The sequence below is a fragment of the Phasianus colchicus genome, chromosome 1, assembly GCF_987193195.1.
Source record: "Phasianus colchicus chromosome 1, bPhaCol1.hap1.1, whole genome shotgun sequence".
NCBI lineage: Eukaryota > Metazoa > Chordata > Aves > Galliformes > Phasianidae > Phasianus > Phasianus colchicus.
Window position 1 is genome coordinate 188,270,246 of NC_143436.1, and position 72,089 is coordinate 188,342,334.

Genomic DNA, 72,089 nt, shown 5'->3' on the forward strand with positions numbered 1-72,089 from the left:
TGTTTTTCAGGCTGCCTTATTTTACCGTGCCAAGGAAAATAGCTTTCCCTTGTACTGATAATGTGTATTTTATGTGCTATGAATAATGCATGTTCCCTGTGTAATTCTTCACTTCGGCTTTTGAAGGTGTAGGGTACTTCAATTTCCTGTTTCATAACGTGACAAGGACCACCAATGATTATAAAGCTCCTGAAGTTGCTCATTAGTTTCGGGAAAGTGCAAATTCATATAAACACCTTTTCAAACTTTTGAGGTGTGATTTTTGAGGAGAAGCACAGAGTCCAAGCCACAGAGAATATGTCTAAATTAAGGTTTCATGCTGTCAAGCTCTCTGCTTCTCCAATTCACTAATTTTTTCACATGAAACCCAGATATGAATCATACTTTCACTAATACATTTCTATGCCCATTGCAGATATAAGTCAATTTGTATCAATGAATTAATGTTTAGTCAATAGTCACTGGGATCTCAGAGGAATACAAACTGTTAAAGGGTATGCTGCCATTACAGTATTTCAGGACTTTTCATTTTATTCTGACAGAAAGTAAAAGCTATGTAGAAAAAAATGCATGTGCTGATAATACTCGTGGTATATTTGCACTATTATCAGGGCATCTAGTCATATCTGCAGGCAGATCAGCAGGGCAGTGTGTGGGAACTGGATGTAGAGTTTGACACTGTTTTTTTGGGAATTCAACCTGGGGCTCTCGGAAGATTTGCTATAAGTATTTACCTTTTATTTGGAGTTTTATTGCAATCATAATTTTGAACACAAAGTATTAATAAGAGAATAATTCTCTGCTTCCGGATTCTTTTGCCTTGTGTCACTTTTCTAGCACAATGACATCCAATTATGACTGATGCTGTTATTGAGAACTGCAGCAACAGGAACAGGACTTAGGTCAAAGCTTCACAGCAGATCCTTGCCCCATGCAGGTCTTGTCCAGAAATGACAATTACTAAGGTGACTTCAAACTTTCTTTGCCTTCCTCTTTACTGTGCTCCATCGTTTCTGGTCAGAAATCCTATTCATTTATTTTCCACTTGATTTGCTTTTTCCTGTTTAAATAGATTCTCCCAAGGGTAGAAAATAACATCAAATACAGGAGGAAACTAGTGTAGTACTTAGAAAATGCCTTCCATGTGAAACAATTTCTTTTTTACATCACATCCCTGGTATGTGATATGTGAAAGTACTTTACAGAAATTGGTGGACACAGATGAGAAATGAGCGGGTACAAAGGCACTTGTGCTTCTAGACAAGAAAAATAATGTACAAAGACAGAGACAGAGATGAAGAAAGAAAAAGTTGGAATTCAAAAGCAGCAAAGGTGCCAGAAAAGTATTCTTGCAGATGAGCTACGAATGACGGGGAAATACAAAGAACAGGAATGGTACTTAACATTGATCAGAAGCTGAAGCAAACAGGGAGGATTTAAGGTGACAGTTTAAAGAAGACTCAGTTCTACAGACAGGGCCAGAGAGTAGAAAGGTTTTCCTAGAAGATGCAGAAACATAGCTGAAAAATAGACCTGAACATGCATGGTTTTCTGGAGCAAGTGGAACAGGTGAAGGGCGACAGCTGGGTGAAGGAGCAGGCAGCAGGCTGGATGGTGCAAAATATGACTGGTTTGTGCCACATGGGTCAGGGTAAGATCAAGTTGGGCAAATAACATACACTACACTCTTAAATCATTCATTCCAGCATAACTGTAATGGCAATTTTGGGATGTCCTACTGGAGACTCTTTAATTTTGCTTGAGGAACAGAAAATGAATCTACTTTTAAGAAGACAGACTCACTGACAAAATTTGAAAATGGAGGCATCCCAAAGTGATAATTTTTGATAAATGAATGATGTATTTCCTTAGCTTTATTTGTGTTTCATAGCATGGATATTTATTCACTCTTTTAATTACCTAGTCTGCAAAGGATTGTGTTTAATCCTTTTGTGTCCGTCACAATAAGAAATGTTTCCAGACATAACATGGAACTGTACATTTAGGCACAGCTACACTTGAGGTCAGCACATTTTGACTAGGCACTTTGAGCTTCGGTATAGCTATAACTTTGATCTAAAAGGAAAAATGAGGAATTGAAGTTTCTGAGAAGCTGCTCTGAGCAGAGGAAAAGCTTGCTTTGGTAAAATGTGTTGAAAAATATGAGAGACAGAGGAGAAGGAATGTAAGAATTACGTTTTATCTTGGGATAAAAAATATAAAAAAGTTTAAGAAGTTAGACTGGCTGTTTCTTCAGAGAAAGTTTATCCTTAGTTCTGGTCTCAGTATTTGTTTAGGCTTCAATCTAACAAGGCCTATGCAGCTCCATGCCGTTCCCTCAGGCCCTGTCGCTGTCACACAGAGCAGAGCCCAGCGCTGCCCTCCGCTCCCTGTGAGGAGCTGCAGCCGCCATCAGGCCTCCCCTCAGCCTGCTCTGCTCTGGGCTGAGCACAACACAGACCTCAGCTGCTCCTTGCCATCTGGACCCTTCCCCATCTTTGTTGTCCTCCTTTAAACACTAAGTGTTTTTTGAAGTGTGAGCACAGGTTCCCTCATTGTTAGCACAAATTCCCTCATTGTGGCTGAAGACTGGCTCTCTGAGACACAGCTGCCCTGCAAATCCATCAAGTTGCAGATGGTACTCAGGTACAGCCAGCACACCTGAAATGTATAGGTAAGGCAGCTGAATCTATGCAGTCAGAAGAAAAGTTGCAATTCTATACAAGAGTAATTTTGCCTAGATTTTATCTCTCTCACTGCAAGCAAAGAAGATAAAAATGGGAACACTCTCTAAAAACCTCACATAAACAAATCCTTCAAGTCATGGAGAAGACGTCTTAATAATAAACCTAGTAGCAGGTAAAATGTTGTCATATAAAGAAGAGTTAAATGGAAGAGGAGCAGTGTCTGGTTCAATAGGAAAGATATGCAGCCTGAACTCTGCTTCACAATAAAGAGAAAATATGCCGGCTGTGAGCAGGAGCACCATGTAATAACACAATCCCACTACATTTCAAAGCTGTTTTTACTGAACTCTGGCTATTTATCTAATTCTTTCTCTTCGACAACCTTGCTGCAAATTATTTCATTATTATCTAAGAGAAAGAAAAGAATCCCAAAACAGAAGGAAAACATTTGACTGACTCCAGTATCATGGGTTTAATTTTTTCTTTCATCCTTGGGGTAAGCAAATTGCAGTACATGAGGAAACAACAGACAGCTGTCTGTAGTGGGTTAAATTAAAAATAGATGCAATAACATAAGAGAATATTAAAGGAGGTAGCTTTATATTGGAAAGGACAGATAGTGCTTTCCAGATAGCACTGATGAATTTGATTCAATGATACAATGATTAAATGTCACTTAAATTAAAATCAAACAGGACCTTACAGGAAGTGACATACACTATATGTGAAAGTATTTTAAAATTAAAATTGTAGCAAAACTCAATGGAGGAAGACTGCTTTATATTTTAAATGGATGTTGTTGTTCTTGATTTATCTACATTTATTTTGTATCAAACAAATTGAATATACAAGCAGAAAAGGATATTAAAAAAAAACAAGAACAACAGAAGAGCATGTTATTCTGCTGACTTCAATAGAAGCTGTACTGAACCAATACGCTCACAGTACAGTTATTCTCTCCTATACAATTATGACATGGGATTCATCTCATGCATTTTAAGGATGAGTTTTCCTTAGTTATGTTACTAGTCTATTTTGTATGTCTAAGGATTACCAAGAAATCCACATGGAAATGACTGACCTGGCAACATACCTTAAGCAAATTGCATTCATTAATAGAAGCTGGAGGACAGATGAGACATCCTGCCATACACCAAATGTTGCTAGATGCCTTCTTGTAGGTAACCAAGTCTCTTGAAAAATACCTACAATGTACACATGCTTCTATCTCCTGATTCAGACACCTACATTTACATATCTATGTGTAGGTGTGTTAGTAACTAATATACTGATTTGTTTGATGTAGAACTGCACAATGCAATAAATAGAGCCTCACAGAATCACAGAATCACAGAATTGTAGGGGTTGGAAGGGACCTCCAGAGATCATCGAGTCCAACCCCCCTGCCAAAGCAGGATCCCTACACCAGGTCACACAGGTAGGTGTCCAGGTGGGTCTTGAATATCTCCAGAGAAGGAGACTCCACAACCTCCCTGGGCAGCCTGTTCCAGTGCTCCGTCACCCTCACCGTAAAGAAGTTCATTGGTGCGGAACTTCCTATGCTCCAGCTTCTGGCCATTTCCCCTTGTCCTGTCTCTGCACACTGCTGAAAACAGTCTGGCCTCGCCACTTTGCCCCCCACACCTTAGATATTTATAGACCTGGATCAAGTCCCCTCTCAGTCTTCTCTTCTCAAGGCTAAACAGACCCAGATCACTTAGCCTTTCTTCATAGGGGAGATGCTCCAGGCCCTTCACCATCTTTGTGGCTCTCCGCTGGACTCTTTCCAAGAGATCCCTGTCTTTTTTGTACTGAGGAGCCCAGAACTGGACACAGTACTCCAGATGAGGCCTTACCAGGGCAGAGTAGAGGGGGAGGATCACCTCCCTCGACCTGCTGGCCACGCTCTTTTTAATGCACCCCAGAATGCCATTGGCCTTTTTGGCCACAAGGGCACACTGCTGGCTCATGGCCAACCTGTCATCCACCAGGACACCCAGGTCCCTCTCCGCAGAGCTCCTCTCCAGCAGGTCATCCCTCAACCTGTACCGGTGCATGCAATTATTCCTCCCTAGGTGCAAGACTCTACACTTGCTTTTGTTAAACCTCATCTGGTTTCTTACTGCCCAGCTCTCCAGCCTGTCCAGGTCTCGCTGAATGGCAGCACAGCCTTCGGGCGTGTCAGCCAATCTTCCCAACTTCGTATCATCAGCAAACTTGCTGAGGGTGGCCACTACCCCCTCATCAAGGTCATTGATGAAGATGTTGAACAGGACCGGTCCCAGCACCGACCCCTGGGGAACACCGCTGGTTACAGGTCTCCAACCAGACTCTGCACCCTCTGTGCTCTGCCAGTCAGCCAGTTCTCAACCCACCTCACTGTCCACTCATCTATCCCGCACTTCCTCAGCTTCGTTATAAGGATGTCATGGAAGACAGTGTCAAATGCCTTGCTGAAATCAAGGTAGACTACATCCACTGCTCTCCCCCCATCCACCCAGACAGTGACAACATCATAGAAGGCTACCAGGTTGGTCAAGCACAACGTCCCCCTGGTGAACCCGTGCTGACTACTCCTGATAACCTCCTTTTCTTCCAGTTGTCTGGAGATGGCATCCAGCACAATCTGTTCCATCACCTTTCCAGGGACAGAGGTGAGGCTGACTGGCCTGTAATTACCTGGATCTTCCTTCTTGCCCTTTTTGAAGACCGGAGTGACATTGGCTATCCTCCAGTCTTCAGGCACCTCCCCCATTCTCCAAGACCTCTCAAAGATGATAGAGAGCGGTTCAGCAATCACCTCTGCCAGCTCCCTCAGCACCCGTGGATGCACCCCATCGGGTCCCATGGATTTATGAACATTGGTGTTGCCTAGGCGCTCTCGGACCACCTCTTCCCTGACTAAAGGGAAGTCTTCCATTCCCCAGACCTTCTCACTAACCACCAGGGCCTGGGATTCCCGAGGGGGAGCTTTTTCACTGAAGACAGAAGCAAAGAAGGCGTTCAGTATCTCCGCCTTCTCAGCATCCCCCGTTACCAGAACACCCCCCTCACTTAGTAGGGGACCTACATTCTCCCTAGCCTCGAGATCAATTTGACTGACTCCAAAGTTCTGAAGGGCAGATCCCCAAAGAAATGTATTGAATGGCATTTCTGGGGTGCTTTGAAGTTTTGTGAGTGGCATCTATCTGCTATTCTGGAAAGCTGTAGGATTCCCATAGATCCCATATCACATCTGTCTTTCCCAAAAATGTTTCAGATATCCCACAGTATCTTGAATGAAATCAGATCCCTGTGTTTGGACACCTGAGTTCTATTCTCAGTGGCCAGACAGCTGTATATATCTCTAGACCGCTGCAAACTCCTCAGTGCAGTGCCTGATAAGGTAGGTGGACAGGGCACTGGTGTTAACACAGAAATGTAGATAGGGTTCTGTTGCCTGAACACAGGCATGCAACAATATTTTAGGCGCTATAGTCCCACGCATTGTCTCAGACAGCCACTAATTGCCACAGTGCCATTGAAGTGCTGGTCTTTGGTACACTTGTCATCACACAATGGGGATGGGGGAGTAGCGACACATATCAGTGTTCCTCACCTGAAGTCTGATAATGGATAAGCTGCAACTGAAGACCTACTGTTGTTCATGACTGTCAACAATTCTGTATCAGTAAGGAAAAAAACAACTAGTAGCTAGTGCCCTGGTTGAATTTCCAGATGGTTAATTACATTCTAGCTATCTACAAGAACATATATGTGTAAATATAATATCAACGTTCACTTTGAAGTCTGAGACAATTCCAGTAACTGAGTAAGTTACCTTTTTAAGTCTGAGGATATTCTGCAAGTCTCACACATTTTATTTTGATGATAAAAGAAGTTTGACATTTTTAAAGGTGTTTCTGTGCTGAATTCTTACTGTTTTCAGTGAGAATCAACCATCTAATCCCTTCAAAACCTGGCAACCACATCCAGGGTTTCAAGCTCAGCTCCTGCAGGATCCCACGTCCATGCTCATGCCTTCAATTCTATGCCAATGTGTTTGCGAAGCAGGTGCCAAACCCCAACATCCAGCTCTAAAGGACACTAGTACAGAAAGTGAAGCAGATGTTTTATAGTCTGATGGTTTTTATACACTCCCTCCATTGAATCATAACATTATTACAGTTGGAGAAGACCACTAACATCATCTAGTCCAAACACCAACCATTCCCACCATGCCCACTGACCATGTCCCTCAGCGTGATATCTCCATGGTTCTTGAACATCTCCACAGACAGTGACTCCAACATCGCCCTGGGCAGCCTGCTCCAGTACCTTACCAATCCTTTTGAGAAGTTTTTCCTAATATTCAGCCTTCATTTGCCAGAGTAAATGAATACCAGAGATATTGAGGGTTTTGCCTCAAGGACAGGCATGCTTGGGGAATACAGCCAGCCAGGTAGGCAGCGTCATCTCTGGAGTTTCTCCATTGGGTTCAACCATGGTCACAAACAGGAATAGCTTTTTGCCTGGGAGGCTTAGGAGGAAGAGTTGTATCTCATATTCAAATCTAATTTTAAGTCTTTACATTTAGTAAGAACTTAACAGAGCTTAACAGGTCAAGCACCGGAATAGGCTGCCCACAGTGCAGTGGTAGAGTCTCCCTCCCTGGAGGCCTTCAAAAAATGTATGCACATGACACTAAGGGACATGGTGTAGCGGTGGGATTTGGTGGGTGAGGATGATGGTTGGACATGGTGATCTTGAAGATTTTCTTCAATCTAGATGATTCTACATTTTTTTCCATGAGTAGTGTATGAATGGAAGTCTGTTCTGTAGTGGTGCATATAGCATGTCCTCTAGCTCCACAGCCTGTGCAGTCAAGCAGAGATTGCCCTCAAGATTGAGTCTACCTATTTTGTGATTTGAGACAGAAAACAAGGATGGCACTTAATGGCCTAAAATAACTCAGAGCCAGTTGCTCTGAGCCAGATTTACTAAGGAGTTTTGATGTCTAATGGTGCTGGTCTTTACAGCAGTGTTATTGACAAATGCAAATTTCTTACTAGAAACATATTTTAATCCCAGTATATACTCCCCTGTATTTGTATGCCTAAATGACAGACCTATTTGCAAAGACAGCTTTGTGCTTTATGTTAACACTTAAAATTATGCTTGCTTTTCTGATCTGAAGAAAAATCAAACTATGAAATATGGACTCTTACAAAATTGAATTGCCAGAGTATTTCAGTTCAATTAATTATGAGTGTTTCAGTATTTAGAGCATTCTAAGATGAGAGTAAATATGCTGTATGTCATATCAATTATAATGGAAGCATGTGCATGAATGAGATTAACTTCAGTACAGTTTGAAAACTGAAGCAAGACCTGTAGTATTTTTGCTATAAAAAAACAAACTTTAGAGGACATTAGAAACATTCTCTTGCTTTCTCCCACCTGATAAATAAATAAATAAATAAATAAATAAATAGATAGATAAATAAAATTGTATGATTTCACAGAACACATCAATTTAGAGCTAATTGAATTTGCTAATGGAAACTCAGTCCTGCTGGAATAACCTGGTCAGTTCCAGTGAGGACATTCAGTCTGTCCCCATGAATGCTTACTTTTCCCTTCCTGTTTGCCCTCTCATATGTGTTCTGAAGGCACAGTTAATTTTTAGTCACTTGGAAATATTTTTCTGTCTTTTTTTCCCTTCCTACTTTGTATATTATTTAAAGATGCATCTTTTTATGTTTGTGCTTTACTTGAAGCAAAATTAGCTAGGTGAAAATGGAAGAAATGTTCTTATGTTTGGAAGTATTTCCTTTGTTTTTCCTCTTAGAAGCAGCTGGAAAAAGGATCCCCTGTTTATTTTTTAATCATGCACACCCACAGCTGTGTAAAAGAAGTGATTGCTCACCGCCATTGCTAGATAATGTCACAGTGCTCTGCTCCTGCTGTTTAGCAATGGGAAGAGCTTTCTAACGAACCTGACACTGCCAGAAACCATGCTGCTTTTAGATAGTCCTGAAGCATTGTTTAAAATAACCATGGGATTAGCTGCCTTCAAAATATATTGTTTTTATTTTTTTTAATGGTTCTATTTTCTGGACTTTCCTTCTTCAAAGGCTATGTTGTGATAAATGTCATCATTAAGGCTCTGTGACATATGCATGGTGAGCTTTCAAACCAGGAATCTCTTCTCTGTTAATTGTACAGTGGTTATTATTTTTTCCACTGGGAGGTATTCCTCCAGCAGACAGAAAATAGCTGTTCATGCCCCTCTTCTGCCTTTTGCTTGGTTTCTTGTTTTTCCTATTGTTTCTACTATTTATTCTCATCTTGAGAGTGGCAGTTAGCACACTCAATGCCAAAAGAGGTTTGAGAGGACTGTGACAGATGTACAGGTCCTGGGGCATGGTGGGATTTAGAGGGAATATCTCTGTATGGAAAAGACCAGCAGAGAAAAATGGGCTCTCTTTGAGGTGAGGCAGCCCTGAAGCTTTATAACTGTAATTTATCCCTTGTCTGGAGCAAACCCTTCTGTGTGCACTCAGTATTCCCCTCCTGGTACAACCCCAACACCTGGATGGAAGTGAAAGGAGGGGACTTTAGTTAGAGATGTTAAAATCCTTTTTAAATACCTGACTCTCCTTTCTGTTTGTGGTATACAGCAGGAGATCATATTTGGGGATATAAAAGGGCACACGTGCTCAGATGTGGTGTGGTTTTGTTAATGCAGCTGCTCAGCCACTGGCTCAGAGCAGTGCAGAGCTCAGCACAGTGAGTGTAGGGACTGTCAGCAGCCACCAATGCAGATGCACCCCCAGGCATTTTGGAACCCAGATCTGTCTCACTAAACACTCCTTCTGGGCACTGTTATAGTATGACAATATTTTTGTGGTCAACAATAATTTGTTCCCCAAGATAAGCGTCAGAATGGATTAGTTCAGATTAAATTCAGCAAATAATCTGACTTCTCAAAATAAATAAATAAATAAATAAAGTTTTCTAAATGAAATGATTGTAATCCCTATTTTAGTATCATGTTTTTAAAATTAAAAAAAAAGAGATCATTTTAGAAATTAATATTTAAAAATGAATGAAAAGCTTTCTTTAGGATTGACTCATACATATTTTTGATCCTAAATATATATAATTTTTTGAGAATTGGAAGAATGAGGAGAGAAGAAGGGAATCGCTAAGACAACTTGATTGATTTTTTTTCTTTACAATTTCTTTATTTGCCTACTGTATCAAACATTCATTTATTCCCACAAACCATAAAGCCTTGCTAAGTCAGAAGCTAAATTACTGGAACTGCTAACTGCCTCAGCCCCTGGAAGGATGTTCTGATATCTGGAAAGATAATCCATAATTGAAAGAGAGTGTAAAATGACCAAGCAACGTAGATTAGACAAATAAGAAAAGCCCAAACTTCTCATGCACATTGGGCTGCACACTCATACATGCACATAAAATGCTGTAACAGTGGTCTGATATACTGGCATTTCCACTTCTGCCGTTTATAGAGTATAAGGTGTGCCTGTTTTGTAGCAGCAATAAGAAACTCCTTTGTTTCAGAGTATAAACCTTTGTTTATTGCTATGTGATTTCCAGCAAAACCCAAATTAATAAAACTAAGGGTTCACTGTGTTGCAAATTCAGATATTAGAGAAAGTATAGGGATTTTTCAATCTACAGTAGACAGAAGGGGGGATAAGAAAACTCCTGTAAGGTTCTGAAATTGGTTAATAAGAGGAACCCATGGGCTGACAAAGAAATGAGGAGGGGGAGGGGAAATTAAAGGGAGTCATGGGCATCTATAGCCTGGAGTATCTGGAGGAAGGCGTGTTCTCTGCTGAGATTAGGACCATCAATGCTTGTTTCTCTTGAGGCAGAATCCCTGCTTGGGGACAGAGCTGAGGGATGTTAGGTCTTGTCCATCACCTGGGCTGATTTTTTAGTTGTGGTTGTCTTTTTTTTTTTTTCTCCTTCTTTTTCCTTCTTTTTCTTTTCCTTCCCTTCCTTTCCCTTGCCTTGTCTTTCTTCTTTTCCCCTAGTCTGCATTTGATCAGCTCCAGCAGCTGGTCCAAGGATGCTTGATGGCTACAGCTGAGGCAATGGTCATTTTAATCTGGAAGACCTCAGGGTGGGTGGTATGTGTAATTTATGTCCTTTTTCTAATTTTGCGAACTGAGATGTCAGGCTCCTCTGGTGATAGAAACTGTGGAAATTAATAACAAAGAGGAAGGAGTGACCCAGGGCATGACCTAGCCTTTTGTGAAAATAAAAGAATCCAAAGGAAACAGCAAAATATATGATCTCATCACACACCTGTTCCATCTGCCCCTTCTGACAATATATTCCTGGAGACACAGTTAGCATGGAAATACTAAGGAGCTCACTATGCCCCAATGTCTTAAAGAGCAAAAAAAATCTCTGCAGAGATACTCAATGTTTTTATTTAGCAGAAATCAATGTGTTCAGATAGCATCTGCCTTGAAATCCCCCTTGGCAGGAGGAGAAGTTGAAGTTTCAGTGTAGTCACAGTGTAAACAGAGCACAAGAATCTCTTCTTCCTACAAAGACTTAATAATTACAAAGCAAATATGTTAACTGCCCCAGGATAAGAGCAAGGTGGACAGCTAAGCTTGCTAAATATTGCAGGATTCTAGGTAGGGGCTGACAGGAGAAAAAAGCAAGAAACAAACTCACTCTAAACAAATTACTACACTCCTCTGGGGAGCAATTTAGGTAGGTTTTGCTGTTTTGACTGTGTTTGTCTTTGTTTCTCCTGATGCACTCTCAGCTCCAGGTCTCCTGGTCCATGCAGGGTCCATCACACCTGTTGTACCAGTACACTATAGACCACTCACAGCATAAAGAAAATAATCCATCAGCATCTCCACCTCAGAGAAGTGGAGCTGAAGTAGCAAGAGATTAAGTGGGCTGTCTGACGTCATGGGAGAAATCTTTGGCAGGGCTGCCAGTTGGGCTCATATCTCTTCTGTCCTAGCCTAGTGCAGCTGATGATGGGGTCCATCCATCATCTCCTGGAGCAGCTCCAACTTTACCTATCAATCTGAAGCAGTGTGTGAATTTTTTTTTTCCCTTGTGTTATTTACAGAACCTGAAAATTAAACACTGTGCAAAACAATTTTTATGCCACACGCTTTCATTTCTCATTTTATGGATATCTGACTTCTATCTGGAAATTATTATTATTCTTTTCTCAAACCCAGTACTTACAACAATAGAGTCTATAGCAAGAATACATCATTCATACAGTTTGTTCTTTAAAGAAACCTCCTTTATTTAACATGGGCATTTGAGATAATGGTGCAGACCAGGAGGTGGCCTTATGATTTCAGTATGCCATACTACAAAGAATCATAATACATTAATATACAGCTGAATCTGTTCTTTCTGTCTCTTGCCCTAGAAGCCCCCACCTCTAAGCATACTGATAGCAGGAGATCAAGGTAATCTTTTGTTACTGAGGACTCAGACCATGCATCTTGTTACTTCTGCTTTTATAGGATTAACTCTGAGAATTGAAGGGGAGTAGGAAATTCTGCATGTAGAAGGGAAGGAATCAGCAGAAATTTGGGAGATGTTCTGCTATAGACTCAACATGTCTGCTACTCCGAGGGCAGCCATACAGTGGTGTTTCAACCCTTCTCACTATGAAAAATGTGGCATTTTCCCCAGAGATCAGCATTCTAATATATACTAATATCAGAGTTATTCTAGTGAAATGTGACTGCAGCTTGAGAAGATAAAGAAAAGAAAAAGAAAGCATCAACAACTAATCAATTCCACCCACTCATCTGACAACTTTGTAAATTTGCTCCAGAACTGATTTGTTCCCTGTTAAAGGTCATCAGGCTACTGCTTTTTATAATCCCTCTAAAATGACAATAGAGAGTTTAGGCATTTTTAATGCAAAGTAGTACTGTGTACATTACAGTTAAATTTTAGCTCAGCTGAGTCTTACTCACTAAAGGATAAACACTGTTTTTGGTGGTGAGTTGCCCAACACAATGAGGAAAGTAACATTCACCACTCAACAACTTTGGTGTGGTTCATGACTTTCCTATGAGAATTATTTCAGGGCATTAGTACAGATCTGGTTTCAGAAGCACCCTGGAGGGATCACTGAAATCAGGGCTACATCTGAACAAGCACTAAACTCTGCCCAGTGACATGTTCAGGGTATTTGAGCTCTGTCATATTCATTGTTGAAATGCTACATTTTCAGAATGGGTTTTTTTGGCATGCTTTTATCTCATGTCAAAATAACATTCCCCTAAGTATCGCCTGGATATTATTCAGGTCCAAACATAGGGAAGCAGTGTTCCCAGTAAAAAGTTTGCATGCACCCAGTATATTCTGAAGGGCAACAGAGTATAATACTGTGGAAGTGCACAGTACTCTGCACATTGATCTCAGTGCAAGAAACAGCTTCAGGTTCAGTTAGCATTGTGTCAGCATTCAGATCAAGAGCCTGATCTGTAACCGAATCTCCCTGACCATGCTTTGTTTCACAGCACAGAGAGGACTTGAAGAACCTGAACTGAATTCCTCTTAGATGACAACAGTCCAGGCTAATACACTCCATCTGCTAAGCTCCATTCAGAAACGTGGTTTAGTCCATGTGGGGGAAGATGTAACTGTGAGCAAGTTAGCAAAGAGTTTATCAGACTCCTCGATAGACCCTATCACTGTGAATCTTTGGGAGTCTGGAGTGTAAGACAGAGAGCAAGTGGTATCTGTTTGCGTCTTGAGTAAACAGGAGGTTCTGTTTGTATGCATTGTTAATCTTATCACACCTAAGAAACCTTTCATCCTTTATCACTGTGTTTTGGGAGAAGCTAGGCCAATTAACTGATTAGAGGGACAGGAATTCCTGGCTTGTAAGTGAATGGTGTATAAGATGTATGTTGAACAAAATAAAGCAGAACTATTCAGAGAACTATTCTGATGCTACAAGAAACTGTGAGAGCTCTCTAACTTGACTGAGCGCCGACAAGTCCAGAAGACCAGACTGGAGATACTCTGCAGTGAGCTCCTGATATGTGTACAGTGTGGATGTTGAATCCTTGGTAACAGTTCTTCAACTCTCCATAACCTTTCTTGCTTCTTCATGCTCATTCAGAACCAGCCTGGGGATCAATACTGAGGTTATGCCCCAAGCTGTGGCATTGTCACACTGCCATTTGTACTAAAGAGGAGTACGAGCTCTTGTCCATCTGGAGCTTGAGAAGGATGTCCTTGATGAAGGCATTTGTTATGCCCTCTGGCATTCAAGTTGTAGATTAATTCAAAATGGACAGTGCAATAGAAGCACTGAAAATCTTGTGAATATAATGCTCACACTGGATACATTACCACATGTAAAAAGTACAACATATAAAATTGCCATTATGACCTTTTCTGGATTTATGGTGCATTTATCTGCCCAAGACCCTGAACCTCCAAGTGCTGCCATGATAGTGACTGCTGCCTTTGAAAGCCCTGAGTTATCAAGGACACTGCAGAGCTCCCTCAGTGGGTTTGAAACCTACCAACCGGGCTTCGACATAGGTATGAATGACAGCATGACAACATTTCAAGCAGCAAATCAGAAAGGGGTCTGTGATATGTGTGATCTTAGTCATAAGAAGATGCAACAAGTTGAAGTTGTTATTTCTTAGCTCCAAGAACAGTAGGAAAAGCTGGGGGATGGAAATCAGTAAAGCAAGCTTAGCGAAAAGCTTATTTTTCTCATGTCCTTAAAAGAAACACTCAAATAAAACATCCCAGGTCTTGAGACTGTTTGAAAATTGGATCTGCTCTAGGGTTCATTTCAAGTGAGTCACATCAGAGTCAGGATATGATATCCACTGCACGGACAGCTTAAAATGAGATATTTTGAGGGATGCTCTGCATTTTCAGCTCCAAATTTTGTATGACTGTTATTGTCGTTGTGGTTCCCCGAAGAGATTCAGTGTACCCAGAGGCTCAAGCCTCTTCCACTATGTTGTGCTGACTTAGCACTACTGCAGTCCCACCTGTAATTTAAAACATGCAGATGCTGCCTGACTCCAAGCCTGCTCCTGGCTTTTCTCTACGCAGACTTTTTTATTCCTTTTTTTCTGTGGGATTGTTTCTTAATGCAGTTTATGTCAAAAACATGTTTGGAAAAGGAGCAGGACAAACCTTGATCATCAGGATGCCTCCTAGTCACCAGTGAGATAAAGACTGAATGTTCATTTCTCTTGTTTCAACACCAATAAGAACAACTTGTAAATTACTGCCTTCAAAAAGGTTTTCCCTGAGTTCTGACAACCTTATATCTTCCCTGGAGTAAAATTTACTCTTTTGCATAAGGCTTGTGTCTCCATTTGCCCAAGTAGACTCCCTTTCTTCCTCTGGAAAAACAAAAATGAACACTGAATCAGATAATTATAGAATATCTTGAATCAGAAGGAACCCTCCAGGATCAGTGACTCCAACCCTTGGCTGCATGGAGGACCACCCAACATTCAAATTCTATATCTGAGACCACTGTCCAAACGCTCCCTGAGATCCAGCAGCTCTGGGCCGTGCCCACTGCCCTGTGCAGGCTGTTCCATGCCCACCGCCCTGTGGTGCAGACCCTTTCCCTCACCCCCAGCTGCCCTCCCCTGTCACAGCTCCATGCCGTTCCCTCGGGCCTGTCGCTGTCACACAGAGCAGAGCTGAGCGCTGCCCTCCGCTCCCTGTGAGGAGCTGCAGCCGCCATCAGGCCTCCCTTCAGCCTGCTCTGCTCTGGGCTGAGCACACCACAGACCTCAGCTGCTCCTCATATACCTTGCCTTCCAGATCCTTCCCCAGTTTTGTAGCCCTCCTTCAAACACTCTTTTTTGTCCTTTTTTGAAGTGTTCAGGCTTTCCACAGGCCATCATCCTATAAGCATAAAGTTTCAAACATGTGCTGCACGTACTGTGGGTAGCCAAGTAAAAAGGAGTGATGAATTAAAGGAATAGAAAAAAAAAAATGCCATGAGAGCTACCGTGCTAATATTAGAAATTTCTTGAATGTTGAATCTATACACCAGACAAAACTGTCTAAAATACTGTTGCTGATGATTAAACACTGGAGATAGTAATATGCTTCTGGGTAGCTGAAGAAGGAAGAGTTCTTGGTCAATTCATTTAATCAAGAAATAATTGTGAATGAATTATTGTCTGCTCATCACAGGAGAAGGCTGTGGACACATTACACTGGCCATCATGATTGAGGGTCAGGGAAAATCAATGCATCAACAGGGGAGACACTTTTCATAGAATCACAGAATCACATAATGTTTTCAGTTGGAACTCTTAAAGGTCCTTTAGTCCAACCTCCCTGCAGTCAACAGGGACACCTGCAGTCCCATCCAGCCTGACCTTGGGTTTCTCCAGGGTTGGGGCATCCACAACCTCTTGGGCAACCTGTACTAGTGTCTCATCACCCTTGTTGTAAAAAACTTTTTCCTTACATCCAGTCTAAAGCTGATATTGCAGGACCTTAACAGTAGAAGATGCAGAGTTGCAGGAGAAGGCTCATTTCCAGCAGTCAGAAGGGCCTATGTTGTTTATGGAGGTGCTTCCTGGCATGCTGAGCCACAGGTACCACATGTCCCCTGGAAACCTGATCCTTTTTAAGGTTAAAGAAGTGATGCTGCAAGTTGAATAGTGGCAAGGGAAATGTGAAAGTTGGGAGGGATGGCTGATGTGTTTCCTTATATCCCATACAAATTAAAACAGCAAATTAGCAAGCAGATTAAGATGCTTTAGGTCAGGTTTGGCGAAGGTGACCACTCAGCTGGACATAAACCACAGCTACTGGCAATTGACAACATGCTAAAAAGTACCACGATTGTGATAAAAGTGAGAGATTTATGAAAGCCAAGTAAATATTTTGCCCTTCTTCATCACTCCCTGCTCATTAAGTGGCATCAAATGTAAATACTGAAACCCCAAATGACATCCTGTTTTGGATATTAGTTCAACCTGGTTATCCTGTTATTACCATGGCAGTTGCAAGTGTTATCTTTGGGTACCAGAGCATGGATGAATAACAATGAATGATTTTTCAGAGCTGCCCTATCACTAATGAAATCCACACTCATAATTAGTTTCATCTAAAGAATATGAAGTTTCCTTACTAGACGTTTATGTTTTTTATTCCTGATTTATAACGCACTTACCGATGCAGAAGTTAACAGATTAGATTGCTGAATGCCTGGAGTGATCACACAGACAATGGAAACAAAGCATCTTCTTAATCAATCATCTTGCTAGCTATTTAGCTGGCTTTGCTCCTAAGAGATCACTGGACAGAGGCCATTACTCAAAAAAGAAAGAAAAAAAAAAAGAAAAAAAAAAACAGAGAAGAAAGTGCATTCATTATTATTTTCTAAATATGCACTCATGCATAGTCCAGGCTGCTTATTCAACATGAATGGCATTATTTGTATTTCTTGAAGAGTCCCTAATCAGGTTCTGTACTGCTGAAAGCCTTTGTTTGGGAGGTAAGCATGTCTCTGAATTAACCTCTCTAACACTTCTCTTTCCCTTTGTGCTTCTCAGTGCGCACGTAATCCTGGGAACTGTTCATCTCGAATACAATTGTCCATTGTCAGAATAAAAGACCAGACATCACTTCAGGCTCTAGGAGCTGACTGGCTTTTTACAGTATACCAGAAGTCCTTTGGGCTTTCATTTCAGATTTCAGTGGGGATTTGTGGTAAAACTTGTTCACCTTTCAGCCCATTCTGTGATGCTAGATAAGCATTTTCTCAAATTCTCTAAATCTATTTAACTGCCTAGCACATTAATACTCAGCCCAAAACAATGAAATTACAGAAACAATGTTTTCCGTAGAAGTCTGCTTAATCAATGCATTACAGTTCTTTTTGGCCTTGATATGCAAGGTTGCAGAGGGATGTGTGTTTTGTCCAGAACCCAGCATTGTGCTTTCCAAGCTATTTCCGAATAAAGACCTCTGTGCAGGGTCTGTTTTGTCTGAAATCCTATTCACTCTTTCCATTCAGGTTTCCTTCTCTTCATAAATTTAATCCTCAGCCCTGGAATTCTCTCCTTATTTTCTTAGTTATGATGAGAGTGAACAGCTGGACCATTTTGCAGGCTTTGTTGACAATGCTCAGTTCTTACTTTTTCTCCCCCTTATTTTCAGACAGAGCCTGGCTCACTTTGTCTGGCTACTGTCTGACATGTCAGCTTACACTGCTCCAGCTTCCAGCTGTTCCTTCCTTTCATGCTATAGATTGTTCTTTACATTATAGTCAAACACGGGTTTCTACTTCCAGAGGGCTAATCTGTTTCCACAGCAACCCATAAAATGGAGAAATCTGATCCCAGAACTTTTCTTTAGAACTTTTAAATGCATATATAAACACACACATATTTAACCATCCTAAAGGTGATTTCTATGAAATGGAAGCTATTATGAACAGTCAGGAATCCGTAAGTTCTCAAACTGTTAAAAGTACTCCATCACAATTCTGATTCTCATAATAGATACTGACAGAAAATGACTAAGAATATTTTCCATCAAACATGGTTGCAATTGTGAAATTGGATGTGTTAAACTGAATTACTGGGATCTTCCTGTTTACTCAGAGTCAGATATGTCTGTGTAAACTTTGCTGGTTAGCTATTAACTGTCATAGTCAAATGCCACTGTTGCAAATGTACTCGGGATGTGAATGAGCTGATTTCATTCTGCTTGAGCTATAAATATTCTGGAATTGAAATAACACTGAAAACATGGCTACATAGCAAGAACAAGATTATACCTTTCCGTTTCAAAAAAACATCCTTTGTAGCTGCTGAAAACTTGCAGCAGAGCAAAATATGTTTTCTGCCAATAAGTTATAACAAACAGCAAATACCTATCTATGGAGGAGTCCCATGTCTCCTCTGTTTGTGCGAGTAATTTTGCATGGGCAAGCAAGCTTTGGCAATATGAGTCACACAGAAATCATCTTCAGAAAGATATCCCTTTTACACACTATAATTATTATATTGGGAATTTTGCTCATGGTGATGCTAAAGGTGATGCTGCTCAGCTCAACTCCTGGCAGTAGCAGCATTTGAAGTCACCTAAATTAAGTGAGCCAGATGAAGGTGAGCATATTAAGTGCAGAAGTCCATATATAGGATCTGTTCAGATGTCATGGCTGTCTATCAACACCTGGATAGACTGAATATAAGGAAAACATTTTAGACTGGACACAAGAAAAAGGTTTTTACAGTAGAGGTAATGAGGCACTGGAATTGGTTGCCCAGGTGAATGCTCCATCCCTGGAGACACTTAAGGTCTGGTTGGATTTTGCTCTGAGCAACCTGATCAATCTGTAGGTGTTCCTGTTCATTGCAGGGGAGTTGGACTAGATGACTTTTGGGTCCCTTCTAACCCAAATGATTCTATGATTCCATGAAGATCAGATAAAATATTTTTTAATCTGATCTAAATGTTCTAATCCCCACGGAAGTTTGGACAGCCTCAATTAACTACTCTTGGTGCTACCAACCCAATCAAGTGGGTTGATTCAGCTGTAAATCCTCAGTCTTTATCGTGCTATGGCAGTTCTTCAATATGCAAGCTAAACCTGCTTCAGAAAACATCTGAGCCTGTCCTTCTTCTCAACGTGGGACTTGGCACCCATGTATCCAAGGAATGTCTTGGGAGAAAGGGCCAAAGCTTGATTCATCATTCCCTTAAGGATTTGCTTCAGTATGTTAAAAACCAGGACACTGAACTGATGTCATCGGGGCTGGGACCAAGGACAAAGGGTTGATGAATGCAGAATGTTCAGGTATTGTAATCTAATGTGGTAAAACTTTGGGCTGACTTTAATTGCTGGGTATGTCAGGATGAAAAAGTCATTATACTTCTCTATTACTATTCAGAGTTTCTATTTGCACATTTTTTTTCACCAAATAAGGAGCTTTAAGCATAGATGGAAATTTGTAAAGCATCCAAACTGGAAGTGAGTTATATCAAGACTTCTGAAGATATTTTTAAGTGCTTTTCTGGGTTTCTTTTAGGATTGACATAAAAAAAAAATCAATATTGGAATATTCCTTGAGCATTGGCTCACTCCAAATCCACCTCTCACAACATTAAAGAGAATTTTATCTCCTTACTGAATTGTTATTTTAATCAGTACATGTTATAGGAATAAACTGTGAAGGCTTCCATCAAAGCACTGCTTAAAAGATGGACCTAAAACATGCACTTATGGCACTGATTAGAGTAACCACGTTGATTAAAAGGTTGCTTACATAACTGTGCACTCCATGCATGTGATTGTGTTCATGTTGCCTGATCCACTCCCTGCTGCTCACCACTACTGCACTAGACACTGTGCAGACATCTTCTGCACCCTATGAAGATACTTGTTAATGGTGTAAACTCCTAATCTTGCCTGAACATGATGGGTGCCACTATCTATGGTCTTGAGGAGAACTCCCACAGAACATAACAGTGAAGCTGCACTTGAGGAATAAATTAGATTGTGTTCTTGGAGGATCAGAGCACAGCTTGGTTTTCCCACTCTTTTTTAAACCTCTGTCTTCACCCTGCTTTAACTTCCATGGAGAAGTCAGATTTTTTTTATGCCTATATCTTTCTCCTCTTTTTCAGCTCAATCATATCTGCTGTAAGAGTTGTGTTAGTGCCCAAATAGTCTTATTCTCAGATAGTCCTTGCAAAAATATTCATAGCAATATGGATTGCTGATAATACAACTGCTGTAGGTTACACTAGTGTCTAAAACACAGTTTGAAGGAACGCTCCTATTTCCTAATGTACCCAAAGTTACTCACTCATAAATAAAATCCCAGAACAAAGTAATTATTGATTATAATAAAGTCAACGGAATACTGTGGCTGCATCACTGATACAATTGGGCAAATTTCAGGAGGATTTATGAACATCTTTAACTAGTTGCAGAGGGATGTTAAGCTAGTTTTTTTCTTCCAATCTCATGCATTCTTGGTCCCTGATATAAAAAAACAAAACTAAAAAAAAAGTTATATAAATGTGTATACTTTTTCACCTACTTAATAGCAAAACTTGTGTTTTCTATTAAGAATTCCACTTTTGATTATGCTTGCAAAGCCGAGGGAACTTCAGGGGAAATATGGCATCTATGTAGACAGTGTTCTTTTTCTTGATATTATTTTAATTTTCTCTCAGCTGGATACTTCTCTTTTTCTCCCCAGCATTTTTCAAAGTGGGTTGCTAATCAGAAATTGCTCAAAATAATTAATTTTTGAACATCCTGGGAGTTCTGAAATACAGGCAGATCTCCCACCAGTGCTTCCAAGGGCATAAGTCACTGCAGTATTAACAATAAGCTAAGGAAATGTGATTCTCATTCTTTTGATGCATCAGCTATGATAGTGGAGCCCAGAAAGTTGTGCATGGAGATATTTATGAAGAATTCTAGGAGTGCATCCTACTTGACCACATTCAACCCTTACATTGGGTTGATCAGACTAGGGCAGCTTTTTTTTTTTTTTGGTAATAATTTATCTTCCAATCTTTATATCAGAGTTTAATAACTTTGGGAAGCGTCATACTCTATTTGCATGCTCTGATCTGTGCACACACAGATGGAGGTTTCATTTGCATTAATGTTTATTGTACATCTACCAACTAACTGCAGCAAGTTTGCTGTTTTCTTGAAGCATCAGCATTGCCACATGCATGTGGAGCAAGTCGAGATACCCCTGGCAGAAATTTTCATTTCCATGTTAGAATACTTAGTGTACCATACTGTTTCAGACATCCATATATTTTCTTATATCTTTTCCTGACTGCCTCACAGTCCCTTATTTATTTATAGTGACATCTTATACAAAGCTGGAAAAGCCTGGTAAGGCCATTTCACCACTGAAGAGATGAAGCACAAAAACTGTAAAGACCAGCTCTAGGGGCATCCAAAGGCTACACAACATCACACAAACCAGCAGCCACATGGACTGGCACCATGACTGCTGTAGTGCCCATTACCTTCCCCTTTGGGTGAGTTCCCGCTGTTTGCAGCTGACTTCTTGCAGCCTTAACTGTTACATGAGAACGGTACAAGGACTTCTGTCTCTCATTCACCTCTGTAATATATATTTTTTTTAAACAGACAAATCTCAATACTCCTTAACTGACACCAGAATAAGCGTTTGAAGGTGAACAAAGGGCTACAACTTCAAAGTGGCTCTTTGTGCTTGTGGAATGAATGTCTCTTCACTCTACCCTTTGTGGTCCCCAGCGATAAGAGCCACTTTTGGACAAAGGACACAAACCAAGATATATTGGATGGATAGCTCAGAAATTCAGTGGGCAAATGTAAGTATCCCACCCCCAATCCTCTTTAACAATTGGACTTTCACAGTACAAAGCCTCCTACTGCCTAGTTTTCTAATTAAAGCTACTTTATGAAGAAAATGTCCAAACTTTCACACTGGCATTTCTTTTCTCCCAGACACCTCATCTCTGCAGCTATGCATCTGCAATACCAGCCCATCTCGAGCATCTCTCTGATATGATGAGCCTGAGAAATTAACTAATTTACCTCAGCTGGCCCCACTCTATTGCCCTAAAATTTCCTATATTTAGGTACAGTAACTGTGAAGTTCCCTCTGTCATGAAAGTGAGAGATAAGAAAAAAGAGAAAAAGACTGGAACACCCCTCTCATCTCCTCATCCAAATCTGTCTTTAACATTTGCACATCTTGTCCTAGTGCACTTAGATTTTATCTTTGAGTGTGCAGTCCAGAGTATCTTGCTGTATTTTCCTGTCTGAAACATAGTTCTACATAATTTACACAAAATAACTGAAAAAGAAGGAGGTTAAAACTCCTATTAAAAATACAAGTTACATAGCCTGGTGTTTAGGCCTATGTTAATATTGAGGTCTATCTTGAAAGTCTTCTTCACTGAGCTGTCCTTTGCATATCTCACCTTTATTTCATAGTAGCTACACCAACTGCCCCCATCACATGTGATCATAGAATCACAGAATCATTAAGGTTAGAAAAGACCACTAAGATCACCAAGCCCAGCCATCAACCTACCCCACTATGCCCACTAAAAGCATCTCTCAGTGCCACATCTCTACAGTTATTGAACACCTCTAGGGTCAATGACTCCATCACTTCCTTCCCCAGGCAGTCTTTTCCAATATATTACTACTTTTTCGGGAGAAATTTTTTCCTAATATCCAGCCTGAACCTCTCCTGGCCCATCTTAAGGCTATTATCTCTAGTCTTATCCCTGTTACATGGGAGAAGAATCTAACCCCAACCTATCAACAACTTCCTTTCAGGGAGTTGTAGAGAGCAATAAAGTCTCTCCTGAGCTTCCTCTTCTCCAGACTGAGAAATCCCAGCTCCCTCAGCTGCTTTCCATAATACTTGTGCTCCAGACTCTTCACCAGCTTCATTGTTCTCTTTGTACATGCTTCGGGTCTTTCAGGGAAGTCCTGGTACTCAACCTTCTTCTAACCTCCACTTTAGATACAGACTATATAAGATCTGGAAAATGAGAATAAGCCCTAGAAATGACATCAGGGGTTGCTTAATTAATGACAATTTGATTTGCTGGGTAGCACTGGGTATAAACATTTGAATTCATTGGGTCTAAGACTGACAGGCTGATGATACAAAGAATATTTTTTTCCATTCATGCAATGAGCTCAGAGGTAACACCCTGTGTCAACTGGATGACAGATGTCCTAAACTCACTGTGTTTAGGGTCCTCATTAATTCATAGGAGTATATTAGTTCTCATAGCTATGGCTGGCAGTTGGCAAGTATAGGCCAATGAGAAAAAGCATTGGTAAAATCTCATGCACTACATAGAAAGAACATGTCATAGCTCTTATTTTATTACATGCATGATAGTCTTCAGCAAGACATGGCTGATAGCAGGCATCAACATTCATGAGCATTTCTGAGTCCTGAGATGAGAATTTTATTGTGCAAAGTGTCTGTAGAAATGTTTTTTTGGACTCAATAAGAAGGCAGAATATTGACTTTAATTGCCAGTGTTGATCTATGTTAAAGTACCCAGATTTTGGAAAAGGAATAAAAATTCAATGTTACATATTCTCTGTGCTCAATTTTCAGCTATTACACATTAACCATTTGTATGTTGGCTGTTTTGAGCACTTGCTCTAATGGCATGTTTCCTTCTGCAAGCTGTATAAGTATTTAAGATGCTTAACACAAGATGTGGATTTTCTTTTGCTAAACTGCGGGTATCCACATGCTTTATTCACTCTGGTTCCTAGGTCTGTTTTTAGAAACCAGGAATATAACTTCTATTCAAGCACAGATGCAGAAGAAATTGGTCTTTTATTCACTGGCTCAAAGATTACAGAATTAGAGGATGTGAAAAAATGTGAAAGGATATAAGACAAGGCATTTAGGGGTGAGATTGCCCTTAGTTTTTCTGTTATATAGTATATTATAAATTAAGAATTTAAGGAAATAAAGAGTGTGACTCACTGTCTGGAATATGAAAAATCCAAGCAAAATCTGACTTTGTGATTCAGAGCACCAACGTGAAACGCAATTGTCTGCATTTCAGAAAGTGATAACTTTAGTGGTACTCAATGATAAGAATGTTATGTCTTGTTTCAGCTTTTGAAAACCTGTAATTCCTCTGTGAGTTATCAATTGGAAGTTTGACCTTCTTCACACATTCCCTAAGTAGACTTCTTGAAGTCATTCTTACTTCTTGAACTCTAATCCCTGCCCAAAAAAATATGCTTAGCGTTTTATGTATGATTATTCTGTTTTCAAGAAAGTGAGTATCACACACAGAATTTCCTGTATTATGTAGATTAAATCAGGTTTCAAACTGTTGCTGTCTTCATTTTACTGAAGAGAGGGATCTGAACGATTTCCCCTATTCTATGAATGAAGAACTTCTGTGAACGAACTCTCCAGGTATGATGCTCTGTAAAAGATGTGCCACTTCTCTGTATTTTATCTCACTTTTATTTCAAATGCATTGGGAAATTCAATCTGAAGACACAAATTATTCTAGGCTTTGTTTCTTGTAAGAATGTAAGTATGCACACTGGAAAGAAAGATGGGAGGGAGGGAGAGAGGAAGGGAAGGAGGGAGGGAGGGGGGACAAAGGAAGCAAGGAAGGAAGGAAGGAAGGAAGGAAGGAAGGAAGGAAAAAAAACTTTCACGGTGGTATTTATTGCTGGAACATGTCTTCACTATGACCATTCATTGTTTTTTTAATTCTGTCTCTGTAAATTAGGATTAATTCAGCATAAAATTCATAAGAACAGAGGTTTTAAATGCAGACATATGATCTTTCTCCCTGCTTGGTGGGAATCAGATATACATGCTTCAATGTAATGCAGTACAGTATGATTCCATAGGTAGGACAGTTTTAGCCCACACAAACCAAGAAAAAGTCTCCCTCTTGAAAAAAATGTCTTCTCTCAAGGCAGAGGTTTCAAAATTTCACAAAACATCAGACACATTTAATATCTACATAATATGTACCTATCTATTACAGAATCATGGAATCATAGGGGTTAGAAGGGACCTCTAGAGATCATCAATTCCAGTGTCCTGCTAAAACACTTTCTCTACAGGTAGGTGTCCAGGTAGAGAAGGATACTCCACAGCCTCTGTAGACAGGCTGTTCCTGTGCTCTAACAATGAAGAAGTTCTTCCTTGTGTTAGTACTAGACTTCCTGTGTTCCAGTTTCTGCCTATTGCCTATTGTTCTACCTTCTCCAGTCACCGAAAAGAGTCTGCCCCCATCAACTTGACTTCTGTACTTTAGATGTTTGGTAAACAGTGATGAGATCCTCTCTCCAACCTTGGTGATTCTATGATTTTCCAGGCTGAAGTATCCCATGTCTCTCAGCCTTTTCTGTTATGAGAGATGTTCCAGGCCCTTACTCATCTTTGTCACCCTTGACTGGACTCTTTCTGGGAGATTCCTGTCTTTTTTGAATTGGAGAGCCCAGAACTTGTCACAATATTCCAGAGGTGGCCTCATCAAGGCACAGTAGAGGGGGAGGATTTCCTCCCTTGACCTGCTGGCCACGCTCTTCTTAATTCACCCCAGGATACCGTTGGCCTTGACCACAAAGACATATTGTTGGCTTATGTCCACCAGGATATCCAGGTCCTTCACTGCATAGCTCCTTTCCAGCAGGTCAACCCCTAACCTGTACTGGTAAATACGGTTATTCCTCCCCCGGTGTAGGGCCCTACACTTGCTCTTGTTCCTCATCAGGCCCAACTCTCCAGTCTGTCCAGGTCTTACTGAATGGCAGCACAGACTTCTGTTGTGTCAGCCACTCTTCCCAGTTTAGTATCACCTGCAGACTTGCTAAGAGTTGACTCTATCCCTTCATCCAGGTCACTGATGAAATGTTGAACAAGACTGGACCCAGCACTGACCACTGGGAAACGCAGCTATTTACAGGCCTCAAGCTGGACTCTGTGTGTAAGATCACAATTCTCTGAGTGCTGCCACTCAGCCAAGTCTCAGTCCATCTCACCGTCCACTCATTTATACCACAGTTTCTAAGCTTCCATATAAGGATGCTGTGGGAGACAGTGTCAAAAACTTTATTGAAGTAATGTTGCACAACATCTACTGCTCTTCCTCCATCTCCCTGTCCAGTGATGAAATCATAGAAGGCTACAAGCTTGGTCAAGCATGATATCCTTGATGAATCCATGTTGAATACTCCTGATAACCTTCTTTTCCAAATGTTTGTAGATGGCATCAAGAACAAGTCATACCATCAACTTTCCAGGGACAGAGGTGAAACTGACTGGCCTGTAGTTTCCCAGGTAGTCCTTCTTGCCCATTTTGAAGACTATCCTCCAGTCTCGAGGGACCTCTCCCCTTCTCCAAGACCTTTCAGAGATGATAGAGTGCTGTTCTTCAGTCACTTCTGCTAGCTCCCTCAGGTTTATCCTATCAGGGCCTGTAGATCCATGTGCATTAATTTTAGCTAAATGCTCTCAGATCATGTTCACCTTGACCAAGGGGAAGCTTTCCTTTCCCACACTCTCCCTCTTACTGGCCTGGGATTCCCAAGGGGAAGTCTTAGTAATGAAGACTTAAAGAAGGTATTCAGTATCTCCGCATTCTCCACATCCCCTGATACCAGTGCACCTACCTCATTCAGTAGCAGAACCACACTGTCCCTAGTCCTCCTTTTACTATTCACATACTTAAAAAACTCTTATTATCCTTGATGTCCTTTGCCAGATTTAGCTCCATGTGGGCTAAGGCTAAGGCCTTCCTCACTGAAGGCCCTGACAATATTCCTATATTCTCCCCAGATGGACAGGCTCTTTTTCCAGATTTCATGGACCTTCTTCCTCTCTTTGATTTTATCCATAAGCTCCTTTCTCAACCATGCAGGTATCCTGCCACTTTTCTCAAATTTCATACTCTTAGGGATGTACTGATCTTGAGCTCAGATGTGATTAAGCTTTGATCAGCTTTCTTGGACCCCCTTATCTTCCAGTGCTCTAGCCCACGGTTACCTCCAAGTAAGTTCTTGAAGAGGTCAAAGTTAGCTCTCTTAAGGTCCAGAGTAGCAATCCTTTCGCTTAGTTACAAACTGTTTATGAATCTATGAACTATAAAAGTTCACAACACAATAACCACAATCTCTAAATCTTTTAATCAAATGTTGCTCACATTTCTCTGTTTCCATATCCTCCTCAATACATTAATCACAGTATTTTTTTTTTTTTCTGTAAAGGATTTTCTAGGTATTTTAAAGTGAAAAACATTAGTGATCTATTCTTTCCCATACTGATACTGCCTCTAATAACCTTATACTTTATTATTAAATGATAACTTTTTCTGGACACACCTTTGTACTGTGAGGACTTGGCACAAACAAGGATTAATAATGATTATCCTGGTGAGATTAAGTGCCTCAGGCAATAGATAAGAGGCTATGAGAACCATGTAAGTACTTAATAAAAAGAAATAAGCTTGGTTTCTGTGGCAGTCAATGAGAAATATCATTTCTTGTCTTATTATCATTTTTATGGGGTTCTAAATTGTGAATGGTGCTTTTGGAATAAGTGACATGACAGGTTCCTGTGATATCAGACTTGATTTAGGTTGGTAAGGACTATAAACTAAAGAAATTCATGTGGCTACAATGGTGAATTGCTAATGCTGAATATACACTATTGTATGGATCATGTTGACTCCTTTTTCACTCTCACGTATAATTTATCACGTAACATATGGAGAAATATGAATGTGGACTGATGCCCAGCACAGATCTCATTGCTGGAAAGTGATAAGAAGAAAGTCTCCAAGCTGGGGTCTAGGCTTTATCTCATGGCAGTTGGCATGAATGTGCATTACAACATGTCCTGGAGATAGACTATGAAGTCATGGGATAGGACTTCATTTCAGCACTGGCTGTAGAGTACTGACTATTGGGAAAACCAAAGATAATAAGCATTATCTGTCCTTGTGTAAAGGGATGCAAGGATGATCATACAGCAGGAAAATTCTGAAAGATGTAGTGAGGCTTGTGGTATGGAAACTGAATCATAAAAGTGGGAAGGAAATTTCCCCGGTGGTAACATGGGGTGAGCAAGTCTCCTTTTTGTTTTGCAGTTTTCTTCTGTTTTATGTAAGAGAAGAGGTCTATGCTTTGAAAGTGACCTGGGCATGAACAGAAACCTCTCAAGGCCGGAAGGCCCCGTAGGTGCCCATGTACTGCTGCTTATTCACAATCAATAGTGAAGGCCGGGATTTTTAGCTGAAAAAGCTTAGTTTTCTACAGGTATTTTTCAAATAATGGAGTCCTTTTTCTTTCACCATTGCAAATGCTCACAGCTGTCAGGATGAAGAGTGTAGGAGAAGGTACTTTTGACATATGACTGGGCTAAAAATCTGAACATTTATCTATTTAACAACACTTCACAGTTGCCAGATTTACACACACATTGTATTTAGCCCAGTAGTAAAATTTATAACTCTCCTTTTGGACAGCATAATTCTTTCCCTCAGCTAGGAGAAAAAACTGCATTCAGGGGAAAACACAAATTTCTTCTAACTATTAGTTGACTGTTTTGCAAAATGTTTGACTATATTAATTGTATCAATAATATTTGTTTTCCACTGAAAATGCATGGAGACTTTGTCTGCAGTGGACATTTTTATTCTGTTTAAAGATGTTTGATGCAATATTTGGAAAAAGTATTTATGTGTCTTGCATGAGATTAGCTAGATCAGGTGGTCAGAGCCCCATCCAGCATGACCTAGAATGTCTCTAGGGATGGGGCATCCACCACATCTCTGGGCAACCTTTGTCAGTGCATCACTATCTTTATGGTAAAATTTTTTTCCTTACATGCAATTTAACTATCCCCTCTTTGAGTTTGAAACCATTTCCCCTTTTCCTATCACAGCAGACTCTGCTAAAGAGCCTGTTCCCTTCTTACTTATACCCCAAATTAGACAATGGAAGGCCACTTTCAGCTCTTCCTGGAGCGTTATCTTCTCCACGTAGAACAGTTCCATCTCTCTCAGCCTGTCCTCATGTCAGTTGCTGTAAGCTGCACTTTATGAGAAATGTAGATAGCCTGCGGGTCTGGCCTGTTCTGAAGGAGAAAAAATATAGTTAGGGATGTGGAAAAGAGACTTCTGGATTCAAGAGAAAAGAGTAAAAACATGAGAGCAGAGAGACTGATTCTTTGTGTAAGGACTTACATCAATGAAATTTAAATATTTTTGAATTCTCTGAGTCTATTATCTGTATTGAATGTTGGATAATATTACCTCCAAATTCTCCACGTAAGGGACTGCTGCAACACATCAACTGGTGATGGAAGGAAGTGAGACATGAAATCTGCAGGACACTTAAAAATCTTGACAAATGCAGAACTACTGGTCTTGGTGGTCTGTGCTTCTCAACTACTTGCCAAGATGGAGACTGAGGAACTGCTGGCTGAGCTGTCAGAATGTAAGGTAGGTCTCTGATGTATGGATGAAGGTATTTCTTCATGGTGTTTTATTTTCAGCCAGCCTTAGCATCTGATGAAAACAAACCATCTAAAAGGCATAGATGGGTGTGCTTTTGTAGAAGGATTAAATAAATACTGCACAGTAAATAATAACAGTGATATGTGCTCCCTTTCAGTGCAGAAAAGAACAGATTTGTTTCAGTCAGTCTCTGGCCTAAGTCAGTTTCCTAAATGATATCTCATAATGTTGTATAGCAAATAAGAGAAATACAGGTACAGAAAATCTTAGCTCTTTGTAGGAATAGAATGTCCAAGGACCAGGTTTGTGAAGGCAACTAGGTTGTTATAGAAAAGCAGCTAGATACCTTGAGAAGCTTTCAAGAGCTTCTAGTTGTGTAATTTTCATTTTCTCCACTGCTTTAGCCTTTCTTCTTTGTCTGCTTGCAATACTTCTGTTTTTACACTGGATTAAATTGTCCTTCTGGAACCAACCACATCCTCAGCAGAAGATGCAGTGGAGGATTGCCTTTCTTAGAGATATGCATCACACAAAATACAGCTGTGGCTTAGCAGTAATCCAGGCACTACTCAACACACAAATTTCTGTACAGTCACAGCTAGATCCTCTTCTTTAACATTAGGATTGCCTGGATTGTTTCCCTAGCAATAACAGCTCTCAAATGAAAACTAAAGGATGCTTTTACTTTGATCTTGCATTTTGTCTTAGGCAATCTGAATCCATACCACAAACTGATTATGACTAAAATGGAATTCCTCTAAGCAGTCATTATAGCCTCTTAATTTCAGCACTGAACTAAACGTGAAATGGTAGAGAATTGTATAATTGCAGCCAGACATTATAGGCAATAATTATCTGTAGTCTGTCACGTTGTAATTTTATACCTCCTTGTAGACATGCTGTCTACTTTACCTAGCACATACCAGCGGCTGTCTGTGGTAGTAAACTGCTCTGAAGCTTCCTTAAAACCCTGTATTAATGTGATTAGTTTGGTGTACTTGCTTCATACTTAGCCTGTCTGGATAGCTCAGTGAACAGAAACATTAGTACCAGCATTATATTTGCTGTAAGTAATCCAGACTTCCCCTCAGTATCAGTGATTGCCTTGGGTTTGCAGTTTCCTCTAGAATCCTACAGACATTTGCCCTGTGCTAAGTGTGTGTATCAAGTCTTGTTGATTATTATTCAGTGTGACAGTGGGATGACTGATAAAATAAATGAGGAGAATAAATAGCAGAATTAGTTTTTAATTTCTTTTTCCCTTGATTGCTTTCACTGTGTGTTTGAAGAGGCATGAAATTATGGTACCTCTGCTGTGTTAAAAATTGCCAGGAATTTGCATGAATTTGGTTGTAGAAGGGCTGATCTCACAAGACCTATAACAAAGACAGAAGGAAGGCAGGAAATGCAGAAGCAAGAGTAAAAAATGGTCTTCTTAAGTACTGTATTTATAAGCATTCATGTCAAGCTTTTTCTGGCTGCATGGTACTAGCAATGCTTATAACATGCAAGACTTTTATATGTTAATTTCTGTTCATTAAATTCCATGTTTTGCCTGAATAAATCCTAGAGCATTCATGGTCTTTTGCATCATTGGAATTGTGGATGCGTTTACCACTTCATGTTATCAGGCACTTAGAGGTTTGTGTTTTTCTGCATTGGTAGTTTATTCTCTCTAAAGGTGATACTGAATCACACATGGCCAGGCTGTGAAGTTTTCACAGAATCACAAAATGATTGGGGTTGAAGTGGACCTCTGGGTCCCCCTGCTCCAACCCCTGCTTCAGCAGGGACACCCAGAGCAGGGTGCCCAGTGCCATGTCCAGGTGGCTTTGGAAGATCTCCAAGGAGGAGACCCCATAGCCTTTGGGCAACCTGTGCCAACACTGCACCACAGAAGTGCTTCCTGGTGTTTAGAGGAAACCTGTGTTTCAGTTTCTGCCCATTACCTCTTGTCCTGTCACTGGGCACTACTGAAAAGAGCCTATCTGTCTTATTTGCACTGTTCCTCCACGATCCTTTCAATACTCATCTAATGGAATGAATGTTTAAGCAATTACTTGTTCATCAGAACAGGCTATGAGGAGATTCACAGCTGAATATTGCTCTGTCTAGTTCACTAAGTAAAGAACCTGTGCAGACGTGTATCTTCATTAGGTATTGCACTTCCTTGGCTGTGTTTATTTCTCATTTGACTTTAAGGAGACAATGTTGTTCTTGTGTAGATCTTACACACATAAATTCTTGCTCATATTGTTTGAATGATAAACATTTGTGTAAAGTTGTGTTATGTGTTCGTTATTTCTGAAATCCAACACCTCTCTACCAGCTGTACCATTTGTACTTTTATACTAGTTGCATCTCCACAGAAATAAAATGTACCATTTTTTTTTGTTTGTATTTATACTAAAAAAAACACCAACAGTATTATTAGATATTTTCTAGTTCACCTGAGAGAAATAAAATCAATAAATTCACAGAACTTTTTTGCTAGAATTTCCCATGTCTTTTTTGTGATCTTGTTTTGACACTGGGTTTTTACATTGTCTGACTCGGCGGAGTTCTTCATATATATGATATAACCCCGTATATATAAATATATACAATCTTTTTTTCTTTTTATCCTTTCTTGTTATTTTGTCTTCTTCAACCAGTGATAACATTTATTACTAACAGAACTAACAGCACCATCATTTATTGCTCGTAAATGGCCAGTACATGGTTGGATTCTTGTCAGTGTTGGCAAAAACTGCCCTGGCCTTAACTTTCATCCTAGGATTTAGCTCTGAAAGCCATTGGCCACTCCATTGCTGATCTCTCATGTCAGCATATGTTTAGTTTACACTGGATTATCCACAGAGCATCTTCTTTGGCAGCCTGTAGAGTAAATCAGTTGTAGAACAAACTTTCTCAACTGTTTATTCTTTCCTTATGCTTTTATATATGTAATTTATATTAGTATTAGTGAGAGAGCTGTGAAGAATACTTTCATAAATGAGGGCTAAATGTTAGGAAATTATTGTAAATAATATCTTGTAGTCAGCGTTGGGATATGATCTGTAAATCTTACAGCTTACCTACACTACAGCTAGACTGTGTTGTTGAACAAAAATATGCAACATGAATTGTAAGTGAAAAGCAGCTTGTAGTTCCTATATGGAGACTTACATCTAAAAATAAGATTTCTGAATGCTTACATGAAGATTCATTAACACTCAGGAATTTTGTCAGAGCAGAATACACACAGTAGTTTAACAGTGACTTTTGTTGAAGCAATATCATTACCTAAAATTTTTATTCAACTGTTTCCATCCTAATTTGTGCACAGAAGTCCATACTGCTCTCTACTATCATCTTTTGTCCCAGGTCTTCAAACTTTTAACACTAAAATATGTATTGATACGTTGTAAATTCTTGAAATAAAAAGAATGGACAATTGGATGAAGGGATGAGATAACAGCATGCGCTAGGTCTCATCATGACATGGAAAAGAGATTTTGCTGAGTTGTATGTTCATCCCTGGGAGCTCAGCAAGGTGCACACAGTCATTTGAATCATTTGAACGCAAAGCAACAAAAATACTTTTAAATACATTTTTAGAAAGAATATTTGGATTTCTCCAGATTCCTATGTAAGAAAGCAGCATCAAAAAATGAAGGTTGCATGCCCCATATTTCATCCTGTGCTATTGTAAGCTGCAGTGGCAGATGTGTAATGCTAGCAGAGTTTGTCAATGAGCATGGGATCTCACCACACATTAGGTGGGACAGAGCAGGACAACTGTTCTATAAGACCAGACAGAGTAAGGACCACATGAATGGGGGACAGATTTTTTAGCAGGGTCTGTTGTGATTGTACAAGGAGAAATAATTTCAAGATAAATGAGGACAAATTTATATTGGGTATAAGAAAGAAATTTCTTACAATAAGGGTGGTGAAGCACTGACACAGGTTGCCCAGAGAAGTGGTGGATGCCCCGTCCCTGGAGACACTCCAAGTCAGTCTGGACAGGGCTCTGAGCACCTGATCAAGCTGTAGGTGCCTCTGTTCACTGCATAGGGGTTGGACTGGGTGACCTTTAAGGGTTCCTTTCAACTCAAATGATTCTATGATTCTGTGATCCCAAATACCGTGCTCAATGCAAGACAGCTCACCTAAATATTTCTCTTTGGTGGTCTATAGCAGTTAGGAGATAAGTGTGGTGGGAGCTGCCCAGAGTGAAACTTCATCTCCTGGCAGGAGATGGGAGGAGATGGGTCATGTGTGATGTGTCCAGGGAAGTCTTCTAATGAGTGCTTGCAGGAATTTTCTAAAGGGAATACTTATCATAAATGTTAAAAGAAGTTCAGATCTAGTTTGTGTGTTTTCTCTTGTTTCTTTCAGGCTGTCAGTTAATACATATACAGCAGATAACATTTTTTCAGACAATTTTGGCAGTGACAAATACTTCTTAAGTCAATGAGAAAAAACATAGGTGATTTGTATCACTGATGAAGTAGAAGAAACGTTTTTGTAACTGATTTACAACCACTAACTGTTCCAGGACAACATAAAGATACTTACTAAAGAGATCATTTTACCAGTGATTTGACATAAGCTTCTCCTAAAGAGATAATGATGTGAAATCACGATTTCTGGACCTGAAACAGATGTTCTGAATTCCATGGTAGCTGAATGCGTGTTTACTTTATTTTATCACGCTTGTTTAATCATATCAGTTAATATTATATTGTGTGAAGACTCAAGGTTCATTTTATTTGAATTTTGCTATGGCTCAGTTTTGCACATGTTGCATTATAAATGAGCCTCCAAGTACTCTGCCATGCATATTGTATCATGCAATTATTAATTTATGTTTATTTTTCCTGCAGATTTCCATGTGTGTTTATTATATGTACACAAATTCTGTCCTTTTATTGCAGCAATAAAGGAGATTATGCTGCAGGTTGTGTTAAGCATTACTTTCAGTTTTAAAGAAAAGTACAGAGCTTTACCCCTAATTTTCTCTATGGCTTCCAGCTGCAGTTCTCATGACCAGCAAGCTTGTTTCTCTCTGCTAATAAAAGTTTGGCATATTGTCCTAATTTTCATTACCTTTTCCTCAGACCACCTCTCTGGACCCTTTCTTCTGCATCCTAGTAAGTTTTGTCATTCAGGTTCTCCAATAAAGAAAGTGAGAATCCAGCTGATGTAGCTGCATGGAGCCAAGAGCCCATCCTGGTTTGTTGTAGAAGCTTCTCCAAGCTTCCATAGTAACATCAAAGGACATGTTCTGGATAGAATTATCATTTCTTGATGAATTTCTAGCTCATTAAGAGTTTTCACAGTGAAAGCAGACGCAGGCTGTCATCTGTTATGGCAAGTTAGTAATATACAGCCTGTCAGCAGCTCAAGCAGTTGCTTGCAACTTGACTCTCATAGGATATCCTGGCTAGTCTGCTTCACACAAGTAGTAGAAACTGTTTTCATCAGGGATTCGTCTGAGTTGTCAGAGCCATTGGCAGTATTGTATTTGCATGCAGGAACTATGGTGTTCAATATACAAAGAGGTAGCTTGGCATACATACGCTTACAAAGCCACTCCATCTCAGGCTGAACTGCCTATTTAATGTCCCTGAATTCACATGGCTGCATAGCATCTGAACCATTTCCTGAGAAACTGCTCTCAGTACAACAAGAGATGGAGAAAAAGAAAAAATATTCAGTAACGTTTTTAAATTGCAAATAATAAAACGCCTCCCATTTTCAATAGAGAAACCTAGAGTCCAGTCCTTGAAATATCTGCATTTATTTTATTTTTCGTCTTAACACTAGCTGTAGAAGAAAAAGATCTAAGACTAGATTTTTTATAACGGCTCATATACTCATTTTAGTGAAAATATTCTGGTTTAATATGATGGGTAGTCAGCAGTGGTATGATTATTGTGTTGAACTTAACTGAACAGCTTTACAGGCTTCAGACACTTGACAGCTGTGTCAAAACCTAAAGTCAACAGTATTCAGCTGACTATTTTTACTGGAATAGCCTGTGAGGAAAACACTCAGCAGACTGAGAAACTATCTTAGATTGAAAAAGTTTGGGGTTTTTTTTCAAAAAAAGAGAGAGGAAAATGTGTATTTGGGAAGTTAGAAGTCATATTTAGAAAGAACCCAATGCTTGTGTTTGGTCTGGTATAGCCTTTTGATAGTTTGCATAATCCAGCTGATTTCCCTCCTGAGACTTCGAAATTCTCACTTTCGAAATGTTGCACACTCACCTTGCTTACAGTATTGGTGTAAAGTAAAAAAGATTGGATATGTTCTGATCATATCCAGCAAATTTAACTGTCAAAGGGACTTGGAGCCAAAGATTCGTGGGCTTTGGGTTCCAGTTGGCCTGAAGTGTCTAGATAGTCAGTTTATGGAACATAATGAACTTTTTGGGGTGTCTAACAGTTCAGCTCTATGAGTTTACATAAAGCTTTCATTTCTGAAGTGCCTCAACATTATAGGAAGAGCCCTTCTGCCTTTTCTTCTGTGTAAGTTTAATTTTTCCGTGAGTCTCCTGTATGTTTCTTGCAATCTGTTCTATAAGACCAAGATAAATGGAATATTTTAGAAGAATCTAGATGTAAAACGGATGAATGAATGACTGAATAAATAGATAAATTCAGAACAGTCCATGTGAAATATTACAATAACAATTTCTGTTTTCTATGTTAACCAGCCAGTTTAACCATTGGCACAGGACGAAAACCTCAATAATGAAATAATATCAGGCTTGATTTCACAATCCAGCATTGCATAACATCTACGGATTTCAGTGCTTCAACCACTAAATCTTCATATGAAAAACAGCCAAGGGGTAAATGTATTTGCTTACTTAGCTGTGATAAGAACTGATCCCAAAACCCATGTTAATAGAAAGCTGAAGCTTTGACATGGTATAAAGAAGGTTGCAGTGTTTTCTCATGGAGGACAACAATAGGTTGTCAGTTTTTGCAACAGGAGAAGTCCTTTAGTCCATTCCATGTAAATATAGTTGGCAGGGGTACATTCCAGCTGCTGTTTTAATATTTTGCCTACTTTAAATATGCACAATTGAAAACTTAAATGCAAGATTATCATCTAATTTTTCCTCTTCTGCTACTGAAAAACACTGCTGTAAGTGCTTCCGCTCAGAGTTCTGCATTCCTCTCCAGAGATACAGATATGTCACTGCTTTATTATTAACTCCTGCAGTAGAGACTAATTTGGTGACCATAGCAAAAAATCCTCAGAGGTCATTGGTCCAGATCCATAATTTTTAAGTCTACAAGAAGAAAGAGTAAAACACTCCGAGAAGTGTAATGATGAAACCCCAATAAAAATCAAAGATACTCATTATTTATCATAAAAAAAAGATCATATTTATACTGAAGTATTGCAGTGAAGTGTAAGTAGTTGTCTGTTATCTGCTGACTGCTGCTAAAATATGTTCTGCCAGAAACGAATTCTTCTTTTATCACCAGTTTCCACTCTGTAACTGACCTTTACTTCCTGTGGGAATAATTAGGATCACTGACAAGAGTTATTCATATTTTCAGACTCCTTATGAATAACATGATGATGCGATTTCCTGACTAGATGCAACCCAGTAGCCTTTGCTCATGTACAAAAGAATTGCTGATAATGATTAAATATACTTTCATAAGTTTACTTTTATTTTATACAAGGCTCAATATGCTCTCTGTGTTACAGTGGTTACTTGACTCTCCCACAGGCCTCTAGATGCCCAGGTTAAAGGGGGATCAGTCATTAAGGATGAACGATGGGTACAGAAAGAATAGACTCAGTTTATCTGCCCCTTTTTGAAAATAAATATCCTTCTGCATGCTCACGTCAATTGATTCTCTGTTGGAAGTCCCAGTGTAGCTGTTCCTGACCATAAAATACCTGGCGGAGGACAGATCTTTTACATTAGGTTCCATTGCAGGTAGTAGGCAATAACTTTGCTCAATGATACAGTCCCAAAGGGGATGAATAACTGCTTCTTTTAGCATTATTATACATTAAATGAGCTGTTAATTTTCCACCCTATTTAAAATTCATATGTATTATAGCAATGATATTCGACATCTCACCTTTGCAGTAAAAATAGCTTGGTGGCAATTCCTAAGTTAATATTAAGATGCTGTTTCAAACTCCTTGCATTGTTAAATAATCCTCATATTTTTTTTTTCCTCTAGTTTTCCCCATGTGTCCCTTTCCTCTGAAGTCCTTCCAGCCTGATACATCCCAAACCTCTGTGCAATATATAAGGCTAATTTTACTCAGGAAGTATTTGACTGCTTTAGTGGAACCATTTAGAAACATGTAGATGCCTCTGTGCCTGCATACATGTCTGCATGGACATATTATGATGCTGACACCTTTGCTGTAACAATCTTTCATTACAATATTGGTCTTGTGTGTCTCTCCTGCCATGTATCTACTGCTAACTTTAATAAATTTCTAAAGCCACTGGAACTCTGCCACCACATGAGAGTAAGGCAATGGTTCCTTAATAATGCAGCTATGAAAACAAATCTTTTTAGACAGAACTTGAGAAATGGTCTTGTAATTTGACGTATTTATTCATTTCTGCAGTTTTAAAAAAATAACTCATCACTTTTTTCTCTAGGTACCAGCAAAAAATAGATATTTGTCAAAAGAGACTTAACAATAAATAAACTTGGAAAGGTCTCCTGCAAAATCTGAGCTATTTCTGCTCTGTATTTGGGTTGTTTCATGTTAATAGCATAAATGATTTTCAGAGCTCTGAGAGCAATCGGAGCAGATGACCCACGTGTCTCTTTCCCAAAGCTTTCACAGTTCCTCATCACAGTGGTTGTAAAGTTCTGTACTCTTATTTTAACCAATAATACAATGGCTTTAGCTAAATTAAGCTTTTGACTTTGTTGCCCCAGGCAATGGGTCCTGAGCCTATGAAACATCACATTGTCAAGTGCTCTAAGATGTAGAAAATGAGATGCAGGTCAGCTGTGCAAAGTGTGGATGAAGCAGCCCAAACCATTTCACTTCTCTCCTGGAAATCTCAGCAGTGCATTGACAAATACAGATGATTAAACTTGTGAGGATATCTTACTACAACCCCTGGATGGGAAGATGTTGCCACCTTTGAATTCCTGGGCCATCCGGAATTCAATATATACCTTTGCCATCAGAGCATGGAGAGCTTTCCTCTTTCTGGGTCAGAACACTCACATCATTTTTGTAACTCTTTATGTAACTAAAACTGAGATATATCTTAAATGTCCCATGTTTACACAGCAGAAGTGTGGCTTTGTGGTACAGAAGAGACTTGCTGTGTGTCAAACACTGTCATGACAAACATGAGATTATTTGAACTGTCCTATGACTACCGTATTTATGTGTGCCATACACAATGAACCAAATAATAAAGAAGTAAAGCATAGACACAGTCTTAATCAGCAGAATCACTTGACTTTAGAGAAAATCATTAAGAACTGGTGTCCTTGTGGACATTACATTTGCTTTTAGGGCTGAACATGGAGGACTATGCATAATGTCAGCACTGCTTAAACTACTTGTTCTGCTTGCTTATCCACAATGTTAAATGTGCTGATAAACTTCTTCCTTGCTCACTTTTATCCCAAACTGTCTCTTCAGAACTGAGCCCAGAAAGCCTGATATATTGAACAGTCAGTGCAACTGGGCAACCTATTCCTATAATATTTGACAGTATTGTCACTGAAGAGAACAATGTATGAAGGGGAATGTACCTAAAGGGACAGTCTATCACATGGAAGCAGAATGCAATCATTCAGTTTACAATTAATGGGATGCCGACTGCAGCCATTCCTTCACTGCCAAGCTGTGCTTCTTTACTGATGGTAAATGGCAGGGCCTTGGTTTTATGTCAAGTCTTAAGGAAGCTGCCATGTGTTTGTCATGTAAAAGGCACAACCTTGGCTTTAGGTCTTAAGGCTGATGTCCTGTCTCTGTATATGATTAATGTACTTTACAAATACTATTTTGGCCATAGAAACCATCCAGGAAAAGGAGAGTAATTGGCAAAAAAAGATTCTAAAGAGTATTAATGAGAGAATGCAACTGACTGAAATTTGAAAACAGCTATTGCATTTTCCTGTGAGTGTCTAGGTTTCTTTTTCATGCATTTGAAGGCTCAGATAAAACAATTCAGGAACAAAAATAAAGGCATTTAACAATCTATGGATGTAGAATTCCATGGGAATAAGTTGTTTCAGACTTACATATTTTTTGAGCTTTGTTCCAAGTAAATTAAAAAACATGCCTTTGAGCATGTTCATTAGTTTGTATACCTCTTGTTGTGTAATGTTCACTCATTAATCTGTCAAAGAAAAAACCCAAAAGTGGATTATGACTTGGCCAGATGGCTTGCAAAGATTACCTTTAACTGTTAGGTGTCAGGAAGAAAAGAAGTGGGATTGAATTTGTCAAATGCTTATTGTAACTCACATTTAACATCACAGAATGAAGTCCCAGTCACTTGTCTCAACTGACTTAAGTAGCAGTGCTTTCTGAACTGAGTCTAGAAAATGTCTCTTTTCTAGCCACTCATCTTCAGCTGTCAACATGTAGAGGAACAATTGTTACTGCTGTCAGAACTGACACAAAATGTCAGCCACAGTCCTGGATTAACTTCTCTTTGGATGTCTTGCAAACTGCTCTTACTAGCAATGATCCATACTCTTATTTCATAAGTCTTACTACTTGCTGGTTTTGTTCTAGCTTTATTTATTTTATTTTATTTTATTTTATTTATCTTTTTTTTTTTCCCCATTATTGATGTTTTTCTTGATTTATGGGCCTTATTAATTGTCTTTCTAATATAGAGAATAAGCTGCATTACATATATAAATTTTTTGAACTCTGCAGAGTGAGTGCAAATGAGAGGATAGGAACTGGAGCATTTACCTGGAAAATCTTGGATTGCCAATGCATTTCTCTGAGAGGCTGTGAGCACTGTGAGGAAATGAAAGCAGAATCTGTGCTTTGCTCAAGCACACATTAAAGGCATTGTTCTCTTACTGTCTGAGCTCTTGATGCTCTTTTACATTCTATTACTGCATTTGTGAAAGAACAGAAATCTGACGGAATCAGACACTCTTCAGGTGAGCCTTAATGCAAACCCACATCAGGTGGCACAACTTGCATGGGACATGGATCCTTGAAAAGTTTAGCCAAACCAGAAGAATCAGTGAATGCTACCAGAGTCAGCAAAATTTGTTTCCTTTCCTAGTGTTCCTTTTAGGACTAGTTATGCCTAAATGTGGTTCGACTATGTGTGGCCAATGAATCTTTACCTCTTGTTAGGAAAAGACCTGGATATGAAGCATCCTTCTATTTACCCTTGCAGTTGGTGCTTGGAAACTGGACATCCAGATGTGGGGGCAGGTAGAGAAGGGTGGGCAAATCCCTGGGATTGAGACCTCAGCTCAGCATAGCAAAACATACCTTCCCACAAGTAAAACATGATTCTATGTAAACACTACCTGAATGAGCAATTGTAGAGTACAATACCTGGAAAGGAATAACTGCATGCATCAATCCAGGTTAGGAGCTGAACTGTTGGAGAGAAGCTCTGAACGGGATAGGGACAACAGGTTGGCAATTGAGCCAGCAGTGTGCCCTTGTGGCTGAGAAAGCCAATGGTATCCTGGGGTGCATCAACAAGAGAGTGGCCAGCAGGTTGAGTGTGGTGATCCTCCCTCTCTACTCTGCCCTGGTGATGCCATATGTGGAATACTGTGTCCAGTTCTGGGCCCCCCAGCTCAAAAAAGGCAGGGATCTTCTAGAAAGAATCCAGTGGAGGATGGCAAAGATGAGTAAGGACCTAGAGTCTATCCTGTAGGGAAAAAAAGGCTGAGAGACTGGGGATTCTTCAGCCTGGAGAAGACTGAGAGGTTTATAAATATTTAAATTGCAGGAGTCAAATAAATGGGGCCGGGTACATTTCAGTGCTGTGCAGCAGCAGGACAAATGGCAGTGGGCACAAACTGGAACACAGGAAGTTCAATACAAACATGAGGAACAACTTATCCATTGTGAGTGTGACAGAGCACTGGCATAGGCTGTCCAGAGAGGTGGTGGAGTCTCCTTTTATGGAGATTTTCAAGACTCATCTGGATCCCCATCTGTCTGACCTGCTGTAGGGAGCCTACTGTAGTCAAGAAGTGGACTTGATCTCCAGAAGTCCCTTCAAACCTCTATGATTCTGTGATTCTGTGTAACTCTGTAATGTAAAATGTGACTAATGTAAAAAAAAAAAAGGCTTAAAAAAAGAATTATCTCATATATTCTAATGATAATCTTAAGCTATCATGTCAGTCTTATGAGGTCATAATTGTATCCTCAAATCCAGATACTGCGAGGCCAGAGACTCTTTTTTCTTTTTTTTCTTTCTTTTTTTTTTTTTTTACAGCAAATCATATATGAGCATAATTACCAAGTAGTTTCTTTTCAGCTTGGATAGAATGGCAGATCCATGACTTGTTAAGTGTAGTGGAAGTTTCTCCACAGATTTCTATGGCTGCCATTTGTGCTGAGCTGTGTGTTCACCTTACTGAACGTTCTGGTAATTTAGAAGTAAATATTCATATTTAAATGGAAGCGAAAACCCAGCATAAATTGTTACAAGACATATCTCAGCCTCTTCCTGAAGCTCTGACTACATTAAAACAGAGTATATATGCATATAAAAACTGCTTCTGGAATTTGCCTGTAGGACCAAATTCTTTTTGCCACTGAGAGAAGACCAGGTGCATTTTAGACAAAGGAGTAAATAGCTTTGGAGTAAATTGCCCAAGACAGTAAAGCAACTGTAGGACCACTTCATTCAGCCCATGTACAGCAATCTGGGGGCTTTGTCCTTCATGCTCTCAGCTCTGTGCACAGAAAGCAAAAGGCTAGAGTTTCATCTGGAGATGCTTTAACAGCACTTAGGTGAGGCACCTGAGATGAGCCCAGTGGAGCAACTGCTGTAAACTTCAGAGAGTGAGAGGAGAGTCAGAGCCGTTCGTGCTGGCTAACACAAGTTTGCTGGCAGACGTTCATTACACACATATTATATAAATACGTATAAAATCAGAGTTTACACAATTTATATATCTCACTTTAAATTAAACACGTACAAATCATAGGTCAGGCTCATAAGAGGCACCACTGAAGTCAGTGGAACAAAAGCTGGGATATATAGACTTTTAAAATTTACTTCTGCTTTGTCCTAGTTGGATGCTGCTCAGAATAGAATTTGCTGCAGCAAGAGTAGTTAGGTGAGTAATGAGTGCTCTCCTAAGGAAAAGGTTTGAGAATGTGCTGTTTGAATCAATAACAGAGCAATCTCTGGCTTTCTGAATATATAACCAGAGAATAAACAAAGCAACAATGATTTTTCATCCACAGCATTCTTGTTTTTTGTGCTTTGTTTTTTTTTTTTTTCTTTTGGAGAAAGGAGTACACATACTCAAAGAACTCTTAGCCAGCAGCAATAAAACACTTTGTGCCAGACCGCTGTTGCTTGTATTATAATCTCACATAGGCTCGAGCCACTTTTCTTGTGTTCGGTGCTTTTTGTTTGTGCATTGTTAGGTTTGGCTGGCTGCAGTACGAATGTACTCAGGGTTGGCAGGTTCTTCCACTCCTTTTAAAGTGTAAATATTCATTTTTACAAAGAAATGATTTTTTTTTTTTTTTCTTTTTTTTGGGGGGGGCTCTGCTTTATATATAATGGCTAGAGAAGAAAAAACTGTGAGGAGACTACTACCAAGATTTCTTTGCACCTATAGTTACAGTATAAAATGAATGAGAGTAATTAGAGGCTCACAGCCTCATAGCTCTTGCGAGGATAATCCAGACAGTTCTATGAAAAGAATATTGAAAAATCCAACTTAAAAAAAAAATAATTCATTTTCGAGTGGAAAGGGGTTTCAACTGGCAGAAATCAACACCGTTTCACTAATCTCAGAAGAATTTTTACAGCTTACAAGCCGTACAGCTGAACCCTATCCAGATCTTAGATTTCTCTCATCATTTTTTCCATGACAAAGGGAAACGGAATTATCCCTTTGCATTGAGGAAAGCAACAATAACAGAAGAGCAACAAATCCTCAGCTGTCTTTTTCCTAATTACCTACATTGCAGGTGTGTTGTCTTATGTTTCTTTTACCTCAAACATGCCTGAAACCCTGATCATAACATTTGAAGCACCTCTGGAGCACAGAGGTAGGCACTTTTCATAATTTGAGATAGAGCTGAGAAGTGAGAAGTAACTCACACATTTCAGTGGGTTCCACCTCCCTGCAGAGCGCCTGCCTTGAAATATGAAAAGGTCTGCACTTCCTAGTTTGTTATCCTTTAGAAAGTTTCTTCACTAATAGGTTGTACCATCTGTTGGGCAATTTGCCTAGATGTCATCTTGCCAGCAGCACTCCTGTATTTAGTCATGTTGCAATATGTACTAATAGAGCAGATAGACACCTGTCTCCTTTTTCCCTGTGTATGATGTAGTGGGGAGGAAGAGCTCTGAGTGTTTTTCTTTCTAATAATTTCAGTGCTTTTTTTTTCCCTTTTGATTCGTCTGTGTAAAACGCAGAGAAGGTTTTGATCCTGAACATCTAAGCAGATGTTTAAAAAGTACTTTTTTTTCTTTCTAAACTTTTCTTTCTTTGGGAAGAAAGAGGTTGATAACTGAATTTATAAATTCACTTTCTTTCACTTAAAGCCATGTACTCAAAGTCAATATACTCAGACAAGTTTCTGATTCAATGCTATTCCTTCTAAGGCTTTTTTTTTCTGGGAAGTTTAAGTTTCCATTTGGTGCCTCCTCTATATCCAATGAGATTTCTCTACAATCAGAAGGATCATTTAAGTTGACTTCACAGAGAATAAAAAAAACACCAGAGGTTTCTCATATTCAGTCACAGGGTCAGCTTTTGAAGTTACATATATCAAATCATAAAGTCATGCAATCACGGAATCATCAAGTTTGGAAAAGGTCGTAGAATCATAGAATCACAAGGTTGGAAACGACCTGTAAGATCACCTAGTCCAACCATCTTCACATTACCACTACTACTACAAACACTAAACCATATCTCATAGCTCCTCATCCAGGTGCCTCTTGAACACTGCCAGGGATGCCGACTCCACCACCTCCCTTGGCAGGCCATTCCAGTGCCTGACCACTCTCTAAGAGAGAAAGTTCTTCCTCATGTCTAATGGTCCCTAAGATAATTTAATCCAACTATCAGACCATCCCCACCATGCCCACTCACCACGTCCCTCAGTCTGCATCTCTATGGATCTTGAACTCCTCCAGGAACAATGACTGCACCACCTCCCTGGGCAGCCCATGCCAGTGCATCACCACTCTTCTGGAGAAGAATTTTTTCTAACTATTCAACCTGAACCTCCCCTGGTGCAACTTTGAGGCCTATCCCTCTCATCCTATTGCCGTTACCTGGGAGAAGAGGCCGACTCCCACATCACCACAACCTTCTTTCAAGTAGATGTGGAGAGTGATAAGGTCTCTCCTGATCCTCCTCTTCTCCAGACTAAACAATCCCAAAATGAGCCCTGAGTCAGTGAAGCTCTGAACACATGGGACTGTCTGTCACCATGCATTTGCCATGCATCTCTGGGACCTGCGATGCTAACATTCTCTGGAGGGTAATCCAGTAAAAACTTTCAGGTACACAGTAACCTATCCTAAAGGACTCAGTACCTCTGAATGGTAACACTTTTTTACCATTCCTGCAGTGACATTCTCCACTCGTGTCCTTCTGTACACACTGTTCAGACTGTAGCTTCCAACAGCTACCTGCAAAGGCCCTTAATCATAAATGGGGAGAGGGTACTACATAGACGCAGCAGGATAAAATTAGGGGCTTGTTGGTAGTACATCACCTGTTGTTTTACCTGATTATTTTTATCACACTGTGTTGCTTTCATCTGGAAGAAGCTAAAAAAATCATTTAAACAACCCGTAAGAAATAAAACCTGTAATTAGTAGGGTGAAACAATAATACAGCAGGACTCTCAGGTTACTGTAAGAAGAAGCTGGAAAGACAGAAATAATATAAGAGAAAAGTGGGGCAGATACAAAACAGAGGAGAACATGCTTATTCTAATTATGTTTTTGAGAAGTCCCTCTTTCTTTATTCCCTAGCTCAGGTTTCAGCTAGCAAGCATAATTTGTATTTTCTGTATTGATTCTCCTTCAGAAATATAATTGGCTCAGGTGACTGTGAGATGATTTGATTCCCTTTTTGGTTTGCAAGTTCTTCCTTTTCATTCACTGACTTATACTCTGCTTGTCTTCATCTACAGTAAATGCAGGCCAGTGGGTTTACACAGATTAGTTTTAGTTTTTTGAACTGAATGCCTCCACAACCCATTTGATGTGATCTTACCTGAAGGACCTGTGGGGGGTTCAGACTGTCAAGTCCCTGATGGATAGAGTGAGGAAACATCTGATCTGCACCTGAATCATAGAATCATAGAACTATAGAATCATTTGAGTTGGGAGAAACCTTTAAAGATCATCTAGTCCATCTCTCCTGCAATGAACAGGGACACCTACAGCTAGATCAGGTGCTCAGAGCCCTGACCATGAGTGTGTCCAGGGACAGAACTACTACATCTCTTGGCGACATGGTCCAGTGCTCCACTAAACTTACAATAAAATTTCCTTATCCAATCTAAATCTCCCCTCTTCCAGTCTGAAAAAATTGGAGAGTTCTGATTTGGCTTCTTCTGCAGGTTCCTATCCTGCCTACATCTAAACTGTTCTTTGAACTTTGTGAACAACATGCTGAGAAAATTTGGATGTTTGCTACATAGCCACATCATGGATACAAACCAAAGCACTGCTATGGCAAACTGAGCTTGAGGAAAGATGTGGAGAACGCAATCAGCAAAGTGAGGCTTTAACTCAACAGTGTATCCATTGAATCATAGGATATTAAAGGTTGGAAAAGACTACTAAGGTCATCTAGTTCAACCATCAGCCCATCAGCACCATACCCACTAAACCATGTCCATATCAATAAGACAGTTTTTCTATTGTTCACAGGCAGTTTACCTTCCTTTCTGGCCACCTCTGTATCTGACTGAGTGAAGGAAACATAAAAACCTGGCAACCTCTCCTTCAACTGGAAAGCATTCTGGTGATTTCCTGAGAATGCAAGGTATGCTCTTTTTAGCAGAACTGGAAGGGAATAAGCACACTGTATAAGGCAACAGTTTCAGTTAGAAGGTGAAAGCAAGGAGGGGGGGAAAATGAGCTATTAAAGCAATCCGGTCTTCAGCCTCATAATACAAGGTTTCTCTTTTTGTAAGTGGCACACTTGTGCCTGCAGTGAGACTCAGCAGCACTGCATGTTTCCTGTTGCACATTTGCATGGCACTCAGGATAATTGAGCCAACTGCTCTTTCATCCACTCCCTCATCACTTCTCCAGTTCTTTAAGAAACAGTGTGAGCTATAGGTTTCATATACATTGCACTGTTCCCAGTCTTGAGTATCGAGATGCTTCAGGAGGAAAGTGCAGTGTTTGTGGCTGATCTTTCACAGAGCTGTGTGCAATATGTTTGGCAACTCGTGTTTGGCTTAAATCTTGATGGGCTATGAGAGATAGAACACAAAGTCATTTCTCCTTCAGTCCCTATAGGCTTACCAAATGTGTCACACTCTTTCAAAAATCACTGAAGTTACAAAACTCATTACATTCTAGTTTAATTATATCATTCCTTTTTTTTTTTTTTTTTTTCCTTCAGTAAGTAACAATTATTGGTGAAAATATATATTCAAGAGAATCTGCATTTTCTTCCTAGTCTGAATTCTAATATGCAATTTCATTAAAATTAGTCTGTTACCAAGAGAATATTCCAATAAAAGCTGGTAATAATGAAATAATTCTGTTTGGATTTAGTATAATTCCAAATTAAATACATTAAGGTTCCAGCCATAATCTTTTTCCTACTTTGATATTTTTCCTTTCTTCCTTTCCTTCTTTCTTCTTTTTTTTTTTTTTTTTTCCCTGCTCTTCAACAGCACAACTCACAATTCATGAAGGTAAAATCTTTGCAGTATCTTCCAGAGAAAAAGTGCATGATTGCAACTGGCTTCCTGAAAATGTGCTCTTCTTTTGAACATGGCTGCACTTATGCTGTCCATAAATATTGAGATCAACCTGAGTCTATTGAAATGCAGTTGTTTTAGAAGTGACACAGCAACAATGGGCAGAAAACTAAGCCAGAAAGTAGCTGCTTGTGATATTTAGCAGGATAAAATTGTCCATGGTAAAATTTGGTTGGAATGCAGTGATAAACTATACCAATACTTATGAAGAATGGCTATGTTAAGACCAAGACCTTTCAGAAATTTTGTTTTAGGATTCACTGAACAGGTGGACAATCAACTGTCATTAGGATTAGCTCAAGGTAAAGGACAGTATCACTTGAATAGTAAATCACTTCCTTAGATTTTGTTGTTGTTGTTGTTGTTTTAAGTTTCTCTCCAAAGATCCTCATTTATTTGCTTCTTTTTTTCTCAGGTTGTTAGAGGGCAGGATCTTGAAACTTGATTCTCCAGTCATAGAACCATAGGATCACAGAATCATTAAGGTTGGAAAAGACCACTAAGATCATCCAGTACAACTGCCAACCCATCCCCACCATGCCCATTAAACACATCCCTCAGTGCCACATCTCCATGACTTTTGTGCATCTCTAGGAACAGTGACTGCACCATTACTCTGGTGCAGGGCAACCTGTTCCAGTACTTGATCACATTTTTGGAGAAGAAATGTTAACTAATAATAAACCTGAACCTTCCCTGGTGCAAATTGAGGCCATTACATTTCATACTATCTCTGTTACCTGGGAGAACAGGCTGACCCCCACATCAACCTCCTGTCAGGGAGCTGCAGAGAGTCCTTGCTGACATCACCAGCTTGTCCTCTTATGGGACAATGCTGCTGGATGGTGCGCCAAAATCTGAAGCTGTACTTCCAGTCACTGTTGTAGGCTGTGGCATCTCTTGCCTACTAAGCAGCTGGACAAGGCTGCAGACCATGCAGGCAGCCTGCATTTTGGGAAGCTGGACACAGGTTTAAATGGCATGCTGCAGAGAAACACTACATGTTGATGTTTCATTTCCTAATTTTAACAATCTGAAAGAGAAAATTACATAGTTTTTAATTGCAAGCACTTGGTTTCTCTTTAAAAACAACGCAGCCCTTTCTGTCTGTTCTCGAATGCTAAAAATTCACTATCACTCTTGAAGTCCACGCCTTGCAATAACATAATTTATTTAAATTATTGTATTCACAATAAGAACGGCTCAGAGAAAATGAAATGAAAGCATAATGCCTAATGGTGCAAAGCCTTCTCCATGACAGGTGCATTTCCCTTGTTGTTTCCTTTCCTTGCAGACTGCTCAGTCATGCAGTTATCTGTTGCTTCATCTGTGCCTGAAGTTTTTCAGCTCAGTGTATTAAATGCATGTGTATCCTAAAATCCCATGGAAACCACAGATTCTCTGTGTTTTATTACCACTATCTTGCTTGAAATTGAAGATCGTGACTAGCAACTCAGATAATAGAGCTAGAAAGGAGGATTAATTAGAAAGAGAAACTGATTGAACCATTTCTCTATAAAACTATTCAGCTTCATCAGTGTGAAAATGTTTCATAAGGCAGTGTTGATTTCAAAGGAACATTATATTGGGGAAAAAAATAAAAAAAAAACCTCTCATAGTATGCTACCCTTTCAGACAAAACAATAGTTTTTGGGGTTTTTTTGGGTGGGGGAAGAATAATCACTTTTTTTTTTAACTTGTGTATTTTACTGTGCATAATTTTATTTTAGTGCATTACATTCATAATATTCCATACCATCTATTTGCAAATATATTGTACATCTTTTATGATATAATTTAAAAGGTGAAAAAATTGAAATATTTTGATCTCAACAGCGTGATGCAAAATACAATGTCAGAGATATCAGAGCTGTCTTTGCTGATTTTCTGAAGTTCTTAACAGAAGTGGAATTTCCATGCTCTCCGCTCCCCTCTGTACCATCAGACCTCAAGAGCTCAATCAGAATTGTCAGAAAAGCTTGAGTGCTTGAATAGAAAGAAATTGCATTTAAAATACCATTAGTATCATACTGGTATTTTAAGTCTCTATTATAGCTGTTAACATGATACACTGGGAAATCCTCAAAGACCATTAAGATTCCTTAAGTGAAAGATATATATATGTAAACGAATACTGTATGATGCTCTTTTACTGAGCCAATTGCTCAGTTTCATTTCTTAATGTCTTTCACAGCAGTGATGCATCTGGGTCCATTTGTTTCTCTTACTCATACACTGTAATTTCCCTGAGACAGAGTCTGTGCTTCAATCTGTTTTTTCACAATCTGGAACGACAGGTCCTGCTTCACAATTCTGAGTACATCTACAGCAGCATGAGGCTCAGCTAGTGCTACCGTGGACTGGTAGGTCTGATGGAGTGGTCCAGCTATTCTGAACCTGGTCACTCAGGTGTGATGGTTTGTTAGTCCCATGCTAAGCTGTTGACTGCAGTGTGAACATGCTCACTGTGTTCACAGTCACGTGAATGGGACCATGCAAATGCTAAAAGGGATCTCTGACAGTAGTGGAAGAAAATGCTTGTTACTACAGAAGACATATGGTCCCAGCTGTAGCCTTGTAATAACTGTGGTCATAAAAAGAAAAGACAATGGAATAATCACCTTCCTGAATGCCTTCCTTCACCTTGTTCAGAGGTCTATATGTATCTCCCTGGGCTTGGTAGACCTCATTCTGGAGGTTGCTGAAGCATCCATGGAGATGTCATCCTTCAATGGAGAGGCAGGGTAGTTGAGTTCCTGCTCATGGTGTGGCCCTGGTCTTACCTGATGTGGCAAGTCATTGTCAGAGCCACAAGAACCCCAAGCACTGGCTCCTAGCTTCTGTCCTGACCATGGAAACACACCAATAATAATAGTAATAATACTAATAAAACAGTAGAGATAACTATAATGCTGCTCTCACATAGCACAACCTAGAGTTCTGTTTGTAAATCCAGACTTATGCAAATCCACTACTATGATGTAATGCTACTGATACTGCCAGCTTCAATTATGTCAAAGTTAAGGTGACATATTAAAAGGCTTTTTAATGTTTTAAAAAACAGATATGTCTTTAGATGTGTTACTAATTCTTTTTTTCTTTCCTTTTTTTTTTTTTTTTTTTGAGTTTTCATTTAAAAAAAAAAAGAAAAATCAGGGCATTTTCTAATCAGATATAATTGGTTTTTAGAAAAGTAGTTTGAAATACTCCGTAATTGCACTGATTAAAAAAATGAGTTAAGACGAATGAAACTGTAGTGAAAGTGCAACCTTAAGAGGATTGGAAGCTAATAACTCTGGATCAAAAGACAGTCTTTTAACCTGTAGCCTTTGCAGTCTTGTGTCTACCTTACAGCCATTAACCCTGAGAGGTAACATTAATAATAATCATTAGCCTATGTTTTCATTCTCACGTACCTATCTCTAAATTCTTGAGTGCGTGGCAGAGCTGCAACTACAAATAAATCTTGCAGTTTTCTGACTCAAGGCTGTGATGTCTTCCGCTGGGATTAGCAGTGCACTCAGTGCAAAGCTCCCTTCTGTCTGAATTACGCAGTTGCAGTGAATGAACTGCCATGCCATAACAGCAAACTGTGGGCCCCAACTTCTGAAAACTCATCTTTATCACTAAGTCCATGGTATCTACTGGCAGTAAAATAATGGTGCCTGGTCACTGGGAGCAGGAAATCAGACCTTTGAAAACCATACCAGGAAACCTCTGTCTCGCGCTCTCTTGGTTTTGTGAATGGGTGCTGGGAGTGAGTCTGGAAAAGGTGATTTATCAGGAAAGATGCAGAGGAACAGGTTTGTTACAGAGCAGCTACATGTGGATATTTGTTAATTTATCATCTATCTTTCCTCTTCTCTATGAATGTCTAATTTGAATAGTAACTCTTCTGGATAAAGGCAAATGCTTTCCTATATCCTGTGAGCACTGAGCACATTTTGGATGCTGGATAATCAATGTACTTGGAGGGTAAACATTTAAGAGAGATAATTTTGTCTATTGTCTGGTGTTACAATGAAAATCTCTTTTTCTTGTACTGGAACACAGGCCCAGAGGCTGTTCCCAATGTATTTTACAAATGCAGTGGAAATTTTTGCTACAACACTCTTGACATTTATCTATGCTTTCTGAACAATCATGTCCTTCCAATACTTTTCCTTTATTCATTGGAAGTCAGCCTGCCACTTGTGTTCCCAGACCATAGCCATGGCTGTAGTGCATAGGAGAACACCTCTCTGAGCTGCAGTAGCATTTAACAGGTGCACTAAAATCGAACATATAATTGGAAATACATTATTTTGGCCACTGGAGGGCTCACATTTTGCTCTTCAGCTCAGAATGAAAGAAATGAGGAGAATGAGGGGAAAAGAATAAGTGACATGCTCAGTTCCCAGGAGTTTGTAACTCTCCATGAAAATATTTAACATAATCAGAGTTCGTTTCTGTATTCCTGCATCCAAAACATGAGGAAGTCAGCAGGAAGATAGGGACCACCTTGAGGTTATGGGCAGTTTTAACACATCTCTGAAGGAAATTATCTGCTGGTAAGTGAATCCTTCCATGCACTCTTCTCCCCTGTCATACCATTGTGTGGGGGTTTTCTGCCTCTTGGTATAACAACACATCTCACTGTGAGCCAGAGTGCAGAGGAGCAGAGGATGAACCTGGTTTGGTTGTCTTCTTTTCATATTCTTGTTAAAATTGGCAGAGCTAGACTTTGTGAGGAAGAAATACCTTCTGCTTTCTCTCACTCAGCAGCAAAGGAAAAAAAGAAGAAACTGATTCTTTAAATCAAAACATCTGTCTGTCTCTTCCAGCTACCACAGCTCATAGCAGAATGCTACTTCCATATAGAAATAAACTGAAGAAATTCTTTGAACTTGCTGCAGTGTAACGTGTGCTGTTGAACTGTCATCTGGAAGATGATGATCTTATGAATCTAACATTATAGGTGCTTTGCATGTAGGAGAGTAGAATCACAGAATCATTTGAGTTGGAAAAGGCCCTTAAGATCAAGACTGCTTATCAAATATAGTATATATAGTTATGGTTTATATGAAGGCCCATAGCAGATTTCAGTGCACAGTGTGAGAAAAAATTGTTGTAAATGTGAGGAGAAATTGATGTAAATTTTAAAATATCCTGTGTTCAAATATTTGAATTTACAGGAAGGCAGGGCCTGGGATTTACTGTTCCCAGTTGTTAAAACAGATGTCAGAAGCTCAACTCAGAGTAAAGCCAGAAGAGCTTTTATCTTTAGCTACAAAAAAAGACCACAAGACAAGACTGACAAAAGTAACAAAGTGGGGGGGCAACCAACTTAAAAATGGTGAATCCAGTTCTGGGACTGGCTCTCAACATTATGAAATTCACTACTCCGTAGCAGGATGCAGTGATGTATGGGATCACTAAATAGGAGTACAGAAGCTGTTAGCTTGTCTAAATATCACAGGAGACAAGGATGATGAGGTATTTGTCTGAATTTCAGGAGCAGTACATACATCTTACTGAAATGACTTTGCTGGATGATGAGTCTTTTTTCTCACGGCTATCCTGCTTGTGGCTCAGAAGCTCAATCTAGTTCCAACATTTCACAGTGTAGATGTGCTTTCGGCAAGAAAAGAGTTCCTCAAGTGCCTTGAATCACTTTGACAATAAAGTTTTTGATGGCTTGATATATTCTCTGAAGTTACATGGGCGAATTGCCAGGGGAAAGCTCTTTTGCTTACTTGAAAGGAGGTTTTATAATTTGTTATTATTTGGCTGGGGGAACTAGGTAGCAGCCGTTACTGCACTAGTCACCAGCATAAGAAAGGGGTCATTTTAGGATTGCCTGTCATGGTATCTTGGTTTTGCCTTTATGTATTGCATTTCATTCCTTGAGCGATTAATTTTTGCTTTTGGGTCAGTCACTTTTTTTGGACTCAAGACAGATATCCAAGAGAAATATCCGACAGCTTGTGTACTGGAGGACATTCAAGCAGATCCTTGAACTGACCATAAGCAGCTACAAATTCACCACAAATACAGAATGATGGAGAAAGCCTATAGTAGTCAGAGTAGCACATTTCTCAGCCATTCAGCCTTCTTCTCTCTTTCTTTGAGATGTTCAGATAACAAAGGCATAGGTACAGTCTCCCAGTAAGACAATTTCAAGGCTAATTGCTGCCATAAACTGTAGCTTTTGATTCCAGCCCTCATCAAGTCAACCCACATTTTCTCCCTGACGTCATGGAAAACAAACTTTGATTGCAATGGTTACCATATCAACTTCCTTTTCATTTGCGTTTCACTCCCCTAATAATTTTTCTCCTTTTATGATAATTTAGATATGGATGTTCATCTGTTCATGTAAGAAACATTAATATATCTCCATATTCATCTCTGTCTATCAGTCAATGACAAGCATAGATGCATTAATACTGAGAGTGCTACAGTGGAATTCAATTAACTTATTAATAAGACATCAGGATGTTTTAAAGCCTGTTAGTGCTGTGCTTTGGGATATGATCCACACTCTGATAAATCTTCTGGGGTGTGTAGGCAGTAAGTGGAATGCATCTCTTTGTCAGTGACTTTGTGACCATGGATAAAGAAATGTCTCTTAATTCATTACAAATGGTTGTTGCTACAGCTTTTGTCAAGACTTCAGGAGCAATTGGATTTCACATCCCTTTACATAAGAGAGATGGCACAATCCTCACACTGTCTATCCCAAAGATTTGCTCTCAGTTCTTTGATTTGTCCTTTGGAGACACCTATTACCCTTCTGCATTTTTACGATATTAGTGAATCACCTGTAATAGGCTTAAATTCAAATTGACTGAGCTCTGTCTCGCCTACTAAACCTGTGGTGTAAATGACCCTACATGGATATACGTAGGACAGTCAGATAAGATGGGTTGGTCCCATTCTCTATCATAGAAAACAAGAGGTAGGAAACAACTTGTATCCAGACAACTGAACTCCCTCCTCTCCCAAGGCAGGTTGGCCTCAACCATGGAGCCTGCTGGAAGGAGTTTCTTGCCTGGTGATGTTCTGAGTCATGCCTGGCTGTTGGCTGGAGGACTTGGGTCAGTAAAACAGCTTCAGAAACATGCTAATGATGAAAGGACGGGCTTCTGTAGAACAGAGCTCAAGATTTTGCCTAGTCTTGTGGCCCCTGAATGCTATGTGCCAGTCCTTAGATCTGCTGCTGAGCACAGGATTCTGAGTTATATTGATCTTTTTAACAGAAATGCTGTGAACTAATTTAAGTGTGGAGAAATATACAGTTCAGAGACTGGGAATTTGGATCTTGAATTAAAACACCTTTGAAAAGAATACAAAGAGAGCCCAATATCCTTCCTTTAATTCAGCAGGGGAAAGTATGCACACCTAAATTAAATTAAATTAAAAAAAGCTTCCCTTCAGATATACTCTGTTTTGCACCTTAAAATATGCAGTGAGAGATATTCCCACAGAAATAATGTTCTCATGATTCCAATTAATTTAAATTCCTTATGGGACACCAAATTTTATATCAAAAAGAAAATGTTTTATGTTTCTCTCTCTCTCTCTCTCCCTGTCTTTTTTTTTTTTTTTTTTTTTTAAGGTTTTATCTAACTCACTCGTCTGAGGGAAGTGTTGAAAGCAAGTTTACTCATAGCATTTACTTACAAGAGGAGGTGTCATACAAGGAACCTGACCAAGGTGCTGTTGTATGAGGACAGAAGTCATACCTTGGTTATGACCATTGGCCTTTCAGGTTAGAAAAGCCAACTCCCAGGGATGAAATGAGAGGTAACCAGAAGGAAAAGTGAAGTGAAAATAATGGAAAGTCAGCCTTGATAGATCAGGTGTTGTTTAGTTATTCTCAAAATGTTCCCTCTTTTTTTTGAAGTTGATCTTTCTTGAAGACTGACTAAATTAGTACAGAATGATATTTGAGAAGATAAGTCCCCAACTGGTGCTTCTTTCCAAAAAAGGAAATTTATATCTGTGCATCCAAAGCTTCCAAGTGCCTGTTCTACAGTTATAGCTCTTAATTTCTATGAGAATTACTTGTAGTTTCCTGGGAAAGTAGAGAAACAACTCTTCAGTTTTATACAACTAGCAATGGATCGAGCTTATGCTTTAACTTGAGATGAACTGCCCTCAAAAGATAAACAATTCATACTCAATGACAACTTAACTGTTCATTTATTTATTTGATCAGAACTGTAAAGTTTAATTGTTGGCTACAAAGCAGAGGACGGAAGCTTTCTTATGATTTGAAGATAATGAATTACATTTTAATATGTTGTAAGCAGAAAATGGACATCCTGGTGATGTAAATTGGGTGGGTTTCCTGGTGTGTCCTATCACAGTGATTTGCAGACTCTGATGTTTACACAAATAAATAACTCTTCTGAGTTTAATCAGTCTTTCCTGTCCTGTAAATAGTTTTAATTTCCAAATTAAAGGTGAGGTATGAGAATCTTGCTGGAGAGATGTGGTCCCACACTACTAGATAGGAGATCACTGTACTATGAGTATAGCAGTCCTGCCTTATCCTTACACAAACCAAACCAAAAGATGGATCTAATTCACTCCTACAAGGCTCAGTACTGTCTAGAGTAGTACTCACTGAATTAATCTAACCACCTGTATTATAAGAGACACTATAACTAATATTATAGGAAAGGAGAGAACCAACAGAGTTGTTTCATTAGCTGTTCTTTTTGCTGTTTGTAAACAGTCTGGAAGATGCACAGAAGCCAGGCGTGAGTCAGTTTGCTTTGGATCGTTAAATCAGCATTATTGAAATAACCAATACACTTCAGTGTTCTCTTTGAATGTGTGTGAAAAAAATATTTGGGATTTTTGTTTTCTTTTTGCTTTTAATGCTCCATAGAAAATTTTGAACTCATGTTCTCCAGGTGTGAACTGTGATTCCATAACCTACAGTCCAGGAAAAGGAGTCTTACTGGGGATGTTCTGGGCAGTCGGACTGCTCCAGGGCTCATTTCTTCCTTTCCAACCTCTCTGTCAGCCAGAAGTGTTGTGTGAGGCCTTGAGTCCTCTCATCCCACTCAGTTTCTAACTATCTTTTTTGCAACATATGATGAATGGTGTGATTTTAGGCTTCTAGTGGCACTTACTAAGGATGATGCCTGGACTTTGTCATCTCTTGATGGCAGAATTTTAGGAATCACAGAATTGATTGAGTTGGAAGGGATGCTTAAAGGTCATCTGGTCCAATTCCCCTGCAGTGAATGGGAACACCTACAGCTCCATCAGGTGTTCAGAGACCTGTCCAGCCTGACTTTCAATATCTCCAGGGATCAGGCATCTAACACATCTCTGGGCAAATTGTGCTGGTGAGTGCTGAGTCACAGAAATGGATTGAGTAATGAACTGCTCTATAACTGTAAAAAAAACAATAAAAAGCAAAATGCAATGGAAACACCATACAGAAACAGCTCTTGCATGTGTGGTATGGTCAGAACCAAGCACTGGGTTATTTCCCTGAACAAAGGACTGATACAGAACACTGTCCCAAAGCAATAGAAAAGGTGTCACAGAAATGTGGCTGCATCGTGATGCTGGACGTGAAATGGTCAGATGCTATGGAAAAAAACAGATCCCCATGCAAGTTTTGGAAGATTTGACATGCCTCCCATACCACTCAAACCATGAAAAACCCTTAAGTTCTGGATTATATTTCATCTACCTTGGATTTAAATGTGTTACCCACCAAGAAGATGGTTTAGTTGCAGTTGACTTTTACCAACTTTTCTCTTGCCCTCTGGACATTGTCTCACTTGATTGAAGTTTCTTGGCTTCTAGGGAAAAAAAAAAAAAAGAAAAAGAAAAAAGCAGACATTTTCGAATCAAAATGGCATTGATCCTGTAGATAGAAATCCTTTCTTTATAACTAGGTACAGGATTAAGTTTGCAATGGTTACTACATCAAATTTTCTAATGAAAGATTATTACAGTCCCTTATTAACTATTCCTCTTTCATGATAATTCAGATATAGCTGTTCATCTGCTTGTGAAACTCCTAACTATCTTCAAATTCATCTCTGTCAATCAATGACAAAGTGAGCTGCATGAGTACGAGGAAGATTACAATGGATTCAATTAACTTATTAATCAGACATTGGAATATTTTATAGCCCAGTAGCACTGTGCTTTGGGACATGATGCATTCACTGATAAAACTCTTGGAGTACTGAGCAGAAAATGGATTCCTTTTCAGTGATTCTGAAGCCACACTTAATTGAGCAAAATCGGATGTATAATTCTCGACTGCTGCCTCATTAAATGGTAATGATGGAAGGTGCACAGCAGCAGACAGCAGTGTGGTGTTTGGGGTGTCTGGACATTGTCAACTGAAGTTTAGATTGATTGAAGAGAGTTTGAGACTAAATCCTCCAAGGCATCAGCTCCACTGTGATTTATGTCTCTATCAGCTGTAGCAGAGATGCTCTTAAGGACATTTGTGAGAGAGTAACACCTGCGCTCATCCAAATCTTTGAAATTGCATGAATGTTTATAATTCATTAACCTAGTGATATACGAGTGATTCAGAAGACTCCTGATATGTAAATTCTGAGGGAAGTGGAACTTTGCTCCTGTTAATCTATGTGTATATCTATGTCAATCTATGTGTATATCTATACTGGTGATGGAACCAATAGTTCTCTGTACTGTGCATTAATCCTAAATGTGCAGGCAATGTATAAATCTCATGGAATGCTGATAACTGACACTTTGTTCCTTCTTTTATTGTTAAAGATCCCAGACTTGCCTTCAAAGTTTATTGCCAAGGTAGAACTGAAAGAACTATCACTATTGCTCAAATAGTGTTTGGTGTTGTGTGAGACACAGCAGAGTGTTTTGGCCTGAGGAAGGTTTGTCAACTACTCACAGCAGGGAGTGTGAAATTTAGGAAAATTATGAATGCGAAGAAGTAGGAGAGAGAGCTGCAGGAAGATGCATACACACACACACGCATAGATGCATGCAGTACGTATATATTTATCATATCACAGCTTGATTAATTAATAGGTGCAATTTTTTGTTAGCTCAATCTTCTTAATTTATGAGTTCTCAGGTGGAAATTTTGCTTTTCTTTGCATGTATGTGTTGCCTCTTTCTTCCCATCTGTTGGGAAGCATCTATAGCTACCTGGAAACTTGAAATAAGAAGAGTCAAGCCCTGTTCTCTGCTACTGGGATAAATTTCAATGCCATGGAACTGCACCATGGTTTTTGTGTACAGATAGACTCTTTCTTACAGCAGGTTTGCCCCAACCTTAATGCTTTTGGAGAACAAAAGCTGTCCTTGGATTGTGCCTGCATATGTATGGTAGCACGCTGGTTGGCATGAGCAGTCCCTGTGCTCTCCATGAGACACTGGCTCTGCCCTTTACAGGATGATCAATAATTCTTATAGACTGTTCCATCCTTTTTGTTCTGTGCTCTTATACTGTCTCATGACTTGTGAGTAAAATTGTTATCACTAAAAATGAAAATTGGGATTTTAAAATGTGCTATTAAAAAAACCACAAAAAAATCCTTCAACTCTTCTGGCTTTTCAAAATCGAGGGAAAGTAATTAATTGAAATAAATGCACTTTTAAATAAATATTTCATGAATTTAATTTATTTCCAAAAGTAAGCTTTGGCGACTCCTTAAAAAAAAAAAAAAAAAAAAAATAAAGCATAACAGATTGCCAAGAATTTCAAATGAAACAGTAAAGATTCCATAGAGAAGACTGTATGTGCAGGCAACACATAATATCATTTCTTTATTTCATTAATACCAATGGCCAAGCACTCCAGTTATTCTTGCATTCTGCAGAATAGCAGTGATGCTAATTTGTACAAGATCAGGAAACCTCAGTAAGAACAGTTCTGTCTATTCCTTTTTATCACTTACAGTTTTCCTTATTCTGGTAGAAGGGATGAAGAGAATGACTGCATGATTTGGAAGTGCTAAAGCCACAAGTCATTTCAGGTATTTGAAAAAACACATAATCTGTTCTATTTCTGTAAAAACCAGCCTGGATCTTTTTTTCTTTTGCTGCAGAATATTACCACTGTACCAAAAGCCATATCAGCCCACTCCAATAACCCAATGGACATCACCCTGATCCCTCCATTTCACCGTCTTTGTTTCCTACCCTACACATTTCACAATACATCCTATGCAGTAACAAAATGATCTTCCCCTTTACCCTATAATGTTCGCCATACCACTCATGCAGTCATGAGCATTCCTCTCTTCCACCTCCATTCAGCTACATGGCTCTGCTGACTCCCAAACATGGCCTTGTTTTACACCTATGGGCCACTGAGCTTCAGTCTGAATTCTGCCCTCTCGTACCCATCATGCGTAGACATAACATTCTGATTTCTTGTTGCAACTATGCAACAGTTTGCTGTGGATAGGAGAAAAACAAAAAACAAAAAAGGACTCTAAAGAAACAAACTAATGCAGTGCATGGCCTTGTTTTTCCGGTGATCCTAAATTTTTTTTTCTTTAACTTTCCTTGGAGAAGGATTGAAAGGACAGGAGATTACGCATGAGATTTCTGCTCTTAGTATTCAATAGCAAGGCTTGCAAGAAGGACATTTTCAGCCATTGAGATTTTCCAGGTTTTCCACATGCATTTCCTTTTGTATAAAAAGGAACCAGTGCCAGAGCTTCGGTCTGTGCAAGCTGGTCTAACCACATTCAATCAATGTATCTGTTTCAATTTTCCTCACCAGAAGATCTAACCTTCAGTTTCAAAGGCAAGAGTGATAATTTTAAAAGTATAAAGTTTTATGTGATCCCATTCTGCTGTTATTAAGGAAAGTGAAAGTGTTACACAGGAAGGAGTGAAATTAGCTTTGAAATGATTTTGCATGCAGCTAGTTAGGTTTTTTTTCCTGGCTTCCTCGTCACAGAAAGAACAAGCTTTCTGTGTCTGTTTTGCAAAGGCACGATCTGAGGAAGAACAGAACTTGCTGTTTCACTCTGACAACTCTGATGTACTCCCTGGATGATCACTTCAAACACCAAAAATGCTTTCACCACCAACCCCCATTCCTGTCTTTCCCATCCTCTATTATTTTAAGCGTAGGAGCCATGCTAAATCACCTTTGAACCGAAGCTGTGCGCTTACTACCAGTTTCTCAGCCACAGCTGGGTAACTGCTTTCAGAAGGAAATTAAATCTGCATGGAAGAAAGGGAAAAATTAAGATCTTTTAAATAAATAAGGTATGTTTTTTCTATCTGGTAGTATTAGGAACACAGAAATTGTCAGACTGGAACACGCTCAGCTTTCTCCAGCCCAGCATCCTGTCTCTAACAGCAACCAGCACCATCTGTGAAGGACGCATGAACCCCAGCAACACAGACATGGCATAATCTGTTCCTCTGCGATGTCTCATTTTTTGCTCTTTGGAGACCTTCCTTCGGGTAGTTATTACAGCTCTGGAGCTTGTGTTACTGTGTAAACTTCCTTTTTTTTTTTCTTTGTATGGGACCTTGTTCTCATTTTCAATCTGAGACAAAGGAGATGCAATGATATTTCCATACACCACAACTGAAAGGGAAATACAGTAAAATCCCTAAGTGACTCCTGTAGACATTTCAGCTACAAGAACAGTAAGTTTCATGGGGACACTTTTCCAGCTCCTGTGATACAAGAGTACCAAGCACAGGTGTTAACAGCAGTTTCTGTCACGTGGTTGGTGACAGGACTGTGCTGCCATCGTACGTGGGGACAACAGGATGGTGCAGACATATTGGGGAGGTGAGCCAGCAGGTATGCCTGGGCCTGCTGCTGAAATAGCCTTCATGTGGAGCCCAGCACCATTCTTCCATGTCCAACTCAGAAGGGTTGCAGCACAGTGTCTCATCCTTCTAAAAGTCAGAGAAAAATGTATCCTATCTGCTTTTTGACAAGGCTGAGAATTTTAGATTTTCAGAGTAATGCCATTTTCTGTAACAGACAGCCACAACTAACATCCTTGTTTGAAGAATTCAGAAGTCACAGTGCTCTAAATAATACAGACTAATTAGCCAAAGAGATCTGTTGTTTTGATAAGTCCTGCCAGAGGAGATTGAATAAAATTCCAAACCATCAAGATGGCCTGGACATAAGAAGAACATGAGATTTTTTTTCCTTTAGTACAGGCTGTGATTTTTTCGTTGGTGGAATGAGATGCATATGTGCATCTTAAGCTACCTAAAGCCCTCAAAACCCACTGCTCAGCTGCTGCTTAACTCAAGAGGGTTAAACGCCTAAACTTTCACTGTTGCACATGTATAAAGCAGCTTATATACTGATCCTGCTCCATATTTTATGAGCTTCTTGGATCTCTCAAACTGCATCCTGAATCCTTCTTGTCAGCTTTCTGTAGTCCTTTTCACAGTGCTTCAAAACTGGAATCTGCTCCCAGTATACCAGTTCCTCAACACATTAGTCCAGGCTTGCTGAAATCTTAGCTCCTATTCAAGTCTTCTCCAAATATCTCCCTGAATAACCTTCTGAAAAAAAGAAAGGAAGAAAGAAAGAAAGAAAGAAAGAAAGAAAGAAAGAAAGAAAGAAAGAAAATAACAGTCTCCATTTATTACTTTTAATGTTAAGGCAAGATCCTTTTGATCTTCAGTCAGATCAGTTATTCGGTTCCCCAGACTGCTTTCAGCCATGCAAAGTTTGAATTTGGGTGGAGCAGATACTCTGCCTTGGAAGAATGCTCAGCCCCCAAGTGCAATCAAGGAGTCAGTGGGAGAAGGCCAAGCAGTGTTTTTGGTCATACGTGAAACAGAACAAAGACTATTAATTGTCTTAAGGACAAGTTATATAATAAAACTTGTTACATAAACATGAATGCAGATGACCTCATCTATGAAATTAGTTGACTGCTGTGGGTTTTTTTAACAGTAAATTCGTTGGGGAGGAAAAAAAGCATTTTAGCTTTTCATAGTCCTTTTTCTTTTCATAGATGTCATTGTAATAAGAGTTAAAAAACGTTTGTGGACTCCTATCTATATTCAGAAATGAGAAATGAGGTGAGTTCTCTCCATATAGGGTAGCCATTCATGCATACAAACATCAGCTCCTTTTGTAACTGTGTTCAATAACTGCTGCACAGAAGGTGAGAGTTACTCCACAATGTGTATCCCATCCATTTCTGAAACAGATGTCACCCTAGAGCCATCTCTTCACTTTCTTAAGGAGGTTTATGAGCTTACAAAAGAGGTTAATCTATTAAAAAGCTCTGTACTGTTCATTCTGCTTCAATTCCAGTGTCCAAAGACTTAGAGCTTCTGGCCATGATAATTTCTAATAGATGCTTTCTTCTATATTACCAATTTGTATGCATATAACCTGTGGGTTATCTGCAAAGAAAGCTGGTGTTTCAGCAACTGTGTGGATTACATTCTAGTGCAAGAAGCAAAAGGAGTATTTTGGGAACTTTTCATCATTAATAGCTTCCCTGCTTCTGATTTCCAACAGGCTAATCCTTTTTCCTTCACTTCACACCCTCTTATTTGCCTTTATTTATTCACTGCAGACAAAACAAGGGAAAATGTAGCTGAGATTATATGTTCAGGTACTCATAAAGGGGTAGCAATTATGGTTAAGATTACATTTAACTTAAAAATGCATGGTTATTACAAGTACTGCTGATGCAAAGTTCATCACTTTCAGTTAATACTGTCTACTTTCAATTGATACTGTCTCCTTTCTGGGACAGCACTGCCAACTTTTCTATTCCATGTGCATTTTCCCACTACATTGTTGAATCCAGACTCTGCTTTCAGGGAAAAAAACCTACACATATTTTCTCCATAGACTTACATAATTTGCAGTGTTGGAGAAAGAAACCATAAAAGAGTCATCCAAAGAATCAAACTTGGAGGAGCAGCAACAAAACCAATGGGACTGGTAGACAAGAGGCCATACTGGTGCCAATGGGGAGCATCTGAGCATCTGGGAGTGAAAGCTTGCTGGTGGGCTGTTTGCAATACCTCAGCCTTAACCACTGAACTCAGGTTGAATCTCTATTAATCAATTTTGTCGCCCTTTCTTTTCTCTTATTACTCTCTCCTTGTATAACTCTTAATTTCCTTAATTGGTAATTTCTCTGTACTTTTCTCTGATGAATTCTCTTTTCTGAGGTCATCGTGTTCTCTTGTCAGGGAAGAAACTGTGCAATGCCTAGCAACATCAGACCTCAATTTGTCATTCCTTTCTATGTACTACTGATGACAGGGGTGATAATTATCAGGCCCTATCACAACAATATGAAAGGCAGAAACAGAAATTCACTTTCAAAACACTGATGTGATTAAACTGAGGAGCCTAGCCTACTTGCTAGTACAACAAAGTCCAGATGACTAGAAATCAAAAACTGCAGGGTTTGGAGTTGTCCTTTGAACATATAACCACATACAATGGCATCAACTGTATATTAATTTCAACGTACTTCAGAGGAACCCTATATTTAACCTCTCTCCAGGGGAGCATTTAGGCTGCATTTTCCACAAAGTGGCTGAAAAATGTGGAATTATTGACATGCACCAGTCCTTGATGGTGTTTTTCTCTCCCTTCTACAAGGCAGATTTACAGATTGTCACCTCTCTGAAGCAGGGACAGTTTTGGTGTTCCTTATCTATCTCCTTATCTACTGTGTACTGATAAGAAACCATTTGTCCAGTAAGAACATCAGTGGGTTAGATTTAGAAGCCACTAGGACCTTGCAGTATTCTACTTAGTCTTATAGAAAGAGCCAGTGGAAAGTGCAAAAGGTGTTATGAATTAAATAAAAGGTGTTATGAATTAAATAAACTTCATACAGAGTTAGAATGAAACCCCTGGTGATCCTGGTGATATGAAGCCAAGTTCAGGCAGAACATGATCAATGTGGATGGACTGTTGCTGAACACAGGATAAACACCTTTCTTTATATATATATATATATATTTTTTTTTTTTTTTTCTGAAACGTTTGAAAACTGAAACATTTCGTCTTTCATTCCCTCGACTCTGTCCTATTGTAAGGTCAATATTTTGCCTTCAAATGTACGAGCAGAAAATCAGCATTATGTCTTCAGAATATGGTGCATCACCATCAGAAGGATACACAAAACCTGAAAAAAAATATTTTGATGTTTACAGTCTTGAACTTCCCAGTGAAGAAGATACAAGAATTATTAACATACTATTTTGAGTATTAGAATTAAAATAGAATCTGAAGGGCCTCTTAGGAGGAGCGTGGTGTTGTTTTGACATTACAAAAATTGGTGACTCAAAACCGACATTTAATTTTCAGAAAATGGAGAAAAATTTCCAAATGAAATTCTTGGCATAACATAACATGATTATCAAACCCTGAAACATTTTCAGTGTGGAGATCTTTTTGCTAAAGTTTCAGAGCTTCCAAAGGACAGACTCTGTGTAAATTGGAATATTTAACCAAAGTAGAAATAATATTTGTGTGAATATTTTTTTCTGGCTTGCTCCACTATAGATAAAAATGTTGTAAGCCTTTGAAAGAGTATTTCCTAACCCTTCTGTGAAAGTTGGGTCTGGGTGGCCTGTTACCATTTAGATTTACTCAGTGCTATGTGCTAAAGACAAGTTCTTAGATGTGCCCTGCTTAATTGAGGTTTTAATAGCTGCTAATTCTGCCACCATTAGCAAAACATTAGAGTGCTCTGCTCCAGAACATAGAGGTTACAGGTTAACAGTGGATTTTATGCCTGAAAATACTTAGCAAAGCCAACTTTTTGTTTCTTCTCAAGATACCTTGCAAGCAGCCAATTTATCATTAGCTTTCTGTTCATAAAAGAATGGATAAGTGTTTGCTAGGTTTTGACTGCAATTTAATCAGTTCCTGTTAAGTTCTTCAGTTGCACTCCTATATTGCAGGGAAATTTCTCTGTAGATGTACCCTGGTTTTGTTCAGTTTTTCATTTGCTGTTGGTTACTGTGAGAGACAGGATAACAGGCTAATTGCATCTCAGGTTGGCACTGTGGTGCTTTTTTATCTTGCAGAATCACAGAACTGCAGGGGTTGGAAGGGATCTCTTGAGATCAAGTCCAAACCCCTGCTAAAGCAGGTTCCCTACAGCAGGTCTCACAAGTAGGCATCCAGGCAGGTCTTGAATATTTCCACAGAAGGAGACTCTACAACTCTCTGGGCAACCTGTGCCAGTGCTCTGTCACCCTCACAGTAAAGAATTTCTTCCTTATGTTTATATGGAAATTTCTGTGGTCCAGTTTGTGCCCCACTGTTACACACCGCTGGATCACGGTCAGCCCATTCCTACTGCTCCCGTTCTTGTTGTATTCTCAATTGTTTTCTAAATGCATACTTTGTAATCCCATAATCCTTGCTTCCAGTAGACTGTTTCAGAAGGTGAAGGGCAGGAATCTGTTGCCTAAAACCAGGAGTTCAGCATCCTTCTGAGCGTAGAGGGGTATCTTTTCGTGCTTCCAGCTGCTGCTTCTGAAAGCTGCAGATCTTGCAGACCTGTCCCCCTGGACACATTTAGGACACTCTCGGGTGTCCCAGATTGCACTAGGAACCCGTAAAAAGGCAGCTGAATCCTGCCCAGACAATTTAACACTGTTTTACATGTTACACAGTGTCTAGCACAATGAATCTCATATCCTGACAAGTGACTCTGGGTGCTATAAGCAAAACTACACACTTTGTGAGACAGCCATAAATGTGAACTTAGAAAAGACCATGGATGGATCAAATCTGTGCTGTAAAATGTCTTCAGAGTGGAAACATTTCTCCTTCTTGTCAGAATTTGGCAAAGTAAAGTGCCTCATAGGAACAAATACATTTTAATTTAAGTTCATTTTGAAAACAGGATAAAAATGATTTCAATAAAGGACATTTTGATTGTCTGCCTCCAAATGGTTTTGTTTCCACTTGAAAATGTTATTTTAGATGTATGTACACAAAATGACATATGTCCATATGCCTATATGATGTCTAAGTATAATGTATGCCCATAATACAAGAGGTGAAGTTGGAATGGAAACTTTGATTTGTGTTCTCAAGGAACATTTACATCACCCTGGAATTAATTCACTTGCATTTCATTTTGTGAAGCACAAAACATTTTGTGTGGGATGACATGGGAAAAGGTAAACTTCAGTTTTTCACATTTCCCTGGCTGCAGACCTGAGATATGCCAGGTGAACCTTTGCAGAAAATGTTGGATTGGAAGGCATCTTGGGGTCACTTTCCTATGATTCTACAGTTCAGTGTGTGCTGAACCATCACAATCAGGGCTTACATGATTTTTTGAGACAAAATGAAAGTACCTAATTTAGAAGTATAGTCATTTTAATTTTCTATTTAGCCATAGGAGAAATACCCTCAGAAGGCTATTCTCTTCTAAATTGAGCTGGACTGGGATCTGAGCAGGAAATGGAACCAGAAGTGACAATTTGTCTCTCACTGGCATCTTTTCTTGTAATAATATGAATTAATTTCATTTAATGGATGTAAATATTTAAAGATGTTTCAGTGATTTTTTTCTCAAGAAAGCAATTGCTAATGAACAGCTCTCTCTTTTAATACATAGTTGTAGCACTAGGAAGGACTACCCCTAAAAGATTGTCTTTCCTTCATTTAGAGAAGCTGGCAAATGTGAAACCTAGGAAGCATCAGTTACTGAGAAACAAAATAAAAAGGAAACAGATTTATATACTTCCCTAAATACCTCTCACAGAAAATATTAAATTAAAAACAAATGTAAAAAAAGATTGGCTCAGTGGCCCCATCAGCTCAGAAAAGCAAGATTCAGCTGAGATGGACTCATCCACTGAATGATTAACAAAGAAGAGGCCTTTCTGTTGAACACCTTTAATTGAATACGACACTGAATTTGAAAGAGAAAGGAATGGTATTCATTCCACCAAAGTAAAATGAGGCTTGGTAGAAACCCTTTATAATAAGCTAACTTTCTTGTTTAATACAACTAAGGAGAAAATGCTTCACATGGAAAGTGATGTCACGTGCTGTTACATTCTCTACACTAAGTCATAATTTTCCTTGCCTTGGGAATTACAGGTTTTTCACTCTGATCTGATTTTGCAATTAATTTATTTAACTCATGTAAAAATAAACAAGAACCATCACTCAAGTGATTATTTTGAATACAAAGAGCCTTTGCATTTACATTCAGAAGCTGTAAAGGCAGTGACCATAACCACACGTAAATAGAGCAAAGCAGCCCAGCTGTAGTGCAGAACTCATTAAACTATTCTCCCCGATTTTTGAGTGTGAATGATTTGTGAATACATTTATATGTATATATATAGAGAGAGAGATATTTCTGAATTGATTCCCCAGATGTTTAATGCAGACATTTGATGAATTAGTTTCATACTAGGTTTTGTGCTGCTGGTTTTGAATATGCTTTTTTAAACAATGTTGTTGCTTATCCAAGTCACATGTTGACCTTTTTCCGCTTTATATGGGTCTACAAAACATGTATAAGCAGGACAAAGGCTTAATCAGGATGCCGGTGCTGTAAATAATCAAAGAAGTGCTGCAGAGACCATCACTGTCAAGCTTCCTTTGCTTGCAGAAGAAGAGGAGAAGGACAATCTTGTGATTTAAACTGGACTGATTTAGTGGACTGTGACTCAGGATATCAGAGTTCAATTCCTACATCGAAATGTATTGTAATACAAATAACCTAAACTCCATCCCTTACTTTCAATTTAAGTTTCTCAGTCCTCATCCTCCCATTGCTTCATTCTGTTCCTTTGCTCTGAATGAAGGAGGATACTGCAGGTTAAGAGCAAAAGGTTAATACATTAGAGAACATGCTTAGCAGTCAAATGACCTTAATTATTGTTGTGTTGATTAGTATGCAAGAGAGATCACATGTGAGTCAGCATCATTCTAAAACAGCCTCATCTAAGTGGAAGGACATAAAAATATTTACCCACTGGGCATTCTGGGAATATTTTTAGCTTCAGTGGTACGGAACCAATATCCTTGGGAGATGGAATGAATGTTCTTAATGCAAGGCAGAAGAAACAAGTGCAGCACAGTAACAGAATGTGACATGCCATAAGCAGAGTCTCAGTGCTTCTTGCACTTCCTTGTTCTCTAAATAAATGTGCAATTGTTCATAACAAACTCCTTTCAAGATCAAAGAAATGGAAAGTACAGACTATCAGTCCCAGACACCACTGATTTCAGGTACAATAATGGAATTACCTGACAGAGCTGAGAAAAAATCCCATGTGTGCAGCTAACACAGACCTCCAAGTGGTAGGGTGTTATTGTTCTTCCTCATGGCTCATTGGGAATCTATGTAATGGCAGTAGAAGGGCAAAAGTAGGGAAAATCATATCTGAGGGAATAGGTTGTATACTTGATCACAGATCTCTCCTAGCAAGAGAAAGAAGTCTGAAACTGGCTGGCTGTAATGCCCATCACACTTTTCATGTGAGCACAGAGACTCAAGTAGGACAGGGAAGAGTGAATGCTTTCTTCACTGAGTAGAACAGCAGCAGAGAATAGTGCCAAGGAGAATAAAAAAAAAAAAAAGAGAAAGAAGGAAAAATTGAAGAAAGAGAAAGGAAAGCAAGGAAAGGTGCAGAAATATACCTGATCTGCTCCAAAGGGAACCTTGTCCCAAGCATCTTGTGATGTAAGCCCTTGCTGCTTTGTCATGGCTTCCATCGATTTGGAGCAGGGATAATCAGTATTCTACATATTGTCTCTCCCAAAACTTGTTATATCCAGAAGTATCACTTGGTCTAATCAAAAGCACTACCTTTTTTTCTCCCTTGTGCTTCCAATCATCGCTTCAGACATTTGTGAATACAGCAATGCCACTTCAGCTTTGCAGAGGTGAATTGAAACCTTGCGTATCAGAAAGCAACAGTCAGCTTATTTATTTGCTGCTGCTTTTCACAGCCCAGTGATCTCCTGTGAAGTTGTTCTTCACTGTACTTGATTTCCTTTCTGTGCCTCAACATGCTGAAGAGTACTCTTGTTTACAAAGAAATTTAGCCATGTTCCACATTTCTAACAACATAGGATGGAGACGAGGATTAAAGGGATTGTGTTTCCTACAGTTATGTCTGTCCTGCTTGGCATATACTCTCATATCATGCATCACATTCATGAAAACCTGTAACCCCATCCAAATGTATACTAGAGTTTCAATTACTCCTATAATATACAATTAGCACGGAACAAATGAAAACAACCTGAGAATAAAATAGAAAAATAGACCTAATATAAAAGGTACTTTTATTGTTTTTTGTTTGTTTGTTTGTTTGTTTGTTTGTTTCAGATCAGATTGTTCTTCAAGTTCATATCAAGATCCACAACAATTACTTTTGCGTCATCTATTCATTCTTTTTTCTATGTGGATTTTTTTGCTGTTGTTGAGGCAGGGAAGCAGACGAAGAGGGGAAGCGTATTTTTTTGTTTTCTTTTAGACATGTTCTTCTCCTGATCCTTTTCTCAACTGATCATCCCCTCAGAGGCTTGGATGTGGAAATGACCACAACGCATTGCTCTTCATTAGTATGTATCAGTTCTAAACTATAGTTTTAAGATTTTGAACACAACCATTCATTAATTTAGGATCAGGACAAAGTGGTTTGTCGATTTCTTAAAGGGAATGCATTCATTCAGCCTTTGTGATCCACATGATATGTAAGATGGATAAGCCTATTGTGTGTATTTTAAAAGATTTTGTAAAGCAGTATGGACCAGCAAATACACACTTATACATGTTGCTAAGCCAAATATATTACAGGTTCACTAAGCTAATCAAAAGTGGCATTAAGCAATAATCAAATGGAGGTTATGACTAAGAATGAGTTGTGTTCAAAAGATTAATCTTTCAAACAAATAACGCAGGAAATAAGATCAAATAGTGAGTTTAGTACTATTCAAATCAGCTTAAGTTTGTTTTATATTAGAAAAATGTAAGGAGAAGCTACTTTCCTTTCATCTGTGATCTTAGCTATACGTACAGATATTTCTAGGGAAGAGAAAAGATTCCCAGAAGACAGAACTGCACTTTACCTCAGTGGAGCTTCTCTCTCTCAACTCTGTTTGTCTGAATGTTAGAAATTAAGTTTAAAGTAGACATGCAGTCTGCAGAGAAGTCAGAAAGAAAATGCACAAACCAGAGATTTACTCTTTTTTTCTAGTCTTAAACATTCGATTTTGGGCAAGAAAAATTCTCCTCTAGAAATCTGTATCTCTTCACTTTGCATAAAGAGGATGTATAGGATTAGTGTGGTCTAGATAAGTATTTTAGATACGAAAAATCTGTTCTAGACATCTAATTTTTATTTATTTGTATATTTTTTTCAGTTTGGTAAAATCAACCTGGGCTTGAGGATTTGTTCTAGGCTAAGCCCTTTGACAACACAATTCAGAAAATACAAATGATGAAGTCCCTTTGTTCGTCTCAGTGTGACTGGATGAATGCCATTTGAATGTCTCCTCCTTAAGTCTCACTGCTACGCATTATTGTGGTTATTCTTATTCCACCCCCTAACTTTAGAACAAAAGAACCTTTTCAAAGACTTCACACAAAGGTGATGGATAAATCATACACATTAACTGCTTTTGAATAACTCCATTTAAACCCGAAATATCTCTTAATTCTGTACTGTTTACTTTAAGAAAATTATTTAAGGCATTGTTTATGCATATGCTGACAAGCGCATATAATTTAATTGAAAAAATAATAAAGAAAAAAGATGAAAGTGATTGTCATTTCATACAAAGAGACTGAATTTTACTTTATTTCTGAGGAACTGACACACAAATGGATGTTGTTATTTCTTATCTTTATGTAGGCTGTAGATTTATGGTAAGAATCGATAGCACATTCATAGTGACTTACTGAACGTGGTTTGCACTAGTTAGTGTGTGAAGTCCTTCATCTATCCCTTTTCAGTTTAGAGGAAGATGAGCATCTTTGGGTGTGATTTACACTAAAAGAGGAAGATACACCATTCCTAAGGAAAGGTTTATCTTTATTAGAATACTATCATGTCCCTGTGTAGAATTCTGTGACATTTTGGCCAACTAGATGACACGAGTTCTCATGGCTCAATAGAGGGAAATCTTCAGCATATGATAAAGAATTCCATGACTGAATAAAATATTTTTTTTGCAGAAACAGCAATATCAGATGGAGA